Below are 71086 nucleotides of genomic sequence, written 5' to 3'. Positions count from 1 at the left end.
TACCTTGGGTCGTTAAGCATCAACTCTTGATTAGGAAACCTCAAAGCATGTTAACCCAACTCTATTCCATCAAGGTTATCATGCACATCCCTTGGGTCGTTAAGCATCAACTCTTGCTTAGGAAACCTCAAAGCATGTTAACCCAACTCTAGTCCATCAAGGTCCATCAAGGTTATCATGCACATTCCTTGGGTCGTTAAGCATCAACTCTTGATTAGGAAACCTCAAAGCATGTTAACCCAACTCTAGTCCATCAAGGTTATCATGCACATCCCTTGGGTCGTTAAGCATCAACTCTTGATTAGGAAACCTCAAAGCATGTTAACCCAACTCTACTCCATCAAGGTTATCATGCACATCCCTTGGGTCGTTAAGCATAAACTCTTGATTTGGAAACCTCAAAGCATGTTAACCCAACTCTAGTCCATCAAGGTTATCATGCACATCCCTTGGGTCGTTAAGCATCAACTCTTGATTAGGAAACCTCAAAGCATGTTAACCCAACTCTAGTCCATCAAGGTTATCATGCACATCCCTTGGGTCGTTAAGCATAAACTCTTGATTCGGAAACCTCAAAGCATGTTAACCCAACTCTAGTCCATCAAGGTTATCATGCACATCCCTTGGGTCGTTAAGCATCAACTCTTGTTTAGGAAACCTCAAAGCATGTTAACCCAACTCTAGTCCATCAAGGTTATCTTGCACATCCCTTGGGTCGTTAAGCGTAAACTCTTGATTACGAAACCTCAAATCATGTTAACCCAACTCTAGTCTATCAAGGTTATCATGCACATCCCTTGGGTCGTTAAGCATAAACTCTTGATTAGGAAACCTCAAAGCATGTTAACCCAACTCTAGTCCATCATGGTTATCATGCACATCCCTGCATGTTTTTAAACTAAACAAAAAAGTTAATATCCAATTGTGTGAAAAGATAAAAGATTGAGAGCATTGATTTCAACGATATAACCCTCAAAGCATGTTAACCCAACTCTAGTCCATCAAGGTTATCATGCACATCCCTTGGGTCGTTAAGCATCAACTCTTGATTAGGAAACCTCAAAGCATGTTAACCCAACTCTAGTCCATCAAGGTTATCATGCACATCCCTTGGGTCGTTAAGCATCAACTCTTGATTAGGAAACCTCAAAGCATGTTAACCCAACTCTAGTCCATCAAGGTTATCATGCACATCCCTTGGGTCGTTAAGCATAAACTCTTGATTTGGAAACCTCAAAGCATGTTAACCCAACTCTAGTCCATCAAGGTTATCATGTACATCCCTTGGGTCGTTAAGCATCAACTCTTGATTAGGAAACCTCAAAGCATGTTAACCCAACTCTAGTCCATCAAGGTTATCATGCACATCCCTTGGGTCGTTAAGCATAAACTCTTGATTCGGAAACCTCAAAGCATGTTAACCCAACTCTAGTCCATCAAGGTTATCATGCACAACCCTTGGGTCGTTAAGCATCAACTCTTGTTTAGGAAACCTCAAAGCATGTTAACCCAACTCTAGTCCATCAAGGTTATCTTGCACATCCCTTGGGTCGTTAAGCGTAAACTCTTGATTAGGAAACCTCAAATCATGTTAACCCAACTCTAGTCCATCAAGGTTATAATGCACATCCCTGCATGCTTTTTAAACTATACCAAAAAGTTAATATCCAATTGTCTGAAAGGATAAAAGATTGAGAGGATTGATTTCAACGATATAACCCTCAAAGCATGTTAACCCAACTCTAGTCCATCAAGGTTATCATGCACATCCCATGGGTCGTTAAGCATCAACTCTTGATTAGGAAACCTCAAAGCATGTTAACCCAACTCTAGTCCATCAAGGTTATAATGCACATCCCTGCATGCTTTTTAAACTAAACCAAAAAGTTAATATCCAATTGTGTGAAAGGATAAAAGATTGAGAGGATTGATTTCAATGATATATAACCCTCAAAGCATGTTAACCCAACTCTAGTCCATCAAGGTTATCATGCACATCCCTTGGGTCGTTAAGCATCAACTCTTGATTAGGAAACCTCAAAGCATGTTAACCCAACTCTAGTCCATCAAGGTTATCATGCACATCCCTTGGGTCGTTAAGCATAAACTCTTGATATCCTTAATGGACTAGAGTTGGGTTAACATGCTTTGAGGTTTCCTAATCAAGAGTTCATGCTTAACGCCCCAAGAAAACCTCAATGCATGTTAACCCGACTCTAGTCCATCAAGGTTATCATGCACAAATCTTGGGTCATTAAGCATAAACTCTTGATTAGGAAACCTAAAAGCATGTTAACCCAACTCTAGTCCATCATGGTTATCATGCACATCCCTGCATGTTTTTAAACTAAACAAAAATGTTAATATCTAATTGTGTGAAAAGATAAAAGATTGAGAGCATTGATTTCAACGATATAACCCTCAAAGCATGTTAACCCAACTCTAGTCCATCAAGGTTATCATGCACATCCCTTGGGTCGTTAAGCATTAACTCTTGATTAGGAAACCTCAAAGCATGTTAACCCAAGTCTAGTCCATCAAGGTTATCATGCACATCCCTTGGGTCGTTAAGCATAAACTCTTGATTAGGAAACCTTAAAGCATGTTAACCCAACTCTAGTCCATCAAGGTTATCATGCACATCCCTTAGGTCGTTAAGCATCAACTCTTGATTAGGAAACCTCAAAGCATGTTAACCCAACTCTAGTCCATCAAGGTACATCAAGGTTATCATGCACATCCCTTGGGTCGTTAAGCATCAACTCTTGATTAGGAAACCTCAAAGCATGTTAACCCAACTCTAGTCCATCAAGGTTAACATGCACATCCCTGCATGTTCTTAAACTAAACAAAAAAGTGAATATCCATTTGTGTGAAAAGATAAAAGACTAAGAGCGTTGATTTCAACGATATAACCCTCAAAGCATGTTCACCCAACTCTAGTCCATCAAGGTTATCATGCACATCCCTTGGGTCGTTAAGCATCAACTCTTGATTAGGAAACCTCAAAGCATGTTAACCCATCTCTAGTCCATCAAGGTTATCATGCACATCCCTTGGGTCGTTAAGCATAAACTCTTGATTAGGAAACCTCAAAGCGTGTTAACCCAACTCTAGTCCATCAAGGTTATCATGCACATCCCTGCATGTTTTTAAACTAAACAAAAAAGTTAATATCCAATTGTGTGAAAAGATAAAAGATTAAGAGCATTGATTTCAATGATATTACCCTCAAAGCATGTTAACCCAACTCTAGTCCATCAAGGTTATCATGCACATCGCTTGGGTCGTTAAGCATCAACTCTTGATTAGGAAACCTCAAAGCATGTTAACCCAACTCTAGTCCATCAAGGTTATCATGCACATCCCTTGGGTCGTTAAGCATCAACTCTTGATTAGGAAACCTCAAAGCATGTTAACCCAACTCTAGTCCATCAAGGTTATAATGCACATCCCTGCATGCTTTTTAAACTAAACCAAAAAGTTAATATCCAATTGTGTGAAAGGATAAAAGATTGAGAGGATTGATTTCAACGATATAACCCTCAAAGCATGTTAACCCAACTCTAGTCCATCAAGGTTATCATGCACATCCCTTGGGTTGTTAAGCATCAACTCTTGATTAGGAAACCTCAAAGCATGTTAACCCAACTCTAGTCCATCAAGGTTATAATGCACATCCCTGCATGCTTTTTAAACTAAACCAAAAAGTTAATATCCAATTGTGTGAAAGGATAAAAGATTGAGAGGATTGATTTCAATGATATATAACCCTCAAAGCATGTTAACCCAACTCTAGTCCATCAAGGTTATCATGCACATCCCTTGGGTCGTTAAGCATCAACTCTTGATTAGGAAACCTCAAAGCATGTTAACCCAACTCTAGTCCATCAAGGTTATCATGCACATCCCTTGGGTCGTTAAGCATAAACTCTTGATATCCTTAATGGACTAGAGTTGGGTTAACATGCTTTGAGGTTTCCTAATCAAGAGTTCATGCTTAACGCCCCAAGAAAACCTCAATGCATGTTAACCCAACTCTAGTCCATCAAGGTTATCATGCACAAATCTTGGGTCATTAAGCATAAACTCTTGATTAGGAAACCTAAAAGCATGTTAACCCAACTCTAGTCCATCATGGTTATCATGCACATCCCTGCATGTTTTTAAACTAAACAAAAATGTTAATATCCAATTGTGTGAAAAGATAAAAGATTGAGAGCATTGATTTCAACGATATAACCCTCAAATCATGTTAACCCAACTCTAGTCCATCAAGGTTATCATGCACATACCTTGGGTCGTTAAGCATCAACTCTTGATTAGGAAACCTCAAAGCATGTTAACCCAACTCTAGTCCATCAAGGTTATCATGCACATCCCTTGGGTCGTTAAGCATAAACTCTTGATTAGGAAACCTCAAAGCATGTTAACCCAACTCTAGTCCATCAAGGTTATCATGCACATCCCTTAGGTCGTTAAGCATCAACTCTTGATTAGGAAACCTCAAAGCATGATAACCCAACTCTAGTCCATCAAGGTCCATCAAGGTTATCATGCACATCCCTTGGGTCGTTAAGCAGCAACTCTTGATTAGGAAACCTCAAAGCATGTTAACCCAACTCTAGTCCATCAAGGTTAACATGCACATCCCTGCATGTTCTTAAACTAAACAAAAAAGTGAATATCCAATTGTGTGAAAAGATAAAAGACTAAGAGCGTTGATTTCAACGATATAACCCTCAAAGCATGTTAACCCAACTCTAGTCCATCAAGGTTATCATGCACATCCCTTGGGTCGTTAAGCATCAACTCTTGATTAGGAAACCTCAAAGCATGTTAACCCAACTCTAGTCATCAAGGTTATCATGCACATCCCTTGGGTCGTTATGCATCAACTCTTGATTAGGAAACCTCAAAGCATGTTAGCCAAACTCTAGTCCATCAAGGTTATCATGCACATCCCTTGGGTCATTAAGAATCAACTCTATATTAGGAAACCTCAAAGCATGTTAACCCAACTCTAGTCCATCAAGGTTATCATGCACATCCCTTGGGTCGTTAAGCATCAAATCTTGATTAGGAAACCTCAAAGCGTGTTAACCCAACTCTAGTCCATCAAGGTTATCATGCACATCCCTTGGGTCGTTAAGCATCAACTCCTGATTAGGAAACCTCAAAGCATGTTAAGCCAACTCTAGTCCATCAAGGTTATCATGCACATCCCTTGGGTCGTTAAGCATAAACTCTTGATTAGGAAACCTCAAAGCATGTTAACCCAACTCTAGTCCATCAAGGTTATCATGCACATCCCTGCATGTTTTTAAACAAAACAAAAAAGTTAATATTCAATTGTGTGTAAACATAAAATACTGGGAGCATTGATTTCAACGATAGAACCCTAAACCCTATGTTTGCTTCTTGTCCGGCACAACATATTTTATCCAGAGCCGAAGCATTTTCGCCTGCATGTTTGTAAACTAAACAAAAAAGTTAATATCCAATTGTGTGAAAAGATAAAAGATTGAGAGCATTGATTTCAACGATATAACCCTCAAAGCATGTTAACACAACTTAGTCAATCAAGGTTATCATGCACATCCCTTGGGTCGTTAAGCATCAACTCCTGATTAGGAAACCTCAAAGCATGTTAACCTAAGTCTAGTCCATCAACGATATCAGGCACATCCCTTGGGTCGTTAAGAATCAACTCTTGATTAGGAAACCTCAAAGCACGTTAACCCAACTCTAGTCCATCAAGGTTATCATGCACATCCCTGCATGTTTTTAAACTAAACAAAAAAGTTAATATCCAATTGTGTGAAAAGATAAAAGATTGAGAGCATTGATTTCAACGATATAACCCTCAAAGCGTGTTAACCCAACTCTAGTCCATCAAGGTTATCATGCACATCCCTTGGGTCGTTAAGCATCAACTCTTGATTAGGAAACCTCAAAGCATGTTAACCCAACTCTAGTCCATCAAGGTTATCATGCACATACCTTGGGTCGTTAAGCATCAACTCTTGATTAGGAAACCTCAAAGCATGTTAACCCAACTCTAGTCCATCAAGGTTATCATGCACATCCCTTGGGTCGTTAAGCATCAACTCTTGCTTAGGAAACCTCAAAGCATGTTAACCCAACTCTAGTCCATCAAGGTCCATCAAGGTTATCATGCACATCCCTTGGGTCATTAAGCATCAACTCTTGATTAGGAAACCTCAAAGCATATTAACCCAACTCTAGTCCATCAAGGTTATAATGCACATCCCTGCATGCTTTTTAAACTAAACCAATAAGTTAATATCCAATTGTGTGAAAGGATAAAAGATTGAGTGGATTGATTTCAACGATATAACCCTCAAAGCATGTTAACCCAACTCTAGTCCATCAAGGTTATCATGCACATCCCTTGGGTCGTTAAGCATTAACTCTTGATTAGGAAACCTCAAAGCATGTTAACCCAAATCTAGTCCATCAAGGTGATCATGCACATCCCTTGGGTCGTTAAGCATAAGCTCTTAATTAGGAAACCTTAAAGCATGTTAACCCAACTCTAGTCCATCATGGTTATCATGCACATCCCTGCATGTTTTTAAACTAAACAAAAAAGTTAATATCCAATTGAGTGAAAAGATAAAAGATTGAGAGCGTTGATTTCAACGATATAACCCTCAAAGCATGTTAACCCAACTCTAGTCCATCAAGGTTATCATGCACATCCCTTGGGTCATTAAGCGTCAACTCTTGATTAGGAAACCCAAAGCAAGTTAACCCAACTCTAGTCCATCAAGGTCCATCAAGGTTATCATGCACATTCCTTGGGTCGTTAAGCATCAACTCTTGATTAGGAAACCTCAAAGCATGTTAACCCAACTCTAGTCCATCAAGGTTATCATGCACATCCCTTGGGTCGTTAAGCATCAACTCTTGATTAGGAAACCTCAAAGCATGTTAACCCAACTCTAGTCCATCAAGGTTATCATGCACATACCTTAGGTCGTTAACCATAAACTCTTGATTCGGAAACCTCAAAGCATGTTAACCCAACTCTAGTCCATCAAGGTTATCATGCACATCCCTTGGGTCGTTAAGCATCAACTCTTGTTTAGGAAACCTCAAAGCATGTTAACCCAACTCTAGTCCATCAAGGTTATCTTGCACATCCCTTGGGTCGTTAAGCGTAAACTCTTGATTAGGAAACCTCAAATCATGTTAACCCAACTCTAGTCCATCAAGGTTATCATGCACATTCCTGCATGTTTTTAAACTAAACAAAAAAGTTCATATCCAATTGTGTGAAAAGAAAAAAGATTGAGAGCATTGATTTCAACGATATAACCGTCAAAGCATGTTAACCCAACTCTAGTCCATCAAGGTTATCATGCACATCCCTTGGGTCGTTAAGCATCAACTCTTGATTTGGAAACCTCAAAGCATGTTAACCCAACTCTAGTCCATCAAGGTTATCATGCACATCCCTTGGGTCGTTAAGCATAAACTCTTGATATCCTTAATGGACTAGAGTTGGGTTAACATGCTTTGAGGTTTCCTAATCAAGAGTTCATGCTTAACGCCCCAACAAAACCTCAATGCATGTTAACCCAACTCTAGTCCATCAAGGTTATCATGCACAAATCTTGGGTCATTAAGCATAAACTCTTGATTAGGAAACCTAAAAGCATGTTAACCCAACTCTAGTCCATCAAGGTTATCATGCACATCCCTGCATGTTTTTAAACTAAACAAAAATGTTAATATCCAATTGTGTGAAAAGATAAAAGATTGAGAGCATTGATTTCAACGATATAACCCTCAAAGCATGTTAACCCAACTCTAGTCCATCAAGGTTATCATGCACATCCCTTGGGTCGTTAAGCATCAACTCTTGATTAGGAAACCTCAAAGCATGTTAACCCAACTCTAGTCCGTCAAGGTTATCATGCACATCCCTTGGGTCGTTAAGCATAAACTCTTGTTTAGGAAACCTCAAAGCATGTTAACCCAACTCTAGTCCATCAAGGTTATCATGCACATCCCTTGGGTTGTTAAGCATCAACTCTTGATTAGGAAACCTCAAAGCATGTTAACCCAACTCTAGTCCATCAAGGTCCATCAAGGTTATCATGCACATCCCTTGGGTCGTTAAGCATCAACTCTTGATTAGGAAACCTCAAAGCATGTCAACCCAACTCTAGTCCATCAACGTTAACATGCACATCCCTGCATGTTCTTAAACTAAACAAAAAAGTGAATATCCAATTGTGTGAAAAGATAAAAGATTAAGAGCATTGATTTCAACGATATAACCCTCAAAGCATGTTAACCCAACTCTAGTCCATCAAGGTTATCATGCACATCCCTTGGTTCGTTAAGCATCAACTCTTGATTAGGAAACCTCAAAGCATGTTAACCCAACTCTAGTCCATCAAGGTTATCATGCACATCCCTTGGGTCGTTAAGCATAAACTCTTGATTAGGAAACCTCAAAGCGTGTTAACCCAACTCTAGTCCATCAAGGTTATCATGCACATCCCTGCATGTTTTTAAACTAAACAAAAAAAGTTAATATCCAATTGTGTGAAAAGATAAAAGATTAAGAGCATTGATTTCAACGATATAACCCTCAAAGCATGTTAACCCAACTCTAGTCCAGCAAGGTTATCATGCACATCCGTTGGGTCGTTAAGCATCAACTCTTGATTAGGAAACCTCAAAGCATGTTAACCCAACTCTAGTCATCAAGGTTATCATGCACATCCCTTGGGTCGTTATGCATCAACTCTTGATTAGGAAACCTCAAAGCATGTTAGCCAAACTCTAGTCCATCAAGGTTATCATGCACATCCCTTGGGTCATTAAGAATCAACTCTAGATTCGGAAACCTCAAAGCATGTTAACCCAACTCTAGTCCATCAAGGTTATGATGCACATCCCTTGGGTCGTTAAGCATCAATTCTTGATTAGGAAACCTCAAAGCGTGTTAACCCAACACTAGTCCATCAAGGTTATCATGCACATCCCTTGGGTTGTTAAGCATCAACTCCTGATTAGGAAACCTCAAAGCATGTTAACCCAACTCTAGTCCATCAAGGTTATCATGCACATCCCTTGGGTCGTTAAGCATAAACTCTTGATTAGGAAACCTCAAAGCATGTTAACCCAACTCTAGTCCATCAAGGTTATCATGCACATCCCTGCATGTTTTTAAACAAAACAAAAAAGTTAATATTCAATTGTGTGAAAACATAAAATATTGGGAGCATTGATTTCAACGATATAACCCTAAACCCTATGTTGGCTTCTTGTCCGGCACAACATATTTTATCCACAGCCGATGCATTTTCGCCTGCATGTTTGTAAACTAAACAAAAAAGTTAATATCCAATTGTGTGAAAAGATAAAAGATTGAGAGCATTAATTTCAACGATATAACCCTCAAAGCATGTTAACACAACTTAGTCAATCAAGGTTATCATGCACATCCCTTGGGTCGTTAAGCATCAACTCCTGACTAGGAAACCTCAAAGCATGTTAACCTTGGTCTAGTCCATCAAGGATATCAGGCACATCCCTTGGGTCGTTAAGAATCAAATCTTGATTAGGAAACCTCAAAGCACGTTAACCCAACTCTAGTCCATCAAGGTTATCATGCACATCCCTGCATGTTTTTAAACTAAACAAAAAAGTTAATATCCAATTGTGTGAAAAGATAAAAGATTGAGAGCATTGATTTCAACGATATAACCCTCAAAGCGTGTTAACCCAACTCTAGTCCATCAAGGTTATCATGCACATCCCTTGGGTCGTTAAGCATAAACTCTTGATTAGGAAACCTCAAAGCATGTTAACCCAGCTCTAGTCCATCAAGGTCCATCAAGGTTATCATGCACATCCCTAGGGTCGTTAAGCATCAACTATTGTTTAGGAAACCTCAAAGCATGTTAACCCAACTCTAGTCCATCAAGGTTATCATGCACATCCCTTGGGTCGTTAAGCATAAACTCTTGATATCCTTGATGGACTAGAGTTAGGTTAACATGCTTTGAGGTTTCCTAATCAGGAGTTCATGCTTAATGCCACAAGAAAACCTCAATGCATGTTAACCCAACTCTAGTCCATCAAGGTTATCATGCACAAATCTTGGGTCATTAAGCATAAACTCTTAATTAGGAAACCTCAAAGCATGTTAACCCAACTCTAGTCCATCAAGCTTATCATGCACATCCCTGCATGTTTTTAAACTAAACAAAAATGTTAATATCCAATTGTGTGAAAAGATAAAAGATTGAGAGCATTGATTTCAACGATATAACCCTCAAAGTATGTTAACCCAACTCTAGTCCATCAAGGTTATCATGCACATCCCTTGGGTCGTTAAGCATCAACTCTTGATTAGGAAACCTCAAAGCATGTTAACCCAACTCTAGTCCATCAAGGTCCATCAAGGTTATCATGCACATCCCTTGGGTCGTTAAGCATCAACTCTTGATTAGGAAACCTCAAAGCATGTTAACCCAACTCTAGTCCATCAAGGTTATCATGCACATCCCTTGGGTCGTTAAGCATCAACTCTTGATTAGGAAACCTCAAAGTATGTTAACCCAACTCTAGTCCATCAAGTTTATCATGCACATCTCTTGGGTCATTAAGTATAAACTCTTGATTAGGAAACCTTAAAGCATGTTAACCCAACTCTAGTCCATCAAGGTTATCATGCACATCCCTTGGGTCGTTAAGCATCAACTCTTGATTAGGAAACCTCAAAGCATGTTAACCCAACTCTAGTCCATCAAGGTTATCATGCACATCCCTTGGGTCGTTAAGCGTCAACTCTTGATTAGGAAACCTCAGAGCATGTTAACCCAACTCTAGTCCATCAATGTTATGATGCACATCCCTGCATGTTTTTAAACTAAACAAAAAAGTTAATATCCAATTGTGTGAAAAGATAAAAGATTGAGAGCATTGATTTCAACGGTGTAACCCTCAAAGCATGTTAACCCAACTCTAGTCCATCAAGGTTATCATGCACATCCCTTGGGTCGTTAAGCATCAACTCTTGATTAGGAAACCTCAAAGCATGTTTACCCAACTCTAGTCCATCAAGGTCTATCAAGGTTATCATGAACATCCCTTGGGTCGTTAAGCATCAACTCTTGATTAGGAAACCTCAAAGCATGTTAACCCAACTCTAGTCCATCAAGGTTATCATGCGCATCCCTTGGGTCGTTAAGCATCAACTCTTGATTAGGAAACCTCAAAGCATGTTAACCCAACTCTAGTCCATCAAGGTTATCATGCACATCCCTGCATGTTTTTAAACTAAACAAAAAAGTTAATATCCAATTGTGTGAAAAGATAAAAGATTGAGAGCATTGATTTCAACGATATAACCCTCAAAGCATGTTAACCCAACTCTAGTCCATCAAGGTTATCATGCACATCCCTTGGGTCGTTAAGCATTAACTCTTGATTAGGAAACCTCAAAGCATGTTAACCCAACTCTAGTCCATCAAGGTTTTCATGCATATGCCTTGGGTCGTTAAGCATAAACTCTTGATTAGGAAAGCTCAAAGCATGTTAACCCAACTCTAGTCCATCAAGTTTATCATGCACATTCCTGCACGTTTTTAAACTAAACAAAAAAGTTATGGGTAGGTGTGGAAGGTAGTATGGGCCCGTACTACTGAAAGCGCAGGACCCATACGCGTATCAGGGAAACCATCACCTCTAGGGTTGGGTTGAGAGTTGCTTCCCAGGATAGTGGGAAGTGTCTGAGATTTTTGGTGGTTTATTTTCAGTATGTAGATTTCAGGGCGTGTTGGGAGTGGATCCGGGTCAGGAGCAGGAGAGGGAGTTCCAGGTGGGTCCGTACCACCCGAGGTTGTCTGTCAGATGAGTACGCGCGAGTTGGATGCGAGGATTCGTGAGATCCTGGATGATGAGGTTGTTGCGTTGTTTCAGGCTGAGCTGCTGGAGTTGTTTGGGTCGATCAAGACTGCCATGGTGGAGTATTTTGATGAGCGTTATGCAGCTCTCACGGAGATGGCTGCCGCAGCGGCAGGGGGAGGAGCTACTAGAGGTTTTCAGTATCGAGACTTCGATAATACGAAGCCTCCCACCTTTGATGGAGTTCAGGATCCGATCGTTGTTATGAGATGGTTGTCAGACGTGGAGGGATGTTTCTTCACGTGTTCATGCCCTGCTGATCAGAGGGTGAGGTGCGCTCTGAACCTGTTAAGGCTCGGGGCAAAGGATTGGTGGAGGTTGAGCACGGGGTCATATTCGGATGCGTAGAGGGTTGCGGTTTCTTGGGATCAGTTCAGAGAGATGTTCAGCACTTGTTATGTTCCGCAGGTCGACAGGGAGAGGTTGGCTCAGGAGTTCCTTGAGCTGAAGCAGGAGTCGGAGTCGGTGATGGAAATCACCAGGATGTTTACTGAGAGGGCGATGTTTTGCCCTGAGTTCGCTTCGGAGCAGGCTCAGATGTCCCGATATCTGAGTATGCTAAAGAGAGACATCAGACAATTTGTGTCCGTGCAGAGGTGCGAGACCTTGTTGGAGTTGCAGGAGGCCGCCAGGCGGCGTGAGTTAGAGATTGAGTTGCATTTGCGTAAGCTGAGGCAAGCTCCAGTTCAGTCGCAGTCGGCGACAAAACGGTCTAAAACCGTTGATTCCAGGATGGGAGATCAGGGCAGCCATGTTTGTGGAAAGTGTGGGAGGGGTCATGCCGGAGTTTATCGGTCCGGTGGTACATGTCGCAAGTGCGGAAAAGAGGGACACTATGCGAAGGATTGTCGGCAGTCAGTGCCGGTTCGGGATTTGAGGATATGTTATCATTGTCATCAGGTTGGACACTTAAGGGTCAACTCTCCACAGCTTATTGCAGGACCGGTGCAGGCTCCAGCACTGGCCACGTTAAGGATCACAGGTGGAGGTCAGGGTGGAGCGGAGCCCCCAAGGGCTTAGGGTCGTGCTTTTCAGCTTGCAGCGGAGGAGGTTCGAGCAGTGTCGGATGCAGCTGCGGGTATGTTTCTTTCTTGTTGTCTTGTTTATTATGATTATTGTGGAGTATCGTTTATCTGCTAGTCTCGTTGGGTGGTTTTCGTTTTGGTATCCGTTTTGGTATCCGTATGGGTTAGTATTTCGGGTTTTCGCTGGTTATCTTTTGTGAGGATTATTGGTGGATGCGGCGTTGGTTTGAATGTCATGTAGCATCTGCGGTCTGAGGAATGGATATTTAAAGATCGGGTTCCTTTCGAGCGGGATGATCGGTGTGGAAATGTGTTTTGCGAAGGTTGATAGTGCTGGTGGGAATCAGTTTGAGTGTAAATATGGGTTTTGTGCAAGGTTATCTTGGGAGATCGATGATAGCGACCGGGGGTTGGTAGTTAGTGCCTTAAGTGGGGGAAAATTGGAGAGTTCTCCGGAGGATCGACGAGTATGAAAGGTTGTTTACCTGCATGGAATTCAGTAGTGTCTCGTTCAGCCAAGGGTATTGGTTGGTATGAGTAAATGGCAGGCGTGCGGGGCAGGATACAGACCAAGAGCTTGATTGTGCAGGGCCTGGGATCAGGTCGGGATCGAGTATGTATGATGGAGATAGAGTTTGGAACCCCTGGGGGGGCTAGAACAGTATGCATGGGAGGTTTTCCCGGAGAGGTAACTCGGAATGTTGATTGCTAGTTGAGCGGTCCAGATAGACTGAAGGCCAATGGGCGTACCAGTCAGGCCGAAGGCTCGGTGAACGGTCCAGCTAGCTGAAGGCCCTGGAGGGCGGTCCAGGTCTGCTGAAGGTTATGAGAGTGGTCCAGTTTGACTGAAGGCCTGGTAAGGCGGTCCAGTCATGCTGAAGACTCTACATGTGTCGTTAGATCGGTGCGAGGTAATGGATTGAGTATGTCGCGATATGTTAACGTTGCAAGGTCTGGCCCCGGATATTGATCGCAATCAGTGGAGGTAGTGCATGGACTTGAGAGTCTTCTCGGGTGGATTCAAAGTATGTATGGTGCATGGGATAGCGGTTACGCTATAAAGAGGTGGTGTAGCATTGGGTGAGCATCGTAGTACTTGTTGTGGTGACAAGGCGGTCGAGTGGTTTTCCTTGGTAAGGAAAAAGGGAGAAATGTAATTCCGAAGGGGAGTGCGAATTCACAGAAGTGAAAGCTTCAGTGTAGAGTTATGATCAGAGTGGTCCGACGGTGGTCATTGAGCAGCGTGTGCGGCGGCGGTTTGGGATGACATCATGAGGGGATGTCTGCTGGGGTCGCAGAAGGGAATTCCGAGGCTGTAAAGTCAAAAGAGGCTCGTAAGGGATGCAGATATGGAGTTTTGGATTCCCAGCTTGATTTCGGTAAAGGATTTGTGTATCAGTGGTTCATCCTGAGGGATGTTTTGAGGGTCGTCAGAGTGATGGGTTTCCTAACCCGAGGGTGCTAGAGCTAGTTCAGCATGTGCATGCGATTGCAAGAAGAGAACTCATGGGAGTTGCTTGGAAGAGTGTGTCTTTCTGACAGCATGGAATGGATAGAGTTGGACTCGAATCGGGAATCGGGTGGTGCGTAGTTATTTATAGCTCATATGGGTCAAGTAATAGTTGTGATTTGGAGCAGTGTTGCATCATGAGTGGTACTCAGTTGTTGTGTGTGGTTATCAGAGAGTAAAGCCGGTGCCCAGTTTGAGACGGTGGTCAGGACATCGCAAGGAAGGAGAAAGTGAGTTCGAGTTTCGATGGGTATGCCTTGAGGGACCTGGTCCGGTTAAGGCCAGGTGGCGTGTTGTGGGAGTATTTTTGGAGATAAGTTGTCGTAGGCTTCGAGGATGAAGCCTAATTTAAGTGGGGGAGAATTGTAACATCTCGGAATAGCAAGAGTAGAGTTGAAGGACTAAAAGTGTAAATTGTGAAGGGCAACTCGGCGAGTCCATGGATGGACTCGGCGAGTAGGGTCGCGACTTTGGTCGCGAGTCAAGTGGCCTACCCGCCGAGTCCAAAAATGGACTCGGGGAGTAGGTGCTGAGTGGAGAAAACCCTAAATCCGAGGAATGAGCCTTATTTAAAGAACATTATATCCTCTCCCCAGCCTCTTTGATCCCCCTTGAAGTCCAGAAACCCTAGAAAGCATGATTGTGGAAGATTGGAGTGCATTTGGAGCTTGGGGAGGTGTTTGTTGAAGAAATCTTGAAGGAGAAGAGGCTTGGATCAAAGGGCTTTGCTTGGATTCGAGTTTCATTGCAGTTGGGGCATTCTTTTGAGGTAATATCTCGTTCTTGGGCTATTACTCATATGGATTCATCATTTTGGGGTTTATGGGGAGCTTAACTTTGTATGTTTTAGAGTTTGGAGGTTAGATCTGAGGTTGCTACCTCAGATATGGGATGTGGAAGGCCTAGAGAGCAATAAAGTCCCTGTGTTTGAGTGCTTAGTGAAGCCATCATGTCCCAAACCCTAGCTCTAAAGTGAATATGGCCTAGATCTCTTTGGATTCACGTAAAGTTTGCCACTTTACGTGATGGATGGATTGTAGGAGGCTAGATCTATGTTTTGGATCATATGCATGGCCTGGAATGCTTCTGTATGGATTCAGACCGGTGGTACTCGGCGAGTCACATGGGTGGACTTGACGAGTTGCTTGAAGATGAGCTGGAACTCGATGAGTTGGATGAACAACTCGGCGAGTAGGTTGGACATAGCCTTAGACTCGGCGAGTCTGTTCTTGGACTCGGTGAGTCTTGTCGAAGAGTCCCAATATTTTCTGGTTGAGTCGAGAATCGGTGAGTCAAGGGATGACTCGGTGAGTTGGGTGCGAGTGGACTCAGAGTTGTTGGACTCGGCGAGTCTCGGGGTGACTCGGCGAGTTAGGTCGCGGATTGAGGGAAGTTCTGAGCATAGGGACTCAGCGAGTCATCGGGTTGACTCGGCGAGTAGAGTCAGTCAGGGGTTGACTTTGACTTTGTCCAAGGTTGACCAGTGGTCTTCCAGGGGTATTTTGGTAATTAAGGGTATATATTGAGTTGAGTGTTTGGTGTTCAGTGGAGGAGTTCGTGTCAGAGTTCGGAGCAGCGGGATCTTATCCTTTCAGCCGGAAGTTTCGAGGTAAGTTATCCTCACTATATCAACAGGGTCTAAGGCACCAAGGCCGACCCTTTTATCGGATTGAGATCCCGGTACCTGTTGTTATGTTATTGCTTTTATATGTTTGCATCCTGGTAGTTAGGATGGTATTCGTTAGAGACCTGGTTAAGGTCGGTATCCTGTTAGAGTATGTTGTGACATGTGATCTGCTAGATCGGTTGCCTGAATATGAATTGTTATGTGATTGTATGTTTATGTGCGCATGGTTTTTTGGATTGGAGTTGGGTTGAGGCGGGTCCTGCTTCGTGCTGTACAACTGTAGGCCAAGATACCCAGGGCGGACCGGTTATTCCGAAGGCCCAGCGAGCGGTCCGGATAGGCTGTAGGCCCCACGAGGGCGGACCAGACGTATCGAGGCTCGGAGAGTGGACCAGGCCGACTGAAGTCTCGAGCGCGGGCGGACCAGTCATACTGTAGACTCAGAGAGTGGACCAGGTGGGTTGAAGGCCCAGTGCGGGCGGACCAACCACACTGCAGACTCGAAGGACATTATTGGACTCAGAGAGTGGACCAGGTGAGTTGAAGGCCCAGTGCGGGCGGACCAACCACACTGTAGAATCGAGGGACATGATTGGACTCGGAGGGTGGACCCGGTGGACTGAAGGCCCGACAAGGCGGACCAGTCCCACAGTAGACCCGATATGCATGGTTGTTCTGTGATTCGTTATGAGATAGCATGTTATGTGTATGGTATATGTGGTTGGTATTTTGGGGGTATCTCACTAAGCTTTCGGGCTTATAGTTGTGGTTTAATGTTTTTCCGGTTCTTCAGGAGACTGTGGGAAGGCAAAGGTGTGATCTTACCGCTCCTCATGATTTTGTAGTAATGTGATTCTGGGAATACTCTAAATGATTTGTATTGAAAACCTTTTGTAATAATTTAATGAAATCGGGTTGTTTTGAAAAATTTAAATTTGTTGGATTTTTCAGTCGTTACATCTGTGGTTCCCACGTCTCAGTTACGGTTGAAAGTTGTGCATAGAAACAGTATTTGAGGAAATTTGCACGCGTCCCGACGATGGGGATGAGATCCGCAACCAGCTTTGGGTGGAGGATTATATTTTTATGCCCACTGGGGGAAACTTTGGGTGATTGGTCAGCATTGCACACTCCGCGAGTTCCCTGCAAATGCTCTATTGACCGAGTTTTACTCTGCAAGCTTGTCGTCGAAGTGTTATGAGGTTATCTTGAAAAGACGAAACACTCATGTTTGATTTGACAGTTAGTATGTTTTCTTGAAATCATAGAGTGATTAAGATTGTGATCGCTTTAAAGCGTTTCACGGAGCACTAGCAGTGGTGTACTACTCCCCCCCCCCCCCCCCCCCTTTTCCTTTTTTTTGGAAAAAATAGAAGGGGTTGAATCGTATCGTATATTCTGAATATGTATGTTGTCAAGTGGAATTGCAGCACTTGTGCCTAAATCGTTGATTTAATGGAAGCCCAAAAACTAGCCCGTTTTTTTGGTACTTTAGCTAACCCATTAAAATGTGATTTAATGGAAGCCCAAAAAACTATTAGATTCTGAAAGCTATCGAGCCCAAATCGAATTGCTTAGTTCACTTGGAGGAGCTCAGGGTTGAAATGTCAATAAACCATTGATTATCAACCCGGTTTCTCGTTGTTGTTGTTGTTGTTGTTGTTGTTTTGAAAATATCGAACAATTCCGGAGTGCAATACATATCTGAAAACGTATTTTGTTGAGTTGATCTTGTGGAATGTGAGCGTAAAACGGCTTAGTATATTTTGCGAGAATATTCCATTAAAATTCTAATTTAATAGAAGCCCCAAAAATTGTTGTGGTAGCCCAATGAAAAATGAATGTGGGTGGATCCCAAAATCATTATGGTAGCCCATTTGAGTAATTAGGCCCAATTTTTTTTTATTCTCATTTTCTTTTTTTTTTCAAGAAATCTAGTAGGCTATTTTGTTAGTGGGGCTCGCGGAACACGAGCGTAAGCTGAGTTTTGTGTTTTAAAATTAGGTCATTGTTCTGTTCTAAGGGTAGCCCAATAAAATCAGTTGCTAGATTGGGGAAGCCCAAAATAGTAATAGCCCATTAGAAGATTCTTTGGAGCCCAGTCTCGAAATTAGGCCCAAATGCTTATTTTCTTGTTTGAACTCCACTTATGTTATCAATTTGGATGAGGATTTTGTATACGGTATCCTGCGAGTTATTTGCAAAAGGGGGCATTTTTTAGAAAGCTTGGTAGAAATTGAACTGTTGTAAATGTGTTTGTAGAAATGGGGCTCCTGGCCCACAGAATAAATATTGAAATGAAGGATCCCTCACAACTTACAACAATGGTCCTTTCTTTTTTATTATATGTTCAAATTTTATCTTTTTATATATTTTTTCTACATTTACCTAACTATTTACCTAATTTATGTAGCTTAAATATATTATTAAATTTTATATATAGCATTTAATTATTCTTACTACACAAACGATCTCATTTATATTTCAAAATTTTAGAATATTATATACTATTTTAATTATACAAATACAATTAACATATAAATATTGTTAGAATCATATAAATTAAAAAATAAATAGTAATATTTATATATGATTTGTCAAATCAAATAGTGAATCTGTAAAAGCAAACACTCTATCCAAAACAAAAGCAACACTCTATCCAAAATAAAATGTCACTGTTTATTGAAAACTCTTAAAAAGCTAAAGCTGCATGAACTGTCATGTCTAAAAGTTTTAATTGAACTAAATTTACTTTTTGATGCTATAAATTTGATCTTACGAGCCAAGGTTCTTCATCATTCTTACAAAATTGTTTCCACACAAATATACATTCTCAGTCTTTCATGCTTCCATAATATTCACATTATTAGTTCTTTCATATATTAAACATAAGGTATATATAATTTCTAAATATTTTTGCATATTTTTTTGTCAAAACGCTATATATATGATACTAATTTACATCTGTTATCATACAATTTGTCTTGCAGTTATATTTATGGCTCTAAATCGTCCATTTATGATTACTCTCTATTGGGGTGGTAATGTTGAATATGAGAATGGAATCATCAAGGGCGATGAATCAACTATGTCTGCTTCAGATATTATTAGGCAAAAAATACGGTATGAACAATTTCAAGATTTGGCTTATGCACTTGTTGGAGTCGAAAAATCTTCATATAAGTTGAATATGTCATTATGTTACCAATATTCTGGGAGATCTAATATCGCACCACTTATAAATGATTCAACCTTAGACATGTTGTATTATTTAGCTGCGACTGATGAAAATTATTGGGGTCAAGTTTGTGTTGAAATTGAGAAAATAGTGATACCTACAAATACTAGTTTGGTAGATCTCCTTCGTAATTTTGAAGTACCATTTCCTTTGCCGAGTGATGATAGATTTGAGCCAAATAATGAGTTTGGATTTGATGATCCCAACTCAGAATGCAGTAGTGAGTCATTAAGCCAATTGAGGAAGACTCTGATGATGTGAGTGACAAATTAGTTGTAGACTTTATGAATGATGTTGGAAATATAGGAGATGATGTCGTAGAAAATTTAGAGGACAACATTCATATAGATGTTTGGAAGGAAACAGAAAACAAAATTAGGTTAGGAATGCAATTTGAAAGTAAGCAGCAGGTGAAAAATGCAGTAATACTTTGGTCTATTAGTCAAAATAGAGATTTTAAGGTGTATGAAAGTAAACATAACAAATGGGTAGCAAAATGTAAGACCGAGGTGGGTGAAGGAGAAAGCTCTAGTTCTATGCACCATACACAACCTTGTCAATGGTATATCCGTGCAATTAAGAAGAAAAATAATCATATGTGGCGGATTACACGTTGGGTGGATGAACATAATTGTTTTGGATCTTGTATTGGCAATAATAACAGAAATCTAAACTCTAGAGTTATTGCCTCATACATTCTCCATTCAATTCAAAAAGATGTTGCTTACCCGGTGAAACATGTACAAGCAAATATAAAAAATCATTTTCATGTTGACGTTTCTTATTGGAAGGCATGGCATGGAAGAAGAAAAGCCATAGAGACCATTTATGGAACTTGGGAGAGTAACTTTGTTGAGTTACCCAAGTATATTGCAGCTTTGCAGGCTTCAAACCCTGATACAATTGTCAAGTGGTTTCATAACCAAAATAGCTCATCACAAGTGGCAAAATTCAAATATATTTTTTGGGCTTTTGGACCAGCTATTAAAGCATTTCATTTGTGTCGCCCTGTAATTTCTATCGATGGTGCTCATTTGAAGGGTTCTTACAAAGGAAAATTGCTTGTTGCTGCTTCAAAAGATGCTAACAATAATATATTACCAATTTCTTATGCCATTGTTGACGAGGAGACAGTTCATAGTTGGTGTTGGTTTTTGGGTCATTTTAGAAATTTTGTTGCTCCAAATAGACAATTATGTGTTCTTTCTGATAAGCACAAAGGAATCATTCATGCAATGGAAAATCTAGAGGAGTGGAAAGAGCCATTAGCATACCATCATTTTTGTATGAGGCATGTCAGAAGTAATCTCATGAAAAGGTACAAGAATGTAAACCTTAAAAAAATTTGTTGGTCTATGGGTAGCACCACACAAAAAAAGGAAGTTCACTAAGTATATAAGGGAAATAAAAGCAATCAATATGGAAGCTTGGCAGTATTTGAGGGAAATTAAAAGAAGTCAATGGTGTCTTTTATATGATGAAAATCACCGATGGGGTTTCTTAACGACCAATATCTCTGAGAGTATGAACAATACATTACGAGGAGCAAGACAATTGCCAATTAGGGCGTGTATTGATCTTACATTCAATAGAACTGTGCAACTTTTCAGAAAGCATAGTGGTATTGCAATGAACTACATTACACCTCTACCAAAATGTATGTGGCGTCTCTTTCTTAAACGTGACACTCATGCACAAAGTCATGTTTTATCTGAGTTTCACTACAATGAAGGTGTTTACAGAGTTGTCACAAGGTCACAGATAAATGGAACCGGAGGAAATACAGAGACTGTTAATTATTTTCAACATATGTGTACTTGTGGTAGGTGGCAAATGGAGAGATTTCCATGTTCACATGCACTTGCAGTTTGTCGGAATAGAGGGGACAACCCTCTTTCCATTGTGAACAATGTGTACACTACTATGACATACAGACAACAATATAATTTTGGGTTTGTACCACTTCCTCATGTTGATTATTGGTTGGATTCAAACTGGACGATTGAAGCAGATTACTCAAAACTTTCTGTTCATCGAGGACGAAGGCGTGCAAATCGAATTCATAATGAGATGGACATTCGTCATCCTGATGAACCTCGTAGATGTACACTATGCCACCAGCCAGGTCATAATAGAAGAAATTGTTCAAATTCTCAACCAAGATTCAATGAGTAGTAAACTATGTTTTTGTTTTATTGTGTTGTAATTTCATGTTTCATTGATCTTGTATTTCCTGTGTGATTTTGTATTATGATTTTTAAATTTTAGTAATGTAATCTTAGTTATGTGTTTTCTTATTTCTTATTGTTATAATATTAAATATTAGTATTAATGGAAATGTATAAATGAGATATATTTGGTATTGAAAACTAATAAGCATTAGTTATAAATTGAATAATATATTTACATTAAATATTATTAAATTAAGTAAATGTATAAAATACAAATAAAAAATAAAATAAGATGTAGTGGTAACATATTTCATAAAATAAGGGTCAATGTTGAATATTTTTATGAACTATTTTGTATATTTAATATTTACGTAAATATAATAAGATGTAGTAAAAATATAGAAAAAAATATATAAAAGGATAAAGTTTGAACATATTATAAAAAAATTATTATTGTAATATTATTGTAAGGTGTGAGGATCAGTATATATTTACGTTGGCCATTAGCTCCATTTCTACGGCATTCAAAACAGCCCCATTTCTAACTGCCCTATTTTTGCAAATGACTCGTATCTTGCCCTCACATCTTCGATCTCCAGGGAAGGAGACGCTCGACGACGGAACACCTGGTGGCCAGAGTTGAGATGCGATTTCCAACGCCGATTGAGAGCACGGGAGTCAATCAGTTGCTACCAGCAGTGACGAAGGAGACCGCCAATGGAACTTTTTCGTCAAATCTCACGTCAGCAAGGCACGGAGATCAAGCGATGGTGGCGAGGTACGATGGAGCTTCGCCGTCGGCAAGAAACGGTGGTGACGGGCGTTGAAGTTGTTGTTGTTAGGGGTCAACAGACGATGGTGCTTCGTCGACGTCGATCTGTTTGGTGGCCGGTGCCGAGAACGGTTGTCGACAGAAGATGGTTCGGTGGTTGCATTTTCGCGATTTGTTGCTGCTGGGCGAAAATCATTGTTGGAGAGAGGCGGATGTTGAGTGAAAAAAATGCTGATGTGGCTTCGATTGGAGCCGTCGGCCGTCGGAGATGTTTCAGTTACCATCGGCGGTGGTCTTTCAACTCTCCGAAGGTGCTTTGTTGACGAGACCAGGCGAAGAAAACCGACCCTTGTGCTTCTTGGGGAAGAAGATGCCACCTGTGGATCTTTTTTCTTGGGTAAATTTTTGAATGTAAAACGTTGATTATAATAATATGTAAACAGTATTGAATATAGTTAGAGCATCATTGTATGAACGCAAATTTTTGGCTTCAAAGACATATATGGTAAAAGATTATAATGAAATTAGGTACTTTATTCGACTATAAAAGGCATAACAAATCAAGAGAAGCAAACACGAATAAATCAAGTTAATGATCACAAACATGGATCAAGAAAAATGAAAACAACCCTAATTAGTTTCTCCGAGGAAGGATGACACTGAGTCCCACAGAAATCGCAAAAACGAGGATTAACAATCCTGTAAAGTTTACAATAAGTGCTTCTTGGCTGCGATATAAGCCTTGAAAAAGAAACTTCTGAGTCAACCCGGTTTCAGCAGTCACTATTGTCATGAAGAAGATGACAACGCCAAAGAAAGCATGCCATGGAGCCATCTTCGCCCTTGTTGCAGATTCTGCTCTCGGATACCAGAATGAGAAAAACCCTAGAAGCCACTGCATGCAATCCATAAGTTTATGCTGATTACTATATGTTCTCGACTAAATCAGATATACAAGGGTACAAAATATGTTAAAGTAAACCTGTAAACCAAATAAGCAAATGGTGGATAAACCAATCCATGAATGTAGGGTGTACATATGTGGGAAGTGACGTTCATGATGAAACTTGAAAACTGCATAAACACCCACAATTCCAGTAGCTAGTGCGATAAAATGAAGTATCAGATGAATTAGTTTCTGTGTTTTTCGATTTGCAGGGATGGCTTTATACACGATGATTGCTGATTCAAATACCATTATAAATAAATTAATAACCACTGATTAGTGAATTAAGTAATATTTGATCACGAACTGTTTGAACTGTAAAAAGTTGAATTAAATTTGTAACCTTCCCCGGAAAATAATACGAATCCAAGTGTCATGAGAAGTGGATGCAACTGCAAAAGGTAGTGAATTAGTCACAATTCATATATAATATATACGTGGTGATTAATTAATTAATGAAAACGTACATTAAAAATCTTGGCTTTGACATGAGACTTGAAAGCGAAGCCTTCACGGAAGTGTAAGAGCCAAACAAGGACAAGGGTTGCAATTGATATCACTAAGAGATGTGCGAAGATAGTCACAGGTGTTGAAGATATCTGATAACTCGCACCACCCTTCGCCATGGAAGCACCTCTATGAAAAACACACACACTGTAACACAGAGATTAGTGTGTGTTATAATCGATCTTGAAAAGGTCAGACAGGACATATCTAGACTTAGAATTCGATAAAAACAAAGCTCATCTTGTTTTTATCAGAAGGAAAGTTTGAATTAGTTAACATTTTATTATTATTTTGAATTAGTTAACATTTTATTATGAGGTTGGCATGATTGATGACAATAATAGATGATAGCAAGAGACTAGAACCCGACAAGGCGACAATGCTCATAACTTTTGTGTTCATGTAAAATTCATTGGAGGAGGAAATTTTAACGGATAGTGATGAACAACAAGATTCCCATGGACCAAATTCCAGGACTGATTTGATACCTAGGGCTACTAGAATCTAAACTAGTATTACAAGGAAGGCAAAGATATTATAGCTGATCAAGATGGGGTAGTGAATATGAGGCTCATATATGTTTAAGTACTTTTTCGTCAGTTTGTTTTTTCTTTTTGATTTATCCCAAAATAATAATTCACTTCTAAAAATAAATAACATTTTTATAAAATACTCTCCTCATTATTACTTAACCAACTAAGAATTTAATGGAACATTAAATGCAAAATAATGACAAAACTGTTATTTTATTATATAAAGTTAATGGTAACTAATGTATTTCTTAATCTGTGTGTTTTTTGTATGTAGATAATAATATTAGGACGAATGGAGTATTAAATATTCGGCACGTATGATCATATTTTGAACCTATTAGCTTGAACCTCACATATAATTTGCTGAAATATCTAGTTGCAATTTGAGTCACTCGAATTGAAACATCTGGTATCTTGATAGACACCTCCTATGCCATTGCTATTGTGCAATATTGAAGAGCGAACTACAGATTTTCTGTTTTGGATATTGGTCTCCTGTTGGTATGACTATACTTGAATAGACTTGTTGGTTGGATATCCGACGCTTTCTTGGATGGTAATGTGTTGCTGCCAAAATGGAACCTTTTTTTGAAGAGTTTGCATATGACTATGTTGCATCAACATATACTTTCCATTTTGCGTTAAAAAACATCATTGTTTAATTATTTTATATAAGGTTTGAAAATATCATCGAAGTTGTTGCATGGCAATTGAGTCTCACATTGACATATAGGAAAATTTACTAACTATTTGGGGTCTAGTTAGTACTCTAGTTTGTTAATTAATTAATGGTTTAGTTGATTAATAAATAATTTGTAGACTTAAGAGGCTTAAAGATTTGAAAGTAAAATCTTTTAAGATAATTACTGAGTGACAAAGTAATTATCCCTAAGAGTTCAAAAACTCTTCCTTATAAATAATGGGGTCAATGGTCCGAATGGTCGGATTTGATGATGGAGATTTCACTAATCCAAAGCCTAAAGTCGGCAGCCACTCTCTCGTTCTTGAAACCCTCACAATTCTCAAAAGGTGCACGCATCGGTCTATGTACACGGTGCACTTTCATCAATCTCAAATTCTGCATTCGGTGTTCATGGTGTCTGTTGGATCTAAAGGTGATGTTGATTTCTTTCTTGGTTGAGACTATGAAAATGAGCTTTATTTTAGGTTTTTAGCACTCTCTCTCTCTCTCTCTCTCTCTCTCTCTCTCCATTAAGATCAAAGAAGGTTTCAAAGGACTACAAGGGTATATTTTCTTGTTTCTTCCATTTATATTTATTGTTTCTGTTGCGCCTTTATGGTCTTTAAGACCTCTAATAACCCAATAATAATGGTCATGGGGGAGACTTTAATGTTTGTAGAGATAGAGAGATTGATATGTATGAGGGTGTGCATGAGGGTTTCGGTTTTAGTACTAGGAATGATGAGGGTCATAATTGCATGAGTTTGCACACATACATGATTTGTTGGTCTCAAGCTCCTTATTTAGAAAGAGGTGTGTGCACTTAATTATATTCCAAGGTGTGGGCATTGTACCCAAAATAACTACATAAAAGTATATAAATGAAACATTAGGAGGTACATAAACTACAAGGTGTTATATGGGGAAGTATGTGTATCAAAACATAGATTGTTCATGAACTTACCCTTAAGTAAGAGCTAACATCGGGAGCCAAGGTAGCTAGACCAAGGATTATTTGGAAAATATTAAAGGGTATGGCAACTAGCAATTATAAGGATAATGTTACTCTAGAAGAAAATTTTTGTAGTCATTCATTTGAGGAGCATTGAGCAATTATAGGATAATATGGTCAGCATCGTTAGAGAAGTCACCAAAAACACACATGGGATGTCAGCAAGGAAGGTTACGGAGCATAAAGAATCATGATGGTGAAATGAGGACTTTCAAGCTATAACAAATTGATATAAGGAGCTTTTATCAAGCACTAAGGATGGAGAAATATATAAGGAGGCCAAACAAGAGGCATCGAAAGAAATAGCTAAAGTAAAGTCTATGGCATATGAAGAGATGTACATGAGATTGAACACAAATGAAATTGAAAAGAGAGAGAGAGAGAGAGAGAGAGAGAGAGAGAGAGAGAGAGAGAGAGAGAGAGAGAGAGAGAGATGACAATAGTTGAATTATAGTGAAAGATAAGGATATCAAGAGGAAATAGGGTAGTTACTTTCATTCTTTATTTAACTTTTAACAAAACTATTATGTAAATGAGGGAAGGGAATGTAAAGAGTATAAAATGTGTTGGAAGACATACAATGAGTGTTTCTACATTTAGTGAAGGTGACATTAAAGATTATAGTGTTAGGTTTGAAGGAGTTGGCTCTTATCGAGATCATGACCTTAATTAAAAGGGTGTGGATCGAGGCTAAAAATTCGGATAATGGACTTGTATAGGCCTAGGTAGTTGTTTCCTTTCTATTGTTTGTGTTTGTCACATAGTTTTTATCATATTACTCTAGTTTCATCTTGTATTAATAGTATCTTCTCCTCACTATATTGGTTACCTCTATCCCGCTTTATTTTCAATTTTATTGTGTGTATATGTTTTTTCTTTTTAGTCACACATCACTCTTTATTCTTCATTGTGGGTGATGTTTAGTATACTCTAGTGTGGGCTCATGTTAGGCTTAAATTTTTCCTTATGTCAAATCATCAATGAAATCAATCTCATTATCCTTGAGTAGAGGTTTCCTACATATATATCGTACCTCCCTCTTTTGGGACTTGGATAGTTGGTTGGATTGGAGCTAAGGTACAAATGATTGTAAAAACGATATTAACAACAAAGGAAGTCATGGAACACAAAACCAACCAATAAATCTTTAATACAAATGAAATTCCTTTAACAAACCCGAAAATCAAATTAAAAATTATCACACCCTTCAATATTCACTCAAGCAAAACGACCAAGAGAGACAGAAATATCAACTGTGATCCCAAACAAAAGGATAGCCAAAGCAAGAAAGTTGATCAAATAACTTTCTCGGTTGTTGGTGAGCTGCAAGAACGTGAATTTCTGCATCAGTCCAGTTTCAGCTGCACATATCGCCATGTATAACAAAGCTCTTCCTCCAAACACGTGCCATGGCGCTAGTCTTGCTCTTGTCACAGCTGATGCTTGTGGAAACACAAATAAACTGAACCCAAATAACCACTGTCCAATTCAAAGATACAAGAAACAAGCAAACACGTGTAGTTAGAAGATTAATCACAAGATAATCTTTACCGATAATACTGATAAAGTAAGTATACATGAAAGATGCAAAAAGAACATATATATATATATATATATATATATATATATATATATATATATATATATATATATATATATATATATATTTATTACCTGCAAGATGAAAAGACAGAATGTGCCGATGCCAATCCAAGAATGCAAGCTATACATATCGAGCATGTTCATCTTATCATGGAACTTAAATGTCGCATGTATCCCCACAATGCCCAAAACAAGAGCTGAGAGGTTCAAGAACATATGTACGAACTTCTGTGTTTGCCTATCTGCTGGAACTGTCTTGTATGCCATCATCGCTGCTCCAACAACACACATAAAGATTTGAATGCATTAACATCTGGACTTTAATAAAAAAAAAACAAACATACCTTCACCAATGAGGAATATGAATCCGAAGAACATTAGGAAAGGGTGGACCTGTACAAAGAAATATGCATGATGATCGATAACTTTAATTAATCGAAATTTACAAGTTTCAGTTAGTATAATCAACATGAATGGGAGTGATTTACATTGAATATACGATATGGATTGGATGAATCAAGGTCCATGCCTTCACGATAGTGCAACAACCAAATAAGCATAAGGATGTTTGCTAAGATACCAAACAGGTGCGCTGAAATGGTGATTTTTGAGGCAGTTCTCCATAAGGTCTCCCTTGGAAAGGAGTAGTCCATTGATGGATTAGAGTTGGGAAACAGTTAAGGTGCTGTTTTTGTGGAGTTATATTTAATATATATGATCTTGTTTAGATGTTGTGAATAAATAGTGTCACAGAAGAATCTTTGAATGTATAAAGTTTGCTTGTGATCATAGGTTTGGTATCAAGGGAGACTTGCTTTTGCAAAGGCTTCAAGATGAAGGGGACTTATAAGCCAGCTAAAGGGTATATGTTCTTGGACACCCTTTTGGTTAAACAAGGGCCCACTGCCAGCATGGCTTAACTTCATGGGAAAAAAAGAGAAAGTTTGATCCAAATTATGGCATGGCATTTAACACGTGTGATTACAATTTATACATAATTTTTAGGATTATTGACAAAGCGTGGATCGAGCACCCGACCAATGAGATCGGTGAGATTTGAGAACATGGCAAATGCAAGAGATGATTGTCTAACTTTAAACGGATCAGGGCCAATGTGACGATGTTATGGACTTATGGCCAATTGGCCCAATTCCTACCGTGGTTAAATAGGGCTCAAATTCTTACATTTGTGCCAATGAGAGACGATGATGTGATGTTACAAACCTCAACAGACTAAATAACACATCCAAAATAGTTTTATGACCTAGAATGCATTTTCTAAAACAATGTTGACAAGTTAAAAGTAATTATGATAGTATTAAGAATATATTACTTTAGCCAAATTCAAGCCGCTGCCAACTATTACATCTAAATATGGATATGGCAAAAGAAACAGATGACATGTTGAATACATAATGAATCCAAATAAGTATACCTGGCGATGGAGCAGGTTTTGATCCTGATCCGATCAAAACCCGTAAGAATTATATGGGTTTGGAGCGTAGTTTTTGATTCGTTTACCCGTTAATGATCCATACCCGTTAACCCTTTTATTAAATGGGTCGGGTATGGATCATCACCGATCCGCTCCATTTATAACTCGCCCCATATAAATTTTAGAATTATACATTTATATTTTGTAAAAGTTTAATTTTAATTCCAATCAAAAGTTCAAAGGGCAAAGGCCAAAGAAAAAAACGCTTTTACATAGGAATCGATAAGTCGGTTTCTAAACTTATAGACTTCTATCAAGAATCATAATTTCATTCAATTTATAATCATCAAAAATCGTCATATCCATTTCTAATTCAATTAATCATTTTTTAACATGAAAAAAATTGGCAATTGTTATTCGCTATCACTACAACCGACAGTCATAAATCAATTCAAAGTTGTTGCAATAGTGATTTTTAATTCTGGTTGAAATTCCTCGAGTATGTCATGTCCTTTTCTAAATCAATTTTTTTTTTAAATGTTATTTTAAGTATTAAGATATAGTATACATTTTTTTATTTAAGACATTTTATTTTAGGAATTAGTTAAAATGTGTTTGATTATTTAAAAAACCTTTGGGTTACGGGGCGGGTTTGGATATTCGTTGATTCGGTGGATAAGGGTATGGGTCTGATTATTTAAAACCCTGCGGGTTACGGAGTGGGTTTGGATCAGATTTTGAATTTGTTAAAAGGGTTTGGATCTAGACCGATTCGCTCCAAACCCGCTCCATTGTCAGGCCTACGAATAAGTAAATTATTAATATGGATGATGTTAAGTATAATTACTCATGAATACTTTGTGTTCATTCATTTGGATTTTGTAAATGATTAATCTATAATCTATGTAGACTATATAATGAATATTATTTGAATGTGTGATTCTATTATCCCCCCTCCCCCTCCCTTTTCCTATGTAAGTGTTATTCCTCTTACCTACAAAAATATATTTGTTTATATTGTGTTGTGAGTGATGATGTGACAATAAATATGGTGTTGTCCAAGTGATTAGATATAAAGGCTATAAAAATACTATATAAAAATATATAAGGGGTACCAAATGGATTCTAACCCAGCAGTATCAAGTGTTATCTTTCCTTCTTGAGGTCGAGGGTTCATGTCCCGTCATGGAAATAGATGGAATTTAGGAATAGTTTAGAAGTAGATTAGATTTGTTGTTCAAAATAAATTTGAGGTCTTCAATATCTTTAAGAAGTAGAAGGTTGTAGTAGAGAACGAGACTAACTTGAAGATCAAAGTGTTTGAATTCGAATAATGGGGAAGAGTATAGCAATAAATAAATTATTGATTATTGTGCTGAGAATAGATCAAGATGATGACGACAGTTCCAAAGACACCTCAACAAAATGATATTGTAGAAAGAATGAATGGAACATTGAATAAAATGGAAAATAGTATGCGGCTCCATGCAAGGTTGTCATAGAGGTTTTGGATAGATTTAGCACATACAACAACTTATCTAATCAATCATGGAACCTCAATTTGGATAAGGTTCAAGATTATAAAAGAGGAATGGCAAGGTCGACATGTGACTCTTACATTCATGAGATTCTTCATATATGTTTCGTATGTCATGATCAAGGATACTAACAGAGACAATCTCAAGACAAAGGCTACGAAATGCATGTTTATTTGTTGTGGTATGGATAAAGTGGGATATCGTTTCTAGGTTAATCAAAGTAGAAGGTTTATTAGAAGTAAGTATGTGATGTTCACTGAGCATGCCCTTTATAAAAGACACGTTTGGAGTAGATATTGAAGGCAAGAAGAAATCACACGTGAAAGATCATGTAGTTTGTCACACCCCGGCTGCCGGCGGAAACGCCAAGGTGCGCGATGTAAATCAGTGATCACAGTTATTGAACATCCATTGAACAGTACAAAATAAAATCTTCTATTATTATCGAAATATAAATTACATCGACAGTGACTATTGCTAAATCACTACAGACACCTAACAGATCGACGTTTACAATGGTATAGTAAAATAATATAAAGTCTGTTATGCAAATTTTTCTAACCTGTTAATAAACATGAGAATACATGCATTAAGATACGTCAACAAAATTGTTGGTGAGTTCTATAGGTTTTGACACAAAGTATTTTTATAACCAAAAGTGTTTTATAAAAATTTAACTAATTGACCACCTTTTATAAATACTTACTTTTCTATCAAAGTATAAAACAAGTGAGTTATAAAAATGTAATTGATCTCATTTAGAAACATCATTTGTTCAAATCCAAAAGTAAAAAAGAAATTGGCAAAATACATATAAGTCAGGCTTATATCATGTCACAACCGGCAAATTAGGGTTAAGATGTTGATCCTTGTACAAGACAATTACCTCTATGTAACCTTGCAACATTACATTTAGTGAAATTCAAACTGCAATGTTATTTAAGTTCCTACGTTCATACATTATGATTCAAGCTGAAACAACCTCATGCAAGTCCAAAACTCGATCCAATAAGCCAAGTCCAATCAATTTTGGGCCTTAGCCCAAGGATTCTCAGCCCAAAACCCTTATTGGACCAAGACTTCTTTATTGAGCCCTATTGGGCTAATAACTTCTTCACTTAGTCTTATTGGGCCGAAAACCTCTCTTTGGGCCTTAATGGGCCAAAAACTTCTATTGGATTTTATATTGGTCCGAAAACCCACACTTGGGCCTCATTTGAGCCGAAAACTCCTTATTTGGACCAACAACCTTTTATTGAGTATTAGTGGTTTGAAAACCTCTATTGAAACTTCCTTTTGGGTCGAAAATTTGTATTGGGCCAAGCGAAAATCGAAGCCCACTATTTTTGGGCCACCCTTGGGCCGAGAACCCTCTTTGGTTCGGTTGGCTTAGCTATATTTAAAAAACAAAAATAATAATAATAATAAGAGAGAGGTTGAGAGAGAGAAGGGAAAAAGGATGGAATAATGAGCATGCCACCTCATGATTATCTAGCATGTAACAAGGCACTTTACCTCCCATGAAACCATGCACCTCCTATCACCTTTCGAAGAAGTCAACCCTACTACCCCCCCCCCCTCTCCCTCTTTTATGCGGCCGCACACACACACATACTCCAAAAATCTCATTTTCTTCACTTAACTCTCTAGAACATCACCCTCTCTTCTCTCAAAAAAAATTGTGTAGGTGCATGCCATTTGTGAAGTCCTTCAAGCAATCTCAAGAACTTGGTAAGTCCATGTCAAACTCTAAGTGTTTTGTTTCATGTTTATGCTAAAACCTTCCATTTACAGTCTTTTCTTGTGTGTTAAACTCTTAGAAACACCACCGTTTCAAGAACCTCACCAAGAACACAAGCTAGGCTAGAAATTTCCTTCTTCTTCTTCTTCTACGTCTAGAAAATCCTCAAGGTAAGCTTCATACCCCACTCATTTTCGTGTGTTTCATACTCTTTGGGGGGGAGGGGAATACAAGTCAAAATCTCATTTAAACAATGGATAATTCTATGTATCGGTGGATAATGTGTTTAACCCTTGGATAATAGCATGCATCTTACATATTGTGGTTGAAATGTTGATTACTTCATGCAAATACACCATAAACTCGAGATTTATAAGGTTTATGTTGCTAGATTAAGTTTACATTTTGGATAATTTCTTACATCATAGTCTTGAGTTGAAGAAGAAACAAGTTTTCAACTAAAAAGATTCCTAATGTGTGCTAAAAATCATAAAGTATATGTTGATAACGTATTTGTGTTTTTGGCAAAAATGGTGACTTATTGGAGTTAAAACAAAATAAAGTAATTTATGTTACAAAACTACTAAAGTAAACATTGGTGTGATGAGAACTACAAAATTAGTTTATTTTGCAAAAAATGATTTTTATTGTAAAATAGTCGTAATTTGTTGTAATCATTTTAATGGTTTAAGAACTTAGAGTTTTATGTTATTTTGTAACACCCTAAACCAGGTTTGACTTGAAACCCTCAAAGAAGTTACATTATTATATAAATAATTCCTTGAGTACGTTGGGCATATGTGACATCCCCAAAATCACGGCCAGAAAAGACCGATTTTCATTTATGCTTTTTAAATTAATTTTAGAGTAAATCCTTTTGATTTGAAAGAGTTGCGGAATTTGTTCCCAAAAACAAAACATGATAAAACAATATTTATCAAAGCATTTCATAAAAGAAATGTATTTTCATTATATAATCAAAACTCGAGGTGTCATGTTCCGATACAGACCAATAAGCATAAACGATAACATTACAAGTCATTCAACAAATATATACATATGCAGACTTGTAAACAAAACAACTTGATGGTTCATCCATCTTACGCCCTTGCGTCACTTCCTGTAATACAAATAAAACTGAGTGGGTCAGGCTTGGGAATCTGGTGAGCATATAGGGTTTTCAACCCACAATAAATAAATTATATTTAATTTCACCAACCAATCACTATCCCGATTACCCATTCCCGTTATCCTCACTTTACGTCGCTAAAACAACATCTATCTCAAGGGACTTAATCTAGGATTTTCATCGGGACGGACGTTACTGCTAAGGGGTTTCCTCAACAATAGATATCCTAAAGGCAACCATGAGGGGGATACAGTACACCGGTGAACACATCGTTCACAACACCTACAGGTTATGAACCTGCTAGCGTTCCACGAGACTGTCTAGAAGGAGTCTGTGGTCGTTATCCATACTCCGCTGAATAACTAGGTCAACAACAACAACATCGAGGCCTCTCATCTGTTTATTACACACCAACTATCTACCCATGTTCTACCCAACATATTAGTAGATAAAAATATATATTTTTATACATAGTTTAAAACCTGTATAGCATTTTCATCCAATACATATTTCACATAACAGATGAGGCATACCCACATAACACGTATTTCATAGAAAACAATTCAGATCTATGAGATTGAAAAGAGTGAATATACATTGACGCACATAACAACAAAATTATACACATAACACGTATTTCGTATAAAATACTTCATAATTATGCGTTAGAAGAAATTAACTACACACTCACTTGATCAAAAGATGATCGGACAGCACTACGGCTTGTAGAAGTAGTAATCTTCAGCAGATCTAGAAGATCTCTACAAAAATCGAACTTCTCGCGGGCAGAGCTTCGGCTCGGAAACCGCACTTCTCGGGATCTTCGGGATCTCGGAACTTGCTTCGGGACTCGGGAATATTACCGGGGCTTCGGGGTATTTCTGGCATGCAAATCGATGCAAAACGGGAGAGAGAAGAGAGAAAAATAGCAATTTGGCCGACTGCCCTCGCATCCTATTTATAGGAGGCTGAGGCCTCGCAGTAAGCGGGGCGTACAGCAGTACGCGGGGCGTACTGCTCCGAGTTCGTAAGCGCATGCGTCATCCGAAGTCCTCGAGTGCGAGTGTCGACATTCTTCGCTGTACGCGGGGCGTACTCCGGATGAGTCCGGTGACTCGCCTCCGGATAATACCGAGGTTTAATAATTAAATTTAATTATTAATTACTCCCTCCGTCCCAAAATTATAGTCCATCTTTCCTTTTTGGTTTGTCCCAAAATAATAGTCCACCTCTAAAAATAAATAGCATTTTTACCAAAATACCCCTCATTATTAATTAACTAACTAAGCATTTAATGGAACATTAAATGCAAAGTAAGGACAAAACTGTCATTTTATTAAATAAAGTTAGTGGTAATTAATGTTTTTCTTAATCTGTGTGTTTTTTGTCTGTGGACAATAATATTGGGACGGAGGGAGTATTTAATAAACTTCGAAAATTCATATCTTCTTCATACGAACTCCGTTTTCGACGTTCTTTATATCCACACGAAGGTGAGACTACGCTCTACAACTTTCATTTAGACTCCGTCGGCTAATTTTGAATTTATTTTTATTATTTATTTTTAATAGGCCGGGACAGAAAATTTCGTTATAAATTCATAACTTCTTCGTTTGATATCCGTTCTCACCTAACTTTTTATTGCTTTGATACTAACAACGAGATCTTCGAATCTCATTTAGATCACTAAGGCTAAATATCGCTCTAACGTAAATTGCACTTTTTACGTCATTCAGCGTTGCCGGTTCTGTCGCGAAACTTCGACAGGTCATAACTTCTTCGTTATAACTCGGATTTCGGCATTCTTTATATCTTCGGAAACCTTTTTTCAACTACTACAACATTATCTAAAGATATCAAGTTTATTTTATACTTAAATTTTGACGCTTATTTTTATTCTTAATTAATCAAACCACATAATTAAGCAATTAAGCACAAAACTCATAATACTCAAATAATACACTTCTATTATTTCAAAACGGGTTACAAAGGTTAACCTAGACTATTACATTGCTAAAAATGGCAAGCCCAGAAACACAGGCGTTACAGCATACTTATGAGTACGCTTAGCATACTCTGTATGGTTGGTCGCGGAGGAGTTGGGCGTACGTGCCAAGGGTGCAAACCCTAAATTTTGGACTTGTGCCCTATTTAAACGTCCTTAACCCACTTGAGCCTCACCCTCATCAGCTCTCTTCACCTTCAAACTTTCCCGGAAGCCCTAATAGCCTTTGTGAGTGCTTTTTGAGCCTTAAGAGTGCATTGTGGTCCTTTTTAGTGTTCATCCCAAGAAGAAGAAGTTGGGAAAAGTTGGTGCTTCAAGAATCTGCATCTTGGTCATCTTACAAAGCTTCTGGAGGTAAAAAAAGCTTGCACCTTTCCACTTAAATCTCTAGATCTAGCTAGGGTTTTCTAGTTTTGTCCCTTTGATTGATTTTGGACCTCCATTTGTGAGTTAAGCAACTCCAGAATATGGGAATGGCGGATCTGAGGTCCCTTGGTCCTTAGTATCATAAAAATGGAGTCTTGATAGGAGTTTTGGCCTCATGCATGGGTTAAAGACCTTGGAAAGGTCTTAATGGAGGTTTTGGGTGTAGATGAGGCATGCAAAGGCATAAAGTTTCCAACTTTATGCCTTATGACGTCTTAACAAACTTAGATCTGGCTTTTGGACGTAAAGGAACCGAGTATTAAGAACTTAATGGAGAAAATGCTTAATCTTGTAGTATGTTGGGCGTAACCCAGTGTATGATGCACGTAGTCCCAAGACCCCAGTACGTTGCGCGTACCAGGATAGTACGCCAAGCGTACGCATCACAGTTGAGCCCGAATCTATTTTGGGCCTTTAAGTTATTAGGCCTCATTTGTTATTGGACATGGTTGTATTCTGGGAATTATGAGTCATTTCATCTGTTATGGGCCATGGACATATTGATTGGGCCTTATTGGGCCAAGAGGCCCATTAATAATTTTACACATGGACTTTGGGCCCATTAGCAAAGAAAGGATATTTGGGCCTTCATGGAAGGACTTGGGGTTTGGGTTTTCCCCTTTGATTGTGTGATGTCCTAACATGGGTTAATATCATTATTCAGCACTGGAAGTTACGGACAGTTAGGAGAGCAGTTTCGGATTCTTCGGTCAAAGGTGAGTCTCCTCACCATACCAATAGGTCTAAGGCACCAAGGGTGGCCCATTTCTTGATATGTAGTGTCCTAGCTGAAATTGTATTATTCGGCATGATCGTTGGTATGAGCTAGGAAGTATGTTAGCAGTATGTGTGGTATGTTTGTATGGAAGACCATGGGAGAGCCCATGACACCTGGATTGTAAGACCATGAGGAGAGCCCATGGCTTTACCATCAAAGACCATGGGAGAGCCCATGGCACTTAGGTGTAAGACCATGTAGGGAGCCCATGGCATCCTAGAGTAAGACCCTGTAGATAAGCCCATGGCATCCTTATATGTTGTATGCATGGATTTTGTGATATGTATATCTGTTTTAACTAGTATGATATGTTGTATGTGGGTTGTGTGTGGGTATGCTATAGGGAACTCACTAATCATTTCGGTTACAGATTATTGATTTGTTTCAGGTACATCTGAGCCCAAGGGCGAGGCCAAGGTGTGATGGTGTGGCGTGCACTTTATCTCTCTTTCACTTATATGGTTTGGGGACACTCTGATGTTTTAAAAATAAAATTATGATGAATGTGGATTTGAAAACAATGGTGTTGTGATTTCATGATTTATTCAAACGTGTTTGATTAATTAAAATGAAATTTTTCTTTGTAAAATTTGGGTCGTTACAAGTTGGTATTAGAGCCTTGGTTTGAGGGATTCAGGCACACCTTCGGGTGCGTCAGGACTCAAACTAAGGAACTGATAAAATTGCTTTCAAAAATAACATAAAAGGGTTTTAAAAGCAATGAAAAGATGAGAGTGTAACGCACGTGATCAGCCAAGCCAAGTAAGTAGTTCCCCAATATATTAGCCATGTTATACTGATATTTGAGCCTTGTTGAACTTGCTATGTGTATGCTTTTAAAATTGTATACGGTTAGGAGCTTATAGCCTAGGAATGATCGATTTGGCCTTATTTTCTGTTCCTTGTTTGGTTGTGGTCCTAGGGTAGAATCTTTTATGCGAAAGTCTATTTGATCCTTTTCTATGTATAAATTGCATGCATAAAGGCAACCTATCACGATTGGTTTGATTCATATGAGTAGAGTAAATCTTAGGACAGCCTGAGATTTGATGTATGCGGTAGTTTGTGGAATACGGTTTAGTTTTGGGACGAATTGGGGTTATCAAGTAGAGCGTTGGGGAAAGGTACAGGTAGGTGTGGAAGGTGGTATTGGGCCCGTACTACTGAAAGCACAGGACTTGTACCCGAACCAATGTTAGATCTGACAAATTCAAGGAGGATCGATGTAGGGAAATCCATTATATAGAAATCCTGATCACTATAATTTATGATATTTCAGTTCAGCATTGTGGTGACACAATTTGGAGCAGGGGGATCAGGATCGGTATCTGGGTCCGGGGTAGGATTAGGCGACACTGTCGATGTCATTGATGAGAGGCTGCGCGAGCTTATCGCGGTCGAGGTTACCATGGGCATCCTTGACGCTACCCCAGTCATTTTTGGGATGGTCAAGGATGGTATGATGGAGATTATGGAGGAGAGACTCAGGGCATTCATGGCTAAGATTGTTGCAGGTAAGGTTGGGGCCCGAACTCCCTCATTCCGGGAGTTCAAGGCGTGCGGGGCATCAGAGTTTCTCGGGGTCAGAGACCCCATTGTTAGCTGACGCTAGGTGGCGAATATCAAAAATTCCTAGCACATGAGTTCTTGCCCGGATGCGGCCAAGGTGGGTTTTGCTTCATGTATGCTGAGAGACATAGCCCGAGATTGGTGGGGAGAGGTGACCAGTCAGGTGGGAGTGGTTGGTGTGGCTGAGATAACATGGGTCGAGTTTGTTCGGCTATTCAATGCAGAGTTTGCATCACCGATTGAGGTGCAACGGCTGGTGAGGGAGTTTTACGACCTTCAGCAAACCACCGAGACTGTGGTGGAGATCACCGCCAAGTTTCAAGAATGAGCTTTGTTGATCCCACAGTATGCTACAAATGAGGATTTGAGGAGGACGAGATGTCATTCCATGATGAGAGATGATATCTAGGAGTTTGTGAGTTTTACAGGGTGCAAAACCCTGAATGAGATGGTGGAGAAGGCCCGGGAACAGGAGATGGAGTTAGATTTCCGCACCAAGTAGAAACCGAAGCAGGCACAGGCAGCGGTGGGTCAGGCTAAGAAGCCTAAGACCTCAGACAGTTCCATTAGGGGTCAGTAGGTCCGAGGCCGGTGTGCCAAGTGCGGTAAACCGAACAGTGGGGCTTGCCGAGGGATAGGCTTGGGATGCTATGCTTGTGGCCAATTGGGCCACGTGATCAGGGATTGCCCCAAGAAGCGCTTGATTTTGTTCCACTGCAACCAAACCAGCCACAAGTGAGCCGGCTGTCCGAGGTTGCAAGGAGGGGGAGGAGCAGTGGCGGCACCTGCGCCCACCACATTGAGGATTACCAATGGCCGCCCTGCCAAGGCGGATGTTCCGGCGGTGAAGAGCCACATGTTTCAGCTGACTACCGAGAAGGCTCGGGCCGCACCAGACGTTGTGGATGGTACATGTCTGTCATCCTCTACCCTTATTATTTTGTATGACTTATGTGTATTTTATGATTATATAGGGACCTTTTTGGTCAATGGTATGGCTGCTCATGTCTTTTTTGATTTGGGTGCAACTCAATCATTTGTGTCACTTGTACTTAGCAAGAAGTTCAGAGATGCACCGGGGACCTTGGAATCCCTGCTCGAGGTAGAGATTATAGATGACCGCATCGTTATTGCTGCGAGGGTGTATCGGGACTGTGTCATGAATGTGCTTGGTGAGAGGTTTCATGACGACCTAGTCCCGATAACGTTGTGAGGGTTGAAGGTGATTATTGGGATGGATTGGTTGGGGACCAACGGGGCCATGATCGATTGCGAGCGCCATTTGGTGAGGGTTCGAACCCAAGTGGGGGAGAACTGGTGATACATGGTGATAGGGCCTTGCAGGGGCCGACTCTCTGTTCGGCTGCGAGGGCTAGGAGATTTCTACAGCAGGGATTTATGGGATTTTTGGCGTATATCTCAGACACAAGGGTAACCACGACAGATGTGGGCAGTGTGCTGGTTGTACAGGACTTTCAGGATGTTTTCCCAAAGGAGTTACCGGGAGTGCCTCCAGAGAGGCAGGTGGAGTTTCGCATCGACTTGATGATTTTGATGTTAAAGATTAAAGGAAGACCCTGTGGGGTACCAGATAGTTGTGATATTAGCACCAACGGGATTTGTATGGTATGAGTACATTGAGTTATTTCTTATGTTAGGAAGGAGTCATCAGGGGGAACTGTGACTAGTGAGGACAAGAGTATGCCTTGATTTAGATTGGTAATTCGTATTCAAGCAACTGTTTCAGGAAAACAAGAGGAGTATATTGAAACGACGACCTTTGTTGTTTGTGAATCGACTGTGAGAGTGAGGTCTCCTGTTTCTATGTCGATTCTTGTGATGTGGAGCCGATTGAGGATCCAGAGAATGAAGTGTGTGATAGTCCATTATTTCTAGAGAAAGAGTCGGTGTTATTTTGGTGCTGTCAAAATATTTTCTTGTGCAGTCGGATGAGATTCTGGGTGACTGGAGGCAGTCATATTGTGAGGTTCTCGAGGTTTTCATCTAAGATTCGGAAAACTTGGAATTGCTTGGTCTTTATCTGGAAGATCATCGAGTGTTTCGTGGTATGTTTCAAGACTTGAGTATGGTATATCTGGTGAATCAGTTTGTAGCATAGCCTGTTCGTATGCCAATTGGTGATGGTTCGAACCCTAAGTGGGGGAGAACTGAGTATTTTGATGGGAGGATCAGCAATCAGCTCAAGTTGCAGTTCAGAAGATTGGGTTATAGGGAATCTGCGGTCCGGGAATATAAGACTTGAGTCTAATGATAGACAGGGCATGTGCAGAGTGAAGTGATTTACGTTGTATCTACTCAGGAAAGAATGGGTGTCTCCACGGCAGGAAGTTGTGGGTCAGAGATCTTATTGTGATCAGTGTCATCGGGTTTGCCAATGATCAAGTTTTGAGGCAGTTGGGTTTGGGTCAAGTTTAGATTGTTGAGAGATTTGATAGTGCGACGTATAAATTATTATCTATACTCCGGGAAGGGCAGCAGTTGATTTGTTAATTAACTTTAGAGTTGGTATGAGTAGTTTCGCATGGGTTTTGATCAGTAGAGGATGGGTTTTTGGATTAATCGTCAACTCATTCTCAGTCATTGACAATTCCTCCGTGCTTCAAATTATGAGTTGGGGAACTTCAAGGTTTCAAGTTTTGTAAGTGGAAGATTAGTGGTCGTGGCAAGCTATCGTGAGATTTTGTGATGGTGATTGGGGTTTCCGAGTATGAATCCCTACATTGTTGGAATGTAAGATTGTTGTAAGACTGCAGGGATCCGTAGCATCCACGAGTTAGTGAGAGAGTGTTGTAAGACTCCAGGGAACTGTAACACCCACAAGTCAATGAGAGAGTGTTGTAAGACTTCAGGATCCGTAGCACCCACGAGTCAGTGAGAGAGTGTTGTAAGACTGTAGGGAGCCGTAGCATCCACGAGTCAGTGAGAGAGTATTGTTAGACTGCGGGGAGTCGTAGCATTCGCTAGTCAATGAGAGAATATCGTAAGACTACGGGGAGTCTTAGCATTCAGTAAGGGAGTGTCGTCAGACTACGAGGAGTCGTAGCATTACTAGTCAATAAGAGAGTGTTGTGAGACTTTGAGGAGCTGTAGTATTCACTAGTCAGTGAAAGAGTGATGTGAGACTGCGGGGAGCCGTAGCATTTACTAGTCAATGAGAGAGTGTTGTGAGACTATAGGGAGCCTTAGAATTTACTAGTCAGTGAGAGAGTGTTGTGAGACTGCGGGGAGTCGTAGCATTTGCGAGTTAGTGGGAGAGAGTGTTGTAAGGCTGTGGGGAGCCGTAGCATTCGCTAGTCAGTGTGACGCGGAGGGGGTTCTTAGGATTAGGTAGTCTTGCTAGTTGAGTCTTTGGGAGCCTGGTGGTCGGACCAGGGGCGATATTAGGGTCTCAATAATGGTCGAGAACCATTATATCTCAATTTAGGGAGGGGTTGTTGCAAATCGGAAGGATTGGAGAGTAATGTATGCATAGATTCGCAGATCTAGGGATAAGAGTTGAGAATCAGATTGGATACAAATGGTTCCAATTTTGTTGTCGGACCAAACTCTTGAGATTGAGTTTGGCTTTATTTGTGTAGAGGATGGGATTCTGTATTTTCAGATGGGTTACACTCTGAGTGGTTATGATTCCCATCTGATGTTTTAGACATGGGTGGGTCGGTTCATTTGGCTTAAGAAGGACCACGACACGCATGGGATCAGCAATCCATAGACGATGGAGGTCAGATATGATGTGAGTCAGCAGATCGGTTGCAATATTCGCTTGGGGTAAAGCAGACTTAGTGATTGTGTGTACAGTATGATTGGTTGAGATAGCTCGGTTGGATTGAACGAATGTGGAGTTTTATTGTCGGATGTGCTCAGGTAGCATTGGCAGTCCAACTGTTGGTCGAGAGTCGATCCTGCATTCGGATCTGGTGTTCAGTGTTAGAAGGTAGCTGAAGTTATATTTCGGATATCAGGGGATAGTTCCAATCAGGCATGGTCATTCAGTTCGGGGCTGGAGTTGAATTGTCATGGGATCGATAGTGGGATGGTCCAGTCTGGTGAGAGTTAATACCGAGTGTAGGACTTCTATCCCATGTGGATCGGTAGGTTTTCATTCAGTGTTGGAGGGCAAAGCGAGCGGAAGATTCAGATACTCGAGGACATGCTACATGCATGTGTTATGGACTTCGGTAGGAGTTGGGATTCCTACCTGCCCTTGGCTAAGTTTTCATACAACAACAATCATCACTCCAGTATTGGGATGCCTCCCTTTGGGCTTTTTATATAGGAGGACGTGTTAGACTCCTATCTATCGAGGGGAGGTCGGACATAGAGTGATGAGGAGCACTAAGATAGTGCTCAAGACATTAGAGCAAATCCAGCAGGCTAGACAGAGGTTGCTGACGGACTAGAGTCGTTAGAAGAGTTATGCAGATCAGAGATGATTTGAGCTAGAGTTCCAGGTCGGTGATTTTGTACTCCTGAAGGTATCCCCATGGAAGGGGGTGATTCGATTCAGGAAGAGGGGAAAGTCGGGCCCCGATTCATTGGTTCTTTTAGAGTGAATACCTGGGTCGACAAGGTAGCATATTGATTAGAGTTGCCTGAGGAGTCGAGCCAGATTCATAACACCTTCCAAGTATCCCAACTGAGGAAGTGTGCAGCCGACGAGACGGTAGTGGTTCCTTATTAGGACATTCAGGTTGATGATCACCTGAACTATATTGAGAGGCCAGTCACAATTTTGGATAGGAAAGTAAGGACCTTGAGAAACAAAATGTGCACATGATTAAGGTGCAGTGGCAACACGTAGAGGTTCAGAGTGGACTCAGGAGCCAGAGTCTAAGGTGTGTGAGCCGTACCCAGATCTATTTCCATAGAATGACTTTGAGGATGAAGTCTGATCTTAGTGGGGGGAGAATTGTAACACCCCGATTTCCTAGGAGTGAAATTTGAGGGTTTAATGGATATTATAGGACCTACTCGACAAGTTAGCTGCTCCAACTCATCGTGTAGGAAAGATCAGTCCGCGTGGATTTTGAAGCAAACCCAACGAGTTGGAGGGGCCAACTCGACGAGTTAAGATTGTTTAGTGGAAACCTTAATTTTTAGGTTTTTTTCACCCTATTTAAAGAACTTATAATCCATTATAGCCATCCCTCATCGTCAATTCAACAAGAGAAAACCCTAGATCGAGTCTGATACCCTATTTGGGTGTGTTTGAGAGCTTAAAATATGAATTTTGGGGAGTTTTGGAAGGAGACTTGAAGATTGAGAAGCTTGGATCAAGAAGAAGGTTGTATATCCACCACCTCCTGTGTATTAGCGATCAAACCGAGGTATAAAGTTAATACCTTGACTTCTTAATACTTAGATCTTCTTTTGGGAGTGTTTATGGCTATTTTTGGGGCATAATGGAGTCACACTCGGGTTTGAGCTTGTCACAAGTACATGGTTTCAGATCCGGACTCCTCTAGGCCCCCATATAGTCATAAAGTCATCAGCTTTATCAAGCTTTGGCCCTTCTCCATGCCCTAAACCCCTTCTTGAGCTTAGTTTTGTGTGTGTTAGCCTTGTGAGGCCTTGCATGCACGTAAAGTTAGCAACTTTACGTGATAACTTCATCCTATAGGGTAGATCTGAAGTTTGGAGCATTCGAATCAACTCGAATGAGCTTAGTGTGTAATGGTTGAAGAACTCGACGGGTTGGGCATCCAACTCGACGAGTTGAGTCGGGTTTTCCCATTTTTGGATTCAGAGTGAACTCGACGAGCTGATGGGACAACTCGACGAGTGGTTAGGGTTTTCCCCAATCTTCGGGACACTACACGGACGCGACGAGTTGGTCAGCAACTCAGCGAGTTGACTCGAATTTTCGCGATTTACTAAGTTCTGAAGGAACTCGACGAGTCTATGAGCTGCACTCGATGAGTTGACCATTGACTTTTGTTGACCAGTAGTTCGAGTACAGTATATACTTGCTTTATATTGCAAGGTGAGTATTCTCACTATACTTACCTAAGTGGTAATATTGTGTGACCGGAGGGTCTTATTTGAGTTATTGACCGAAGGGTCTTATGTGCTTATACCGTAGGGTCCTTATAGAGATATAGCCATGAGAGGCTACTTATTTGTGTGTGGTATTTTGGGGAACTCACTAAACTTCATGCTCACCGTGTTGAGTTAAATGTGTTTCAGGTAATTCTATAGATTCCGGGTAGGCGAAGGCATAATTGTACACATATGTCAGCTTATGAAGATTGGAGGATTTTGGGATACTCTGATCTTGTTTTGATAATAACTTACAATTTATGTGATGCTTTGAATTTATGAGTAATATTTTGAGAATTAAAAATGAAAAAAAAATTGTTTTAATTTTGAAGCGTTACAATTATAAACATATTAGTCTTAGGTATTTTAGTTGCAAAAGACTTACATCTGAAGAAGCTATATGTAAAAACAATTTTCTTATTGGAAACCTCATGAAGACATCGACATGCTAGAAGCTTAAGATTTCTAGATGACTGGTAATGAAAAATTATGTTCAAACTGAATAAAATAATGTATATATTCAAGCAAGAACCAAGACAATGGTACTTGAGGTTACACAGTTTTGGGTTTACAAAAGTTACATGCTTCCGAAGGTAGTTGGTTTGTTAATCTGTCTCCTAGTAGGAGATAATTGAGTTGTGGAGTTTGGTTGTGGATGTGCAAAAGTTCATTCTTCTTAAAGTCTATTAAGACACTTGACTCCATAATGTGATTTCAAAAAGGCTTCTCATTTGAAGACTTTAAAAGGCTTTGAAGCCTTCTAATGATGAGATAGGCAGTTTGTTAACTTAGGTTTCCTGGATTTTTAGACTACGTTTTATTCATATATAGTATTTTGTTGTACTTGTAAATCTTACATTATGAAATCATTATAAACATTTAATGTAGTTATGAACATTACACAATTAACCTAGTCATGTGATCCACGTTAAATCTTATGTTCTTTTTATCTATATTTGTGTCTTATATATGTGTTTTTCAATCATAACCTAACACAAGATAGGAAATATCACGAGTACCAATTTGCAACGCCCTCTTACATCTTTTCCATAAACCTAATAAAGATGATGTTAATGACATGATACTAGCTAGATTCTTGATATAGACTCCGAAATAGTCGGAGCCATACCCAAGCAAAAAAGAATCTTATCAAAGCGCATTTCAAGTAATTGTAGTAAAACCTGACATGTTGACCATTTTGCCTTTCCGGCGATACGAACGTATTTAAGTAATTGTCGTTCTGTAATACCATAATGAAAACGCAATTTTTGTTTTTCTTCTAGGCGAATTCCATATTGGGATTTTTGATATCACAATAGTCATAGATTCCTTAGCACAAGTTAAGTTCGGAAAGAATAGTAGATAATGTTCATGACCAATAGTAGATAATGTTCATTATGGTCATGGGTGTGTCGCTCATAACTTGGTAAACTAATACAATCATTTTTGGGAAGTTTGGTTGATAAATTGAAACTTGCATTCTTGAGAGGGACATAATCGTGAAAAACCAACACTTTGTGGCTAAATGAAACTCTGCATTCTTGAAAGAAAGTGGACAAAAAAGGCTCATCCTTTCGAAACAAACCCAACCAAGCTTTTGTTTTGATTAGAAAGTAGAAACGACAAATCAATGTCAGCCTAACACAAACACTTGATCGATCATCGGATAGACAGAGATCCATTGTTGAGTGAGCCAACACCACACCCACCTACCCCTTCCCGTCAACCATGGCTTCCCTATCCCTCCTCTCCCGTCCTCCTCTCTCCTCCTCCCTTCTCCGCCACCACAACAATGCCGCAATCGCCACCTCCACCCGCCTTGTCACCTTCAATTCCCCTCGATATCTCTCCATCAAAGCCTTCTCTGCCCCAACCCCTGTCCAACCACTAACCCAAGACGATCTCAAAAAACTCGCGGCGGACAAGGCGGTAGAATACGTCAGCTCCGGGATGGTTCTCGGACTCGGCACCGGTTCCACCGCCGCCTTTGTGGTATCCAAAATCGGTGAACTCCTCGCATCCGGCGAACTCAAAGACATTGTCGGCGTACCCACATCAAAAAGAACTCAAGAACAAGCCGCTTCCCTCGGGATCCCCTTATCGATCCTCGACGATCATCCCAAACTTGACCTCGCAATCGACGGCGCAGATGAAGTTGACCCTGATCTCAATCTAGTCAAAGGCCGAGGCGGCGCCCTCCTCCGTGAAAAAATGGTGGAAGCCGCATCCGACAAATTCGTGGTGGTTGTCGACGATTCGAAGCTTGTTTCTGGATTAGGTGGAAGTGGATTAGCAATGCCTGTTGAAGTGGTGCAGTTTTGTTGGAAGTATAATCTGGTTCGTCTGCAAGATTTGTTCAAATCGGAAGGGTGTGATGCGAAATTGAGATTAGATGGAGATGGAAAGCCATATGTTACTGATAATATGAATTACATTGTGGATTTGTATTTCAAGACTCCGATTAAGGATGCATGGGCTGCTGGAAAGGAGATATCGGCTTTTGAAGGGGTGGTGGAACATGGGTTGTTTCTGGATATGACCACCGCTGTGATCATCGCCGGAAAAGATGGAGTTAGTGTGAAGAGCAAGTGAGAGAGATTGGTATGTTGAAAATCTTGAAAAAGTTGTCGACTTTATATGAATTATTCTTGATGATATAGTTTTAGTAAAGAATGGTGTTAACTTGAGTAGATTTGATTTGAAATCATGTTGAGATGTTAACACATCTTTTTTGTTCTTTATATCTCTTATGTATCATGACTACAGATTCAAATGTGTATTTCCATTCGATTTTGTTATTAGTCTTTATCCTCGTTTACTGAATCTTTAAGTATCAAGTTTTCATCATATTTGCTGATTGCATATAGATTCATATGACATTAATATTGGTTTTCTTAGATTCAAACGAATGTAACCCTTCTAATGCAATTCATCAATATGAATACATTCAATAAGAATAACTACATGAAAATTATTAATTATACATCTCTTTGTTACGCAATGTTTGTTAGACTACAAGATATTATTGTCCCACTTTTAATTTGTTCCATTTACCATATTTTATAATCATACTATGTAATAATGACAAACAAATTCCTTTTAATTGATCATGTTTCTTGTCAAAACTAGCAACATAAAGTGAATTACTCAAAACAATAAAAAAAAAAGTACCAAAATCCCAATTTCAAATGTCACCTCTTCACATATGTTTTCCCAACAAGTTATAAAATCTATAACATAAGCAAAATAAAGTATAAAAAAAACTCCCTTAAACTTAATCTTCCTAGTTTGAATACCAAAATGTCAAAATCATGTACTTTGAAAAAAAAAAAGGCTCTGAAGTCTTAAAGATATTAAATTTTCCCAAATTTAATTTCTAGAAATAGCTTGAGCTTCTTCTTCTTCCTTGGTCTCTATGAGTTTAATAAAGTTACCAACAATTGTCTTGCCTTCGGTTGTAATAATGCTCTCTGGATGAAATTGTACCCCCTAATAAATTAATTAATACATTATTATTTAATTTTTGGAAATGAATAAATAATAAATAATAATATTAAAACCTGTAAATGGCGATATATTTTGTGACGTGCAGCCATAACTAATCCATCCTCTGTCCATGCAGTGATTTCAAGTGCATCACTAGGAAAGCTCTCTTTCTCAATTACAAGGCTATGGTATCTCCCAACAATAAATGGGCTAACAAAAAAAAACAAAAATAAATGTCAAAAACTATATTTTTACTTTTATTTTTTAAATTTTAAAAAAAAAAAAAAAAAAAATACATACTTTGATATGCCTGAAAATAAACTATCTTCCCCACCTTCGTTATGATAAACAAGTGAGCTTTTTCCATGCATTACACCGTATGGAGATCGCACAATTTTCCCTGTAAATTTTATAAAATAATTATTTTTTTTATTTACTGAGTGAAAATTAAAATAATGAATTTGTAATCAAACAAGGAATGGAATGTAATGTAATGACACATTCCATTCCTTTGTTGATTCCATTCCATCATGAAAAACAAACCCTAATGACATATATGCATCTTTGACAGCAAAGGATATGATTTAACACTAAAGTTTCCTCATAATACATATACAAAATTACAAGAAATATTATTACTTAAAAATTAAAAAAAATATAATTAAAAAATAAAACTAACCTCCAAAAGCTTCACCAATGCATTGTAATCCCATGCATACACCAAACAAAGGTATATCAGGTCCAAGTTCCAGAACTGTTTGTAATGAAATTCCTGAATCTTGTGGAGCACCTTTTTAAAAATAAAAAAATAAATTTATAATATTTAATATTATGAACATAAATTTTTATACAAATACACATAATTGTAACTGTGGGGCTACCTGGTCCAGGAGATATGAGAATTCCTCTAGGATTTTTCCTATAAAACAAAATATTACATAAACAATAAAAAATGTAAACTTTAAAAAAAAAAAAAATCAAATGAGAATAATTACTACTTTTTGAGTTCATCAACAGTAAGTTCATCATTTCTGTAAACTTCAAAGTTGCATCCAAGTTCTCCAATGTACTACAAATTAAAAAAAAGGCATTAACATAACAAATAATTTTTTGCTATGAACAGCAAAATGAGAGTGATTTTTATACAGAATGAGAGAAAGAGGAGAACCTGACAAAGATTGTAAGTGAAGCTGTCATAATTGTCAATCACAATTACAGGTTTGTTATTTTTGGGCAAGACACCTCCTAATGATGCTTTCTCAGAAATGGCATGACATATTTTTGGTACAATTTTTGATCGGATTCCAATTCCATGTAAATTAACATCATTCAGATTTACAGGAAGTAGTAGCTTCTGTGAAGGTTTGTTGAGATATTGAGGTTTATGAGGGAGGAATGAGGATCTTAGACATTGAATGGAAGAGTTTTGAGGCAATGTAAAACCCACCATTCTTCTTATCTTCTAACAATCCTGCAACAAAAAAAGTTTGAATTAGAGCTATAAAAAATTTATCTAACAAAAAGCAATGTACACCATATGTAAAACAAAAAAAAAACATTGAACACAGAAAAAAAATGAATGGGAGACATGAGAATTTAAAAATCGAACTATCCCAAACCCGATTTAGAAATCGAAAACAACAAATTTCTTTTGAAATACGATTAAAATAAAAAGAATTCGGTAGTCAGAAATACAAGAAGCATATGATAAAAAAAATAAACTCGGTAATCAGAAATACAAGAAGCTTATAAGTCAGACCTTGTAAATTGGAATGAGAATTAGAGAATAAGAGACATAAGACAGAATAGGAGATATGAGAATTCGGAAATTAAACTCACTCAACATCAATTTAGAAATCAAAAACTTCAAACTTCTTTTGATTTTTAGTGACTTGTGATTCAGAACTCGGATAACAACGAACGCAAATCAGAACTTAGAGAAATTAGAATGACAAGTAGTGAACAAAGGAAAGAAGACGGAAATTAGGAAGCTTAGAAATCGAACTCACCCTAAACCAATTTAAAAATCGACAACAACAAAATTCTTCGGTGACTATGTTTCAGAAATCACAATAATAGGAAGGTAATCAGTTATCGGAGTAGAGAAATCTGATATTAGAATGAAAAGTAAAGAAATTCACCTGGTGCATTAGCAACTAGGTTTAAGGGAGAAGTATATAAATTATAATGAGAATGATGAAAACTTAATCATCATCAGTCGATTAAAGGCTCTGCTTCTCGATCTTGACAATGTGATTTTCTAGAAGTCGTTTGGTTATTTTGCTGCCCTGGGTGTATTGGGCCGGGCTGCATACATGTAATCAATGATTTGAAGAAGAAAAAAAACATAAACAAATCGATCAAAAAACAAGACGAAATTAGGATGCCACAGAGAAGGATAGAGTTAATTAGGGTAAGTATTGGCGAGTTTGTGTTACTTATTTTGTGTCAACAGAGCATTAAGCTAAATAGAGAAAGATGAGAAATGCAAGTGCTAGAGAGAGGAGAGAAAGAGAAAGAGGGAAAGAGAAAACCTGGTGTTGCAATGGCCGCTGCCTCCAAAGTCCAAGCTGCTTGCTCGAATCGAAATGGTAGTGATTTTGTCGGGAAGGTTATTGTGGAGGTTTATATATCTGATAACCGAAAGTGACCCAAAATCCGGAAAGTTTTACATAATGCCCCTTATTTCTCTTACTACTTCATATTTTGACTGTATGAAATCCAATATAAGGTAATCAACAAAAGGTGGTTTTAGATTTAGACACAAATAAAAGGGGAAGAAAGGTAGCATAACATTGAAATTTGAATGTGAGGGTAGTTCAATTTGTTAGGAATTCAAAAATGTTGTATTATATTTGAAAATTAATTTGATAAGGATAATGAAAATAATGGTTTTCGAAAGTTAAAAGCAATTTACAAGCAGGTATATATATGTACGTTAAAGAGAAATTAAGGTATGGTTTGTTTTTTTTTATGAAAAAAAAAAAAAAAAAAAAAAAAAAAACATCTTTAGACCTCTTATTGTTGCGCGGTGCAGCACACGTGCAACACTTTTCATCTCGCAACTATTTGTTTTTCAGAAGTCTTCAAAGTAAAATAAATCTTTGCACGTATTCAATTTGGGGCAGCACTTATATTGTCTTTGCTAACCTCTTCTTTTTTTTTCTTGATGAATTTGGATTATATCTTGTTGAAAGCTTGTTTCTTTTTTTTATTATTCTTGCTAAATTATTTTTTTTTCGTTTTTTATATTGAATAATGATAACTTCTTGTTGAAATATCATATTTTTTACTAAAATATCATAAATTCTAGCTGAAATGTCATACAATATTAAATTTTCAGTATTAAAAAATATTTTCATTATATGAAATCAGTTTATTTTATTTTTTTAATATCTACAGCAACATGCAGATGTTAAAAACAAATACGCTTCTTATTAAAGTTTGCAGCCGTTTGGTCCATTTCATTTGTTGCAGAGAGTTGCAGAGATGGTCCGTAGACTTCATTAATTTTTGTTTCAAAAAAACAAACAACACCTAAAAAATTTTCTACATTTTCTAACTACATATCTTCCTACTCACCTTAAATGGTGACATATGTCATATGTAATTAAAATCTTAAATGGTAACATATGTGTTATATGTAATGAAAATAATAATATTTTAATATATTTTGTATGATACATGTCACCATTTAACATGAGTATGAGGATATGTATGAAAAAATTTCTATATATCAACTTATGGATGAGCATGACCTTAAAAATATTTATTTACCATTACAGCGAGTTTGGTTTTAGTTCGATAACATCAACTATTTTTATTCTTTTTTTTTTAGTTTCATATTTGATCCAATTAATTTTTTTTTGGAGTTTCATGTTTTAATCTCCAAAGATAAATATTAAACTTGTAATGGTCAAACGATATTTATGTCAATTTTTATTTTTATTGTCATATATATGACGTTAACGAAATATGGACTCTAGATTTAATAGTACTATCTATTTTTTTAATGTTATTGTTAAGTTTTTTTTTTTTTTAATTTCATATATATAAAAAATAAGTTAGATAAGTAGGCTTTATAAAACATTTCACAAATGTAAAGGTAAATTAGTTAATTTAAAGATAAAAATTAAAGTGGTCAATGATTAGAAAATGTTTATGTTGATACATTTTGTTTGATAAAGTTAATGGAAATATGATGTGAATATATATATATATATATATATATATATATATATATATATATATATATATATATATATATATATATATATCTACAAATAAATTCAATGAATGATGATCGGAGCGATAGATGTTGTAAGTTGGTAGGAAGTCATTTGTTGTTATTACGTGTTAAATTGTCACTTCTAATAGTATTTCTTTTTCCGTTTCTAGCCTGAAATTCTTTTTAGGTTTCAAGATTGATCAGACTCATCCAACAGTATCAAACTCATCTTATACAAATACGCAATCTACAGTCTACACCATATGATTTGTATATGAAAAGAGTCTCAACACTAGAATCATCAACATCTATATCTCTTGAGTTTTTTTATTAGATATATTATAGAAATGTGGTGATAGGTCTTGGTACTTTTGTTTGGTTTTATTAGAATCCATTTTTCAACTATATTCAATTCTTATTTTTGGAGATTCCATGCGTGTGCAATAACATCCCTATATGGTAATTACTGACCCCACGCCTCTTAATTGGTACTGTTGATGGGATTAAGCAACGCAAAACTATGCAATCAACTGATGCGAAAGTTCAAAACGCCATCACTTTGCATTTAACACCAAAAATATTCATCAAACACTTGCTAAAAGTTGTGCAATTCACAAAAGCTATTCTTTCCAATTTCCACCAACAACAATGTTGATATTGATGATTCGAACCAAAATTTCCACCAACCAAAATTTTGACTTATTTTTAATACACACAAAAAAAAAAAAAATGATTTAATTTTGACCATCTTCACTCTCGTCCTTTGCAAGTCTGATCATGTCATCAATTCGAAGTATTGTTATAGCTGCTTCAGTTGCAAACTGACACAAAAATAAATAAAAGAATTTTATGTTTTTTTATTAATATTTACTTTTTTTTTCTATAAAAGATTTACCTGAAGTATCTTGATTTTGCTCATTGCAGGTTCAATCACACCAGCTTCCATGTTATTACGAGTGGTTCCCTTTACTAGATCCAATCCCATGCTACAATAAAATTAAATCAAAATTCATTAAAAATAAAAAACATTACTTAGTCAAAGTGAAATGACTATTTTTGGTCCCTAGGTATGTATATTACTTGGAAGCGGGACCAAAAACGTTACAAAAATCTCAAATGAGGACTAAAATTGAAAAAGAAAACTTTTTCAAACCAGAAATGCAATTCACTCTAGCATAAAATAAATAGAGACATTCTATTAGCAGTTCTTAAAAAGGATAAATCCAATCAAGAACTCATTTTGGAAAGAAAAAAAAAACTAAAATTCCTTAAGTAGAAGAGTTTTACTTTTTAACAAAAAAAAATATTCATTTATGAGACAAAAGAAACAATATATATTAAATTATTAATTACTTTGATAGATGCTTCCTATCTGCATTAGTTTGTGCAGTATTATGACACGCACGCAGTTGGGCTACTAAATCAGTTGCATCCTTTGCAGCATTCACAGCAAGAATCTGTGCAATAAAATAATAAAATATTATATTTTTATACTATTAAAGATTAAAAATAATTCTAAAAAAGAAACACAAAACCTTTGGAATAATCAATAAAGCTTCAGCAAATTCTGCAATTGCTAATTGTTCTCGAGATCCTAAAGTTGTAGCAAAATACTCCAAATACACAGATAAAGCAGCTTCAACTGCACCTCCTCCTGCAACAACCTATAATTTTATTAAGTCAAACATTTATATTAAATTTATAAAATAAAATAAAGTTTAAGATTTACTTACTGTGTTAGATTCTAGGGTTCTTTTGACAATACATAAAGCATCATGTAAAGCTCTATCCATTTCATCAAGCATGAAGTCATTAGCACCTCTTAGTATCAAAGTAACCTGTTAAAGAAAAAAAAATGTTATTAATTATGTATCAGTTTAATAATTTAAAATTTGGATTAGAAATATATATATATATATATATATATATATATATATATATATATATATATATATAATACATACTGCACTTGTTGTTTTGGTTCCTTTTATCATGATGACATCATCATCTGCAATGTGTTCTTCCACCACTTCATCTGCATGTCCAAGAAACGATGAGTCATATGTTTCCTCTCCTTCCATGTCAGCAAATGTTGAAACCTGATAAAAAAAAATCAATTAAAATATCATTTTAAAATTCAAACATTTAAATAAATTAAATAATATATATATATATATATATAAGTTAAAAATCATACCACAGTTGCACCGGTTGCCTTTGCCACGTGGCGTAAATCCTCCTTCCTCACACGTCTAACAGCAATTGCACCAGCCTCCACAAAATACTGAATTTTTTTTTAAAAGGAGAATAAAATAAATACTTTTTAATAATATAAAGAATGGAATAAAAGATTACTAAAAGGGAAAATTCAGGATAATAGCAACGTACATACATTTTTTTACCAATAATAGCAATGTACTTTATTTTTTAAGGTTGATTTCATAAAAAGCCTCATATTTTGTGTTTTTTCCGAATTAAACCTCAACTTTATTTTTTGCCTGAAAAGAAACTTGTATTTTTTTTATTTTTTCCAAAAAAGCCCTCAACTTTGTGTTTTTATCTGACAAAAAATCGATTAACCTTCTAAATGCTTCCAAATAAACCCTCAACTTTTCTAGTTTTTCTCGAAAAAGCCCTCAAATTTTACAAAAAATTTTGGAAAAAAACGACTAAAATGGACCTTATATTTTGTGTTTTATCCGGATTAAACCTCAAATTTATATTTTGCCTGAAAAAACCTTGTATTTTTTCAGTTTTCCTGATTTGACCCTTTTAGTAATTTTTTGCCAGAAAAATTGGAAAATGCAAGGGTTTTTTCGAGAAAAAGTTGAGGGTTTATTTGGAAACATTTGGTAGGTTGAAGGGTTTTTCAGAAAAAAATACAAAGTTGAGGGCTTTTTTAGGAAAAAAAGAAATACAAGGTCTTTTTCAGGCAAAAAATAAATTTGAGGTTTAATCCAGAAAAAACACAAAATATAAGGCCTTTTATGAGATTAGCCCTATTTTTATCCATAATAGCAATATGGGTATTGTACTTTATTTATTAATACATGTTGAAAATATAAATGCAAGTATATTGCTATAACTGGGAAAAAGTAAAAAGTAAACTACATTTACTATTACCTTGAGTGCCATGTCATCAATCCCCTTTGTTGTCAAGACAACATTAGCTCCAGCTTTCAGAAGCTTCTGAATACGTTCTTTTGTCACATCAGCTTCTCTATATACAAAAACATTCATCCTTAAACATGTGGTACAAGAATCTTTTTTATTAAAAAAAAAAAGAAACCTTAAAATCTGCTAATAAAACCTGAGACGAATCTTCTCCAGCTCACGTGGGTCCGTGACTAAAACTTGAACTCCTAATTGCATTTTTGTTTTTTGAAGATTAAAATCAAGACACGCGATTTTTGCATGACAAACTTTCATTGGCATTCCTTGAGATGCACGCCCAGTGTTAAGTGCATACCCTTTTAATAAGTAGCTTTCTTTTGCACTTTTACCATGTGCTTTAAGGATGTTTATTCCCTAAATTGTAATAAATAACAATATGCCATTTGTTATTTAATAGAAATCTTTTAAATAAAAATTATGTTTGGTTTGTTAATTTAGTGACGAACCTTGATTGGGTACCGAATTTTACCGGAGGAATTTGTCATTTTAACGGATTGCACAGCTTCAACAACCTATACAAAAATTTATGTTTATTTATTTGGTGTTGAAAATATTTTTTAAAAAAAGAAAAACAATATTTTTTATAGTTTTTAGTAGTGTAAAATAAGACAATACCAAATTGGCAAAGAAGTCACTGTCACTGGATAACAATTTTGAGGACATGCTTGTTTTTGCACAGTTTATAAGAGAATCTTTTCCAAGCTTCTCAACCTATAAAAAAAATTAAAAATAAAAATAAAGAATAAGATTAATAGAATTTGTTTTCTATATTATAAAACTAAGAGTAAATTACAGAAATCATCCCTGTTGTATGTCAAATTACAGATTGGATCCCTTTCCTTTCCTTTCCTACCTTTTTTTTAACCTTTTTTGTCCCTGTATTTTCATTTTTTATTGCATCCATCATCCTTAATCGGTGTAAAATGACTATTATACCCTTTATGTGATATTTTATAACTTTTTTGTTTATTTGGTAATAGATAAGGATATAACAGACATTTTACATCGATTAGGGATGATTTGTGTAATTTACTCTTAAATTACTGTTTAATGATCATTAGTTGTTACCTTGACTGCAAGCTTTTCATCAACATATTCGCATGCTTTTTTCATTGCAAGCTGCCAAATACATAAAATATAAATTGGTATTTAACTATTTATGAGTATAAAGATTATAAAAGAAAAACTGAAACATTAAACAATTAAACCATAACCACATATTAACCAATTATTTGGAGAAAGAGTGAAAGAAATTAGAGCACTCACTCGGTATCCACTAATTATAGATGTTGGGTGAATCTTATTTTTGACAAGATCATTTGCTCTCTGCATAATCATTCAAAAAATATATATATTATTTGTAAAAAATTATCTGAAAAGATGCATATGTGGTAGGAAATAATAATAATAATAATAATACCTTAAGTAACTCAGCTGCTATGATGACAACAGAAGTAGTTCCATCTCCTACTTCTCTATCTTGAAGCTCAGCCAATTCAACAAGTACCTACAAAAATCATAAATTTCATTATTTTTATGATCTCAAACTTAAAATTAATAAAGGATAATAAGTTAAATGTCTAAATAAAGTAAAAAATAAATCATCAAGATTCTACCTTGGCAGCTGGATGTTCAACATCCAACATTTTGAGAATTGTGGCACCATCATTTGTGAGGGTTACATCACCAATATCATCAACCAACATCTGTAAATGATATGCAAACTTGTTATTCAGCAACTATTATAGGATTGACTTTCACAAAAACATAGAATTGAAAATGTAAAACATGAATAACATAAGAGTATTTATTATCCTTCAAGACTTCTAATGTAGAGATTTTTTTTGCATCCTAAGAACAAATTTGTTTGTTCCATTCTTCAACATTCTCATTTTGGGGCTCAATCATTGGTCTCTACATGTCAAGTAACTAGTATTCAAAAGCTTCATAATCATTGTAAGTTGAATTAAAACTTGAACATGTTAATATGAGGTTGATAATGGTGTTACAAAAGAAATTTTGCCATGGTAGACTTAATGTGACAAGCAGTTACTCTTATGTACTTATAACATCCATTAAGAAACAATCTACCTCCATTAATGACAAAGTTACATTGTTGTTTATCTTAGTTAGAGAAAAAAATGACAGCATGTTATCAAACTTTAATACAGAGTCCGAAAATACAAGAAAATGTTTGCGTAAATCGATAAAAATCCTAAACCTACAAAGATCAGACGAAAAACATCATAAAATTAGAGATTGATAAGCATTAAAAATACCTTGTCAAGTCCAACGGGGCCTAGTGAAGTCTTCACTATATTTGAAACAGATTGACAAGCCGTAACTGCACCCAAAAAAAATAACCATAAGGATACCATTGTTGTTCTACATTTCTATAGTATTAGGGTTTTACTTACTGTTTTGGGTGCGAACATCTTGACCGTATTGACGATCCCCGAGAATATCAGGCGTTTGTGAACCAAGCGACATCGAACAAGATCCTGATTGTTGCTGGATCTATATTGAGCTTTTTCTATTGTGATTTTTCGAAGAACCCTAACACGTTAACACGATGATGCAAATGTGTTTGGATATCTGGAATTCTGTAAACCCTACCAGAATTTGCTCGACTGAAGTAGCAGGTACTCTCACTCCCTCGGTTAAGCGGGAGTCTCGGCTTATTTAACTCCAATAAAAGACCGGGCCATTTACAATCCGACCCGGAAATCAAAGTGGAACATTCTCTTCTTTCATATTTGAATAATCTTTTTTTTATTATTATTATTATCTTGTGCATTTGTTATATTTAATAAAATTAATAATTTTATATTATATTTATTATTATTTAAAAGAGTAGAGTACATATGGTCAACAGTTGATAAGGTCAAATCTTTTATCTCTATTTATAGGCTATTTTGATCCGGTTCATTTCTTATCTCTGTATTTCCCTAAATCTCGCAATTTCTGTTCACAAATCTTTGATATATATCGCTGACGTGTCCATTTCTAAGGTTTAATTCATCTTTCAGCATTCAACCACCATTGTCACACCCGTCGTTTGGCGCGGGTAAAAAGGTTTGTGTGTGTGTGTATGTATATATATATATATATATATATATATATATATATATATATATATATATATATATATATATGTTGTTGAGGTCGATTTAAAAGATACCTCTTTTGAAACTTTTAGATAGAAGTAACTGTTTTTATGACTTATAATTGTAGTAAATTAGTGGTGTGTGTGTGTGTTATTTACTCATTATTGGATTGTTAGTTGAAAGCATGTATTTCTTTTACTTATGGAAGATTTTTTGGTGAATTTTTTAAAATACCGAAGAGGTCATTGCCAAAAGTTTGTGAAAAAAAAGTTGTCTTGGAATGAAGATTTTATTGTCACTTTTAACATTAACAATTTATTTAATTTATCAAAGTTAACACATCAGCATAATATTTTTTATTATTTAAATAAATATTAAAAATATATATATACTTTCTTCATTTTTGTATTGTAGATGCTACTCGGATACCAGGTATTATAGAAACTCATTCACATAAAGATTCAAAATCCAAAGAAATATATTATAACTTTCTTCCAAAAAAAAAAAGAAATTACCATTGTGAAAATGTAAAAAAAAAAAAAAAAAAAAAAAAAAAAAAAAAAAAAAAAACCATCAAGAGCATCACAATTGTATGAACCTTCTCTAACCCATAACATCATCATCTTAACTAACTTTAAGAAAAACTTTTTGGCAAAAATATGCCAAAATCATGGTTGTCACAACAACTCACAACCGGGACCCACATCTCTAACACACACACACACACACAAACTAACACATTCTTATCGTTGACTTTGCTTTCGTTTCTTTCTCATTCTTTCCCGCCTTTCTTCTTCTTCTATTTTCTTAAGTTCTTCTTCGTCTTCCTTCTTAGCAATCCAAGCACTAAATCACAAAAGTCAAAGGGGTTATTTTGTAAATAAGTAGAAGTATAGGGGTTAAAACTTAAAAGTGTCAAAGAGGCAATATTAACCTCCGTTTCTCCTCGCGCATGATGTCATCAAAACCAGCCTCCATGTCGCTGTCATCATCATCATCACCATGGTAATTTTTGGGATTATATCTACAAACAAATACAATCATCGCATCATTAGGGTTTGGTGTTTGTTTAACGGAATCGGAATTGAATGAAGAAAAGACTAAATGACCAAAATACCCTTTTTTGTCTTTTTATGAAAAAAAAAAAAAAAACAACAAAACAAAATGGAATTCAATTCTTACTTGAGCATGCTTCTCATCATACTGAAGGCTTTCGCAGTATCATCATCCTCAAAAGGGCGAGATGGTCTTTTCTGCACCCGTTCTCTTTGTTGTCCACTAGTCGAAAGCCTACCCTGTTGTTGTTGCTTCACCTATCAATAATTCCACAATCATCCCAATTTAAAAAAAAAAAACATTTCACTATCTTCAAACATAAAATTAAAATAAATATATAAACACACACATAGAATATCCACATACCTGAGGCTTAGAAGACAAAATCGGCTTTCTAACAACATTTCCTTTACTGGATTGTAATCCTAATCCCCCTCTATCTCTATCTCTATCTCTATCTCTATCATCAACTCTTCTATTTTCATACCCTCTATCATCCCTCCTTTGTTGAGATTGTGATTGTGATTGTAATTGTAATCCTCTTTTTTGATCCAATGGTTTCTTTTGGGTGACACCTGGCAGTGGTCTTGAGTTTGATGTTTGAGGTCTGTGATTGTGTCCGGTGGGTATGCTTCTAGAAACAGGTGGCGGAATCACCTTTTGCTTGGCGGCAACTGGCGGCATCTTGGAGGGCATCGAAGGTTTTTGTCCTGAAGGCCGCCCGGGACCACTCCCGAGTTGTTTTCTAGAATCTAGGGACGAAGATGTCATTTTACTTGATCCACTAGGCCTTTGACTTTGTTGTTGACCGGGTGGTGGTGGTCTCACTCGCGTTTGGTTAGATGTGGGGCCCGGTCTTCTCTCTTCACGGCCATTTATGACTTTTCTACCCCCGTTGTTGACCGGTGGTCTTGGTGACACATGTGCATCTGTAACATATCAACAACTCATTAATTAACTCATTATAAATATTTAAAAAGATAAAAAGTTTTGAAAAGTTAAATAATTGGAAGAGAAAAAATCGAAAAATAAAATAAAATACCAGGTTTTGGAGCAGAAGAGGGTTTTGGAGGGTTTTTTGGTGGAATTGGAAGCTCAGCATCATCTGATAATAGAAATGAGTAATCTCTAGTGTTTTTAAGCATTTGGATTTTTGCTTTGGGTTTAGCCTAAAAGGGTAAAATGGGAAATGTGAGAATATGTGGATTACAAATTTACAATGAATATTATTGGTTAGATCATGAAATTGAATCTTACCCATGTGTCTACTTTTCGTGGAGGCTCATTGGGTCTAGGTTTGGATCCTGTTGGAGCTGAAGAACTACCCTTGTTTTGTTGTGGAAGCTATTAAGGAAAAAGGCAAAGATAAATTACTCGATTAAAGTAAAATTTTGTTGTGTGTAGAAGAAATTAAATGTTAGATAAAGGAAAAGGAAAATACATACGATATTCTTAGCTTTTGGAACCCTTTCTGCCAAATGTGGATTCTCCAACAATGACTTGCTTTCTTGAATTACCCTTTGAGCAATTACTGGTTGTGAAGGACCAAAAAAGGATCCAAAGCTGCAATATATAGAAAAATTACATGTTGATAAGTATGTTATATTGGAAATCTACACTTCAAAAATGTTTAAAAAGAATGGTAGTATAGTACTCACTTGTCATATGGCATTTTATTCTTTTTTTCCCTAAAATTGGCAAGGCCAGAACCTGAATCTTTTTTCATCTTCTTTCTTATTGATTCCTTTAACTTTGCTCTTAATTCAAGGTATTCCATCTCTTCCTGTGTAGGTAATCGATCCTCTTCCTCTTCTTCTTCTTCTTCTTCTTCTTCTTCATATTCACCAACATTATCTTCCTGGTATTCACCTTCATCTTCGTACTCTTCATATTCCTACATGAATGTAACCATATGCAATTAAGTAAAATTGAAAGTATCAAAAAGAAAATGGAGATGAACTAGAAAGTAGCTCACATCTAAATCATATCCTCCCATTATACTTCTATATCTTCAATCTTCAAAGTTCTTCGAGCCAATGCTTTACTGGAGGGAGAAGCGTTTAAGGCCAAACTGCATCAAAATACAAAGCATACAAGATTAATGCTATCACAAAAAGAATGTTTTAAGAAATACAGGTGGAACTAATATATAACGTGTTTTCAGGCAAAGAATCGAGTTATGGTTGACATTGATTGAAAAAATTGAGCACGGAAGAAAACCCAATTCATGGGGTGGACATTTTAACCAAATTAGGGTTTTGGTGTTAGAATCGGTCGGAGAACCAAATTAACAGTTACCACATGGAACCAACATCACAATCGGACTGAAAATGCCAGAAATTGAAGGAGGTGAGACATAAAACGGATTAAGAACAGAAGAAGATTGGGTTCTTGAAGCAGAAAATTCGCACTTTCTCGCGAACTTTCACGTTGCAAGATGTTCAATCCCCAATTGTTAACTTACCAGATCAATAAAATTACAAAATCTACAACAAATTAGAGAAATTTCTGCATAAGATCAGAAAAAATTGCGAAAAAAACAGAACGAAAGAGTTCAATTGAAAGGGGAACTCACCAGAACCCTAATAATCGCAATTTCGAGACTTCTGAATCAATCCGCTCAGTTCTTGATACTTGATCGATCAAAAGAAACGCCCAAAACGAAAACGAAAGCACACCGATCGGATGACGGTTACAATTCGGTGGTGTTCCAACACAAATCTCGATTTAACTCTGATGATCGATTACGGCCTCAAGCCCTCTTTTAATTCTTCCCTTCATCACCCGGTTTGGAGTTGTATATCCGCGCAGGGAAAACCTTGAAGTTTTTCACTTCTACAAAACATACCCCTCAAGATCGGTTTATTTCGATTTTCAACTTATACCACGCAAAGTTAACTTATGTTTTTCCATGTTGATAATGACCAACAATATAAATCTATTGCCGACTTGCCAAGTCATACTATGCAAAGTTAACAGGGAGAAATATGTGATGATTTATATCTATGCTAAACATATATGTTTTTGCAAGTCATACTCATGGTGACTAACAATAAGTTTATTTAAGTGTCTCTTTATTGCATGTTTTTCTATGTTGATATCAGATTATACAACACCACATGAAAACAAAAACTATATATCATGAGTTCCACAAGGCATGATACAAAGTTTTAGAAGCTTATGGAATTGGAACATATGTGGTTCTACTGTCACTCTATTGATACAAATGTATTAGGAGTGAAAAAGAGTCCAAACTCGACCCGAATGGACCACAACCCAGAAACTGAAAAACATGATTTAGTAGACTTGGATTTTGGACCAATATATAGAAACGGGTTCCGAGTACAGGATGGGGTAAAGTGGGTCTAGACCGGGTTTACGGGTTTCAAGTTCATCCTTACAACATATCAGTCTTATATTTTGTGGCAACCTGTTTCTTAGACTTAGTAAGAAATACTGGAAGTGTATTATAAGCAAGAAAGCATTGTTTGTCTATATGATTTGTGGTAGCTCATAGAAATTCAAGACTTGTATATAACTATGTATTGAAAAATTTTAAGACGTAAGTTGTGTTGGTTGATGAAGTATCACCATAAGACATTAAATGACCAACATAAGAATAATACATTGTATGAAGCATACAAGATCAATTTTATAACTCAAGACTACAACTTCTTATCAATCAATGATGGAACAGTTTCATGTAACTCAATATTGAAATCAATTTTAAGGCAAAGCATATATGCAAAACCAATAATTAAATGCATCACAAATTATATATGATTGTTAAATATAAAGAATGTGTGATAATAACGCATTTCAACACCATATGTGAAGAGTTGGTTGTTTGTATTATAGCATACATGTATTTTGTTTAAATGGTTGTACTCTCACATAATCAACAAATGGTGCATAATATTGTTTGTCATATTCATGATCCTCTATTTAGTATAAATAGTCAGCAAATCATATGTTCGAGCATCATTTTATTGTATTTATCAATCTTATTTACAAAATGTTAAAGTAATTGTGTTGCTTAGAAAAGTGTATGTGTGTGTATGTGTGTAGGTGTTGTTTGTTTTTCTGAGGAAAAATGTATGCAGTCTGCGGACCACATCTGTAGAACTCTTCAGTAGAAGAGGTGGACCAAACATATACAGTCTGAAAAAAAGAAGACTGATTGTCTTTTTTAACATCTACAGGCCACTAAATAACTAAAATCTAAATAAAATGGTTTTTTTTTTAACTTCAAAGTGATTTTTTAAAATATTTTTATGACTTTCTTATAAATAATTAACAAATCTATATCAACTTCTATGTATTACTGTATAAAAAGTGAAAATAAAAATGGTAAGAATTAACGTATAGAGTTGATAAAAACCAAGTCCAACTTCCTTAAGGAGGATCATGGATTGCTTAGGGTTTTGTATGGGAACTAGGGTTTCCTTCTTCAAGTCCAACTATAAGATGAAGCAACCTAGCCCAATATAAAGCCTCCCAAACCCTTAGAATTTGGCCTAAGCATATGGTTCTTAACCATAATTGATTTTCTAAAACTCTCCTCTCATCCTCTTGCATTGGGTGTTTGTGAACCATTAGAGGTGCAACATTTAGAGCACTAAGATTTCAAGAGTCAAGGATCTTCAAGGTTGTTCTTGTTATTACTACATATCAAGTAAGGTAATCTTCTAACCCTAATTTATACATGAATTTCGATTTGTATGCTAGTTTCTAGGGTTACTGCTTTGGTATTTAATTTGCATGTTCAGTTAGTGAAAAACTTAGATCCAACGCAATTAGGGTTGCATGATCACATAGGATTGTAAATATGCCCATAACCCATCACTTCATGAGCTCTTCAGGCATAAAGGTGCCAACTTTATGGTATCAAGGACTTCATGCATTCACTAAGTCCTTTTTATGGCTTCTTTTGAGCATTTGAGCTTCTCCTAGTCATGCATGAGTGTAAAGTTGGAAATTTACGTAGCCTTTCAACCTTTGGGGCCAAATCTGTAGTTTAGGGTCATGCTTTTGGTGATTTAGTGCTTAATGATTAAGTCTTTACCCCTTTTAAGCCTAGGGTTTGGGTTTTGAACCCATTTTAGTGGTTCTTAAGGATAAAGTTGGAAACTTTACCCTTCTAGATGCCATCTCAGTTAAGACATGAAGTGGGAAGCTCTTAGTTTCGTTAAGGTCGGCTTAATAAAATAAGATGTTGGGTTTATGGTGAACTCGACGAGTTTATGGTTAAACTTAATGAGTTGGGTCGGGATCATCCCGACTTTGCAGACTAATGGAAAAACTCAACGAGTTGAAAGACAACTCGGCGAGTTGGGTCAACTAAAACCGTTGACTTTGACTTTGACTTTGACCTTAATCTTTGACCAAATTCGACTTATAAGGGTTTTTGGGCTTTGTGAATGGTATTTAAGGAAATCGTTTCTGTTTAGGGTTCGAGTAGAGTTGATATTCGGAATCGGGATCTGTTTAGCTATCATTCTGCAATCGAGGTGTGTTTCCTCACTGGGTTTAGCGGGTCGAAGGAACCAATGTTGGTCCATGTTTATGCTATGTTATTTTGCTAGTTGTCTTCATAACTCTTGCATGTGTATGTGTTTATATGCTTTACGGACTAAGGTCCGATGTCGGGCGAGGCCCGATGACGGTTTGTATGATATGTATATGTGTTATATGTATATGTGTTTAGTTGATATATGTTATATGCATACTAGGTGGGGCTCGATTCACTTCCGAGCTCAGCTCGATGATCGAGCAGTGTAACATCCCAAAAATCGAGGCCAAAATTTTCATTTTTAAATTTAGTGAATTATAAAATAACTTGCTAAGACATTGTTAAAATCATATCAATACATAAAACCGTAGTATCGTATCTCAAAAACCATATCATCTGAATGTAATAAAATATCAGAGTAAAATACCAGAAAACTCTAAGTGGAAATCATATGTGCGTGTGTGATGTGTTGCTACCCTGCCAGCTTCTTCCCCTTGGACGAAGAGGTACCTAAAACCAAAACTAAAACTGTAAGCACAAAGCTTAGTGAGTTCCCCCATCATACCACATACCATACAATCATATAGCCTACATACTTCCAAAAAATTATATGGTGCCCGACCTACCCGGTACGACCATTTTGGGGTGCCGACCTACCATGTCAAGCCATTTTAGGGTGCTGACCTACCCGTGTCAAGTCGTTCTGGGGGGCTAACCTACCCATCGGTCCTAACAACCGAACCTCGGGGACTATTCCACCCCCTACTGCTACTATCACATATATCATAACATAAACATACTATCAGACATATCTAGGGTGTCCGAACTACCCTTTGGTCCTAACAACCGAACTTGGGGACTATTCCCCTCCTACTACCACTATCACACAACAACATAACCCATGAGATAGTAAAACGAAAGTTTTATATTATTCCTTGAAACGATTACATGGGTGTTCAAGTTCATCCTAGACTATGCCTCCAATAGGCTACACCTTAAGATACTATAAATTGATCCATCCTCACTCCTGATTCATTGTATTGTCAGCTGCTTCGTCTAGGATCATATTGAATGCTCTTGCCTTTGTTTTGGCTGCACATTTGGCTTTGCAACTTCTTCTCTCCTTGTGCAGTTTTGCTTGTAGTGTCCTTCTTCACCACACGTAAAGCAAACTTCTCTCTTGGTTGTGCATTCGCTGACATAATGACCAGTCTTCCCATATTTGAAGCAGGTTATCTCATTAGAGCATTTCCCAATGTGCTTCCTTCTGCCCTTGTCACACCATTGTGCTCTTTCTCCAGACTTTGAGAATTTTCTCTTCTCGTCGGACCTTGTGGATCCTTCAAACTTTCTCTTATCGTCAACTTCAACCTTGCTGGCGGCTCTTCCCTTGATCATATCTTCAACAGACTTGGCAACCCAGATAGCTGCCTCTAGAGTAGGTGCCTGACATACCGGCACAACATACTCCCAAGGAAGTCCCTTTGTGTACTTGTCGAGTTAGGTCAGCTCATATGGGACAAGACGTAAGGTAAACTCCATCTTCTATGTGAAGTTGTTGGTGTACTCATCAATAGACATGCTTCCTTTCTTCAGGGTTAGGAATTGGTTTTCTAGCTCTAGCAGGTTTTGGGCCGAGCGGTACTTGCGTTTGAACTGCACCAAAAACTCTGCCCACGTCAGTTGCAGGGGCTCATTGGGGGCTTAAAGTCTTCCCCAGAGTGTTCCACCAACGAACCGTGCCTCCTCTGAACCGGTGTACAACAAATGTGGTCTGTAGTTTGTCTCTACAACCACACATCATAAAATCCAACTCCATCTCTAAGATCCAATCCATAACACCGATCGGATCTTCCTTTCCAGTGAAATTCGATGACTTGCAAGTTAGAAAATCCTTGTGCTTGCATCCGTTCCTCTCGTCTCCGTCATCTTGGTTGTTTTGTCAAACTATTGGTGGGTTAGCTTGACCAACAGTCCCACTGTAGTTCCTTCCTTCCGACTGCCCATCATTCAGTTCGGGTTGTTTGATTGGTGTTGTAGCTTCCTCTCGGTTCTGTTGAATCAAACGTCTGGTTTCCTCCATTTGACGATCCAACATCATTTGGATCATCGCCTGTACTCCGCCTATCGTGATGAGCTCAAGAGTGGCTACCACAACAGGTATTTGCTCAATCACTTGAGGTTGATTCCTGTTTCCGTTCGCGTTCCCGACTCCACTTCGAGTTCTTGCCATTTCGATCTATACACCAATTCAGACGTTCGCTATGTAATGACGAGAATTAAGATAGGAAAGATTTTATTTACGATCGACGTGTAAATCTCCCTATCACTCTGAAAAGTTATATGGCAGTTCTAATACTATAATTAAACGTTTAGAAACCTGAACACATAAAGTTTTCAGATCCGGTCGACAACAGACCATATATTCGATCATATAATTCATATCATAAATCGTCTATCACATAAAAGCATGTTAGGTATTTTCCCTAAATAAGCTAGTGTTTGTTTCTATTCAGGTGTATTACCTAAATTTTATTAGACACACTCCTCATAATCATTTCTTAGCATTCTAAGTTTAAGTCTAGAAACAAATCCATATACCTAGTTCTCTTAAACTAATGCTCTGATACCAACTATGACATCCCCATTTTCACGGCCATAAAAGATCGATTTTGTTTATGTTTTATAAAAATCAGAGTACCTATTTTAGTGAAAATGTTGCAGGATTTGTTCCCAGTAAAACATGATAAATACGTTATCAAAACATTTCCGAAGAAATGTATTTTTATTCATTTTAAAACATTTGAGATGTCATCGTAAATACAGAAACATAAGCATAAGCAGAACTTACATTCATTTACACCAGTGATATACATCTCTTTAATCTCTCAGTGTAATGTAACTTCGTATCGATACTTGTGATACAAATAAGCTTGAGTGGGTCAGGTTGGGAAACCTGGTGAGTACATATGGATTTTAATCCCACAGTGTTATATATATATATATATATATATATATATATATATATATATATATATATATATATATATATATAAGCAACTCTTACCCCACCCCGTTTATCCTTACAACGAGACTATCCATACTCTCGGACCTTAAATTTTACCTGTTACTTAACCCATACTCTCGGATCTAATTCATGCTCTCGGATCAATAATTGTGCCCATTCCATACTGTTAGGTGCATTTCATGTACCCATTTTGTAGCTTTATTTCATAAAAGTACATTGCATATAGACTTAAACTCATGCATTTTGCATGTTTTTTCGAGATTTTTCATGATGCAATTTCATTCAAATATTTTTGTGATATTTCAGGGACTTTTGGAGGTAGGATATTGTTGGAGGAGGTAAATAAAAGTTGCGGACAAAATTTCAGGACTTGCGGAGCACCGAGGAGCAAGATATCAAAGAAATGAAGATTTTGGCTTTACAGAGATTTACACGGCCGTGTAAATTCAAGCCTTGCGTTTACGCGGGCCGTGTAAACGTAGATTTCTGCACAGTATATTTTTGCGTTTACGCGGGCCGTGTAAATGACAGTGTTAATTTACGCGGGCCGTGTAAACGTAAACGTGGGTTTTAAAACAGTTTTTCACCATTCTTAAAGGGGGGAACCGACTTTTTACTTTAGGGGGTCGACTTTTGGAGTAGAGAAGACGAATTTCTTGAGGATTTTGAAGTTGATTAACACTTGGGAACATTTGATTTCATTTTGTAAGAACTTTAATTTCATTTTCTAGATTTGTGATCTTGTTCTAGCCATGAGTGGCTAGAACCCTAAATTCTCCAACTTTATGTCTTGACATTTGGATGTGATTTCAATCATATGACTTGATGTTTGCTTTCAATTTTCTATCTAGTGAATTTGATTTTTGTCTCAATCGAATGTGTGATTCTAATTGTGATTCTTATTGGCCATTTGAATTAGGGTTAGATCATTCAAGTTATCTAATTGCAAAATCCGTAATTGTTTTGTAAATTGGACTAGGTAACAAGCACTAATCTGATTTCTATTGTATGAAATTAGTGTAAATCTATTCACACATTCTTATGCTCTCGAGCTTATGAGGAGTATTGAGTATTATTGGGAACATTCACATAAAGTTTAATGCAATCTTTCAACCTAATTCTAAGAGCTTGTTTAGATTAGATTGGTAAGGTTAGGATTAATCAAAGAGCTTGTTTTTGGTTAATTATTGTGGCGAACGGGAAGTGTTAGAGCTTGTTAACACTTTCAAGTACCAACTTAGATAGAATTAAACAAATATCTTTTCATCCATGGAATCACATTGCTAATTTGTCTTGCATAGAGTTGGAGTTCTCACAAATTATGAATTTGTTTCATTTAATTGATCATTTACTTAGTGCTTTATTCTTTTGTTTAAATCATTGCATACCAACCCCCCATTTATGTGACCATTATTGTACCTTCCGCAAAAAGGTATAAACATTTGTTCCGTGTCTTTGTGGATCGACCCTACTTACCTTGTATTACATTTCTAGTACAAAGTAGTAGTGTTTAAGGAGTTATTTTACCCCTTTATTTGTTGGGTTTGACACGCTTAACACATACTCTCGGATTAGGGACAAGTGTCTATGTGTAAATCCATTGTAACATACACGTTCTAAAAACTGTGTATTGTTATTATTAAAAGTGAATAAAATTGAGTGTTGAGTTCTAACAAGATGGTTTTTACTAGAAATGAAGTAAAACTATGTTTAGAATCACTCAGAAAAATATTGGAAGTCTTATGAGATTCCAATTAAAAGCCAAATAGTGAAATTTAGCAAAAATATAAAATTTAAAATAAGTAAAATTTTATTATTGAAAGTTGTAGAAAATCTCTTTAGAAACTTGTAGGCGAAAACCTCGTCGAAATCCGAGTTATAACGTAGAAGTTATGACCAATCGAAGATCCGCGTTAAAACCGACACGGCACCGAATGACGTAAAAAGTGAGTTTTTGATAAACTAGTTTTTAGCCTTAGTAATCTAAATGAAAGTCGTAGTATTCATTAAACCGAGAAATTCGATAAAAAGAACGTCAAAATCTGACTTCGTATGAGGAAGTTATGATTTTTCGAAGTTTCAACTTAGCAGTAGACAGCTAAAAACTCGAATTTTAGATCGAGCGATATTTGACCAATACATACTAAACGAGAATCGAAGGTCTAGTCATTTGTAGTACAACGGTAAAAAGTCTGGGGAAAACGGATATCGGATGAAGAAGTTATGAATTTTTAACAGATTTTCCTGTCCCGGTCTGTTAAAAATAATAATATTAAAAATAAAGTCAAAATTAGCCGACGATGTCTAAACGAAAGTTGTAGAGCGTAAATTTATCTACGCGTGCATATAAAGAACGTAAAAAACGGAGCTCGTATGCGAAAGTTATGGATTTTAGAAGTTCGGAACTCAAAATCCGAGAATTTCGCATGAACAGTAACAACCACGAAGCAGCCACGTCACCTCGCACGAAGTAGGTGCGTCACCGGAGTCGTGGCCTCGCCTCGCAGTGCCACTTGCCCCTATGCGTGTCCGAAACCTGCGAAGCCATCGGAGACCTTCATTGCTGCCACGTCCCTCGCATGAAGTAGCTGCGTCACCGGAGTCGTGGCGCGTCCGAGGAGCGACGCGTGCCGCACACCTGTCCGAGTCTCGCAGCTGAAGTGTGTCACCCTCCGAGCCTCGCACCTGGCCAATGAACCTCGCTCCGGCTGCTGCATGGTCTTCGCTGCTGCTGCCACCTGCCTCTTCGGATCTGAGCCTCTCGCCTATAAATAGGAGGCCTGCGAGCCTTCTCGGGTAATTTTAGAAAATTATCATTTTTGGCCCTTTTTTACATATTTTCTTCATTTTGACTTTCCCCGAAGCCCCGGTATCAATTTTAGCACCCGAAACACGCCCTGAGACCCCCGAGAAGCCCGAAAATTTTATTTTTTCGGTTTTGAAGCCCTACCTTCGCAGAGCCCGGTTTTCAATTAAGCTCCCGGTTTTCAACATAGAAAGTCATATTTAAAGCCAAAATGCTGTCCAAATTACTATTTTAACCCCCGATTAACTTAAGGTGAGTTCAATATATAGGAACAATTGTATGTTATGTGTTATATGTGCTATGTGCTTCTCAGTGCTATTATTCTGAGTTATTTTCCCGTGTTATTTTATTCGTTATGTTTATAGCAAATATAATACTTTTGACCATGTGATCAGTGAAAGGACTTAGATTCACATTGGTACTGGTAC

The 71086-nt window shown here is 37.4% G+C and overlaps 6 protein-coding genes across 7 annotated transcripts; 1 reads left to right on the top strand and 5 right to left on the bottom strand.

Annotated features, from left to right (window-relative positions):
- Positions 1-22733: 22733 nt before the first annotated feature.
- On the bottom strand, positions 22734-24069 carry LOC145008060 (putative ascorbate-specific transmembrane electron transporter 1). Its single transcript, XM_078966683.1, has 4 exons — positions 23712-24069; positions 23588-23636; positions 23281-23480; positions 22734-23193 (listed from the first exon to the last, which is right to left on the bottom strand). The coding sequence occupies exons 1-4, from the start codon at positions 23868-23870 to the stop codon at positions 22933-22935; spliced, it is 669 nt and encodes a 222-aa protein (XP_078822809.1). The 5' UTR covers positions 23871-24069; the 3' UTR covers positions 22734-22932.
- Positions 24070-27100: 3031 nt separating this feature from the next.
- On the bottom strand, positions 27101-28286 carry LOC145011465 (putative transmembrane ascorbate ferrireductase 3). Its single transcript, XM_078970194.1, has 4 exons — positions 28069-28286; positions 27925-27973; positions 27653-27852; positions 27101-27457 (listed from the first exon to the last, which is right to left on the bottom strand). The coding sequence occupies exons 1-4, from the start codon at positions 28231-28233 to the stop codon at positions 27197-27199; spliced, it is 675 nt and encodes a 224-aa protein (XP_078826320.1). The 5' UTR covers positions 28234-28286; the 3' UTR covers positions 27101-27196.
- Positions 28287-45865: 17579 nt separating this feature from the next.
- Positions 45866-47062, top strand: EMB3119 (Ribose 5-phosphate isomerase, type A protein). The gene has a single exon (XM_078969164.1). It carries the CDS (start codon positions 45990-45992, stop codon positions 46851-46853), a length of 864 nt encoding a protein of 287 aa, XP_078825290.1. The 5' UTR covers positions 45866-45989; the 3' UTR covers positions 46854-47062.
- A 355-nt stretch (positions 47063-47417) lies between these two features.
- Positions 47418-50411, bottom strand: LOC145012454 (anthranilate synthase beta subunit 2, chloroplastic-like). 2 transcript variants are annotated; one of them, XM_078971252.1, is made up of 9 exons: positions 50282-50388; positions 49889-50054; positions 48916-49218; positions 48746-48816; positions 48629-48666; positions 48427-48537; positions 48048-48147; positions 47822-47957; positions 47418-47750 (listed from the first exon to the last, which is right to left on the bottom strand). In XM_078971252.1, the coding sequence occupies exons 3-9, from the start codon at positions 49195-49197 to the stop codon at positions 47631-47633; spliced, it is 858 nt and encodes a 285-aa protein (XP_078827378.1). In that variant the 5' UTR covers positions 49198-49218; positions 49889-50054; positions 50282-50388; the 3' UTR covers positions 47418-47630. The 2 variants fall into 2 exon arrangements, with proteins under 2 accessions (XP_078827378.1, XP_078827377.1); XM_078971251.1 differs by lacking the exon at positions 49889-50054 and having other exon boundaries at positions 50282-50411.
- A 2102-nt stretch (positions 50412-52513) lies between these two features.
- On the bottom strand, positions 52514-57813 carry LOC145007971 (T-complex protein 1 subunit alpha-like). Its single transcript, XM_078966582.1, has 17 exons — positions 57567-57813; positions 57429-57493; positions 56766-56855; positions 56570-56656; positions 56416-56475; positions 56218-56268; positions 55765-55860; positions 55596-55661; positions 55286-55503; positions 55099-55195; positions 54173-54259; positions 53940-54074; positions 53709-53813; positions 53511-53639; positions 53329-53432; positions 52871-52961; positions 52514-52796 (listed from the first exon to the last, which is right to left on the bottom strand). The coding sequence occupies exons 1-17, from the start codon at positions 57637-57639 to the stop codon at positions 52710-52712; spliced, it is 1641 nt and encodes a 546-aa protein (XP_078822708.1). The 5' UTR covers positions 57640-57813; the 3' UTR covers positions 52514-52709.
- An 897-nt stretch (positions 57814-58710) lies between these two features.
- LOC145012291 (uncharacterized) lies at positions 58711-62097 on the bottom strand. The gene is made up of 10 exons (XM_078971083.1): positions 61888-62097; positions 61288-61383; positions 60971-61206; positions 60758-60875; positions 60570-60656; positions 60355-60481; positions 59679-60241; positions 59439-59569; positions 59191-59280; positions 58711-59102 (listed from the first exon to the last, which is right to left on the bottom strand). The coding sequence occupies exons 2-10, from the start codon at positions 61306-61308 to the stop codon at positions 59000-59002; spliced, it is 1476 nt and encodes a 491-aa protein (XP_078827209.1). The 5' UTR covers positions 61309-61383; positions 61888-62097; the 3' UTR covers positions 58711-58999.
- Between the last annotated feature and the right edge of the window lie 8989 nt (positions 62098-71086).

Source organism: Lactuca saligna, chromosome 8, assembly GCF_052625555.1.
Source record: "Lactuca saligna cultivar CGN05327 chromosome 8, ASM5262555v1, whole genome shotgun sequence".
Lineage (NCBI taxonomy): Eukaryota > Viridiplantae > Streptophyta > Magnoliopsida > Asterales > Asteraceae > Lactuca > Lactuca saligna.
The sequence above is the reverse complement of the archived record's forward strand: the minus strand, read 5'-3'. Positions and strand labels throughout refer to the sequence as shown.

Excerpts from the sequence above, each read along its gene's own strand:
- LOC145008060 (XM_078966683.1), bottom strand. The coding sequence starts at position 23,870 with ATGGCGAAGGGTGGTGCGAGTTATCAGATATCTTCAACACCTGTGACT. Across the intron at positions 23,637-23,711 it reads TCAAAGCCAAGATTTTTAAT|TTGCATCCACTTCTCATGAC; the intron begins GTACGTTTTCAT and ends TACCTTTTGCAG. Across the intron at positions 23,481-23,587 it reads CGTATTATTTTCCGGGGAAG|CAATCATCGTGTATAAAGCC; the intron begins GTTACAAATTTA and ends TATTTGAATCAG.
- LOC145011465 (XM_078970194.1), bottom strand. The coding sequence starts at position 28,233 with ATGGACTACTCCTTTCCAAGGGAGACCTTATGGAGAACTGCCTCAAAA. Across the intron at positions 27,853-27,924 it reads CATATTCCTCATTGGTGAAG|CGATGATGGCATACAAGACA; the intron begins GTATGTTTGTTT and ends TTGTTGGAGCAG. Across the intron at positions 27,458-27,652 it reads TCTGTCTTTTCATCTTGCAG|TGGTTATTTGGGTTCAGTTT; the intron begins GTAATAAATATA and ends TGAATTGGACAG.
- EMB3119 (XM_078969164.1), top strand. The coding sequence starts at position 45,990 with ATGGCTTCCCTATCCCTCCTCTCCCGTCCTCCTCTCTCCTCCTCCCTT.
- LOC145012454 (XM_078971251.1), bottom strand. The coding sequence starts at position 49,197 with ATGGTGGGTTTTACATTGCCTCAAAACTCTTCCATTCAATGTCTAAGA. Across the intron at positions 47,958-48,047 it reads TTATTTTCAGGCATATCAAA|CCCATTTATTGTTGGGAGAT; the intron begins GTATGTATTTTT and ends TTTTTTTGTTAG. Across the intron at positions 47,751-47,821 it reads AAATATATCGCCATTTACAG|GGGGTACAATTTCATCCAGA; the intron begins GTTTTAATATTA and ends TTAATTTATTAG.
- LOC145007971 (XM_078966582.1), bottom strand. The coding sequence starts at position 57,639 with ATGTCGCTTGGTTCACAAACGCCTGATATTCTCGGGGATCGTCAATAC. Across the intron at positions 56,657-56,765 it reads TTGAACATCCAGCTGCCAAG|GTACTTGTTGAATTGGCTGA; the intron begins GTAGAATCTTGA and ends TGATTTTTGTAG. Across the intron at positions 55,504-55,595 it reads AAATTCGGTACCCAATCAAG|GGAATAAACATCCTTAAAGC; the intron begins GTTCGTCACTAA and ends ATTACAATTTAG.
- LOC145012291 (XM_078971083.1), bottom strand. The coding sequence starts at position 61,308 with ATGGGAGGATATGATTTAGAT. Across the intron at positions 60,876-60,970 it reads AATAAAATGCCATATGACAA|CTTTGGATCCTTTTTTGGTC; the intron begins GTGAGTACTATA and ends TATATATTGCAG. Across the intron at positions 59,103-59,190 it reads ATGCGCGAGGAGAAACGGAG|TGCTTGGATTGCTAAGAAGG; the intron begins GTTAATATTGCC and ends TTTGTGATTTAG.